The sequence below is a fragment of the Hoplias malabaricus genome, chromosome Y, assembly GCF_029633855.1.
Source record: "Hoplias malabaricus isolate fHopMal1 chromosome Y, fHopMal1.hap1, whole genome shotgun sequence".
NCBI lineage: Eukaryota > Metazoa > Chordata > Actinopteri > Characiformes > Erythrinidae > Hoplias > Hoplias malabaricus.
The window spans coordinates 43093457-43154404 of record NC_089820.1 but is presented as its reverse complement, the minus strand read 5'-3'; the positions used below and the strand labels follow the sequence as shown (position 1 = coordinate 43154404).

The 60948-nt window shown below is 37.6% G+C and overlaps 3 protein-coding genes across 3 annotated transcripts; all 3 read left to right on the top strand.

Moving 5' to 3' along the window:
• Positions 1-224: 224 nt before the first annotated feature.
• LOC136679075 (CCR4-NOT transcription complex subunit 9) lies at positions 225-8218 on the top strand. Its single transcript, XM_066657355.1, has 8 exons — positions 225-527; positions 1938-2117; positions 2997-3112; positions 4760-4869; positions 5133-5242; positions 5659-5757; positions 6704-6795; positions 7619-8218. Exons 1-8 carry the CDS (start codon positions 432-434, stop codon positions 7785-7787), a joined length of 972 nt encoding a protein of 323 aa, XP_066513452.1. The 5' UTR covers positions 225-431; the 3' UTR covers positions 7788-8218.
• A 5498-nt stretch (positions 8219-13716) lies between these two features.
• LOC136678017 (1-phosphatidylinositol 4,5-bisphosphate phosphodiesterase delta-4-like) lies at positions 13717-31665 on the top strand. Its single transcript, XM_066655771.1, has 15 exons — positions 13717-13753; positions 15273-15431; positions 16187-16415; positions 16722-16851; positions 18285-18516; positions 19982-20183; positions 20754-20898; positions 21720-21872; positions 23760-23927; positions 26323-26479; positions 27469-27585; positions 27850-28028; positions 29069-29201; positions 29534-29683; positions 30010-31665. Exons 1-15 carry the CDS (start codon positions 13717-13719, stop codon positions 30099-30101), a joined length of 2283 nt encoding a protein of 760 aa, XP_066511868.1. The 3' UTR covers positions 30102-31665.
• Positions 31666-32597: 932 nt separating this feature from the next.
• On the top strand, positions 32598-50742 carry LOC136678018 (ribosome biogenesis protein SLX9 homolog). The gene is made up of 6 exons (XM_066655772.1): positions 32598-32905; positions 33688-33811; positions 46195-46263; positions 47871-48027; positions 48832-48903; positions 49614-50742. Exons 1-6 carry the CDS (start codon positions 32702-32704, stop codon positions 49732-49734), a joined length of 747 nt encoding a protein of 248 aa, XP_066511869.1. The 5' UTR covers positions 32598-32701; the 3' UTR covers positions 49735-50742.
• The last annotated feature ends 10206 nt before the right edge of the window (positions 50743-60948 follow it).

The following is a 60948-nucleotide window of genomic DNA, read 5'->3' as shown; positions in this document are numbered from 1 at the left end:
ACTGTTCATAAAGGTTATAAAAGTACCTTCATTCAGCAAGAGGTTCTATGATTATGCCTCTATGTCAAATTACCTTTTAGCCACTCATCTGCAGTTTGAAGGTCCTGCCCTGCAAGCTGACAGGATTGGCTCCTTAAATTTATGACATAAGAAAGTTTGACTTTATGACCCTGGCTGCATCGCCCATTTGAGGCTGTCCTTGGAACACTAAGGTTTTGTATTGCTGGACAATGGCTCAATGGTTATTTCACTCATGATATGCATTTTAGCAATTAAAAACCCCCACGTGGACAGGGTGATTTTTTTTTTTTTTACCGGAGTTGTAGTCAATACAGAAAAGAAGTTGATCGTACGCCCTCTGCTGGAACTACTATGACTTGCGTTTGAGTTGTGAAACGTTGTATTCACAACAGACAACATTTTCTATGTGAATGAAGGAAGTTTCAGTAATTTTGGCAGAGAAGGATAATCCACGGCTCCAGAAAGGTGAAATACAGCCCTCTGACAGAATGCTGGCCACGGGAGCGGTGAGTTAGAGAGCATTGTATTCACATTTTAACCTTCATTTACTATCACTAACTCTGACTGAGGCCTGTTAGCCAAATAGCTACGTAGCTTACGTTGGCTGCTTTTCCGTCCACCTTAAAAAGTGTCTTGAATAGGCTTATTTTATGGGGCTGTGTTTGGCTTCTTGTTCAAATATTCTGTTCTACCTTAAATGAGAAAACTATATGTAGCCTTTGGGTTATTTGTTCACCGTTTTTTTTTTTTTTACATTTTTTTAATTCTACCTTAAATGGACGTAAATTGGAGGAGGATTATTTGAAAAAGGCAACCTGACTCGTACAATGCACACATATGGTGCACTATTTAAGGTGGACTGAAAAGAAGGTGGAAGTTACCAAAATCAAGTTGCACTATTTTAAGGGGCACGATAGCCAAGTTAGCTATCGCTAAGGTATCTGACGTGTACTGTTTGCTTTAAATGCACATTTGAAATCGTTGCTTATATAATATTACGTATTTTTGATTTTACAGAGCTTGCATTTATTATTTAATGATAGATTGGTGATTCAAATAAACTGAAAAAAATGAATATGATTGTCTTGTTGTTGGCTAATGCTAACAATGCTAATTATCTGTTAGCCCTGCTATACTGTGAGTGTGGGATATAAGTCTTTATAGGCTTCAAACTTTCCCCAAATAACTAATAACTCCCATAGTTTAACAATGCTTCCTATTAGTTTAATAAACCATTCCTTTAGTTTCACTAAGCAGTTCTGGAATAGTGCTTCATTCAGTTTAACTAAATGGAGGGAACCAATTTATTGCGAGAATGAATTAATAAATTGAGGAAACACTTTCGTAAAACAAAATGTGTAATTAATTAAATTGATAATAGGCATGTACTGAAAACAACAAATAGTGGGCTACTGGGATTTGAGTAGCAGTTAAAACAAGGTTTGTGCATAAACCATGACCTATGTCATTTTTGTCATATTGTAATATCAGTGTTATTCTGAACATAAACATTTACGACTTTCATACAATAAACAAATACTATGATTGTTAATTTAATTATTTGTATATAGTTACATTTAAAACCTAATATATAAAGACATCCCAATTTACTGAAGTTATATTAGCGAAAATAATGTCTTATCAAATTGTTGTGCCTGTGATCATACAAAAGCCATTTGCATTCTATCAAAATGTGATAACAAGGAGGACTAAATTAATTTTTGATCAGGGAGCAATGATGTGAAAATACTTTTAATTTAGGCTGATTAGTCATGGTGGTGTGTGGTATGTATCACTGCTATTTTTAATGTAGAAGAATAAGGTTTGGTTCCATGCCTGTCTAATATCCTGCTACATCAATAGCAAAAACATTTCTGAAATACAATAATTGTAAAATTTGACTGTGTGTGTTTAAGGCTGTAAGTACTGCGCTGGCACAGGTGGACAGAGAGAAGATTTATCAGTGGATCAATGAGCTCTCAAGCCCTGAGACGAGGGAGAATGCACTGCTGGAACTCAGTAAGAAACGAGAATCTGTGACTGATCTGGCTCCAATGCTCTGGCACTCGTGTGGAACTATTGCTGCACTCCTTCAGGTACAAACAAAAACGTTGGAGCATTTAGAAGACTATACTATATAAATGACATTTATTTACATGGGTTGAACAGTAACTCAAGCTTAAAGTCTTTAAGTAGGATCCTCGCTCTTTTTTTTTTTTATTTTTTATTTTATTTTATTTTTTTTCTCCTCCCTTTCTACTTGTTTGTGAAATTGAGTTTTGATACAAGGTATAAGGTTCAGCAAGTCAGATTTTCAGACTTGCACATTTGAAATGTAGATGTCCAACTTGTATGTATGTTGAACGTATGCTGTAATCACTTAACTAAAGAAATTTGAAACTGAGTTCTGAGATAAGGATTGTACAGAAATTTTTTAAACTACAAATTTACAGGCCTTGGTTATTTTAAAGAATATAAATAAATAAACTGTTAACTGTTGGAATAATCAAAGAAATACCTTTAGAAATAACTTGGTATATGCTGTTCAGCTAAGATCAACTGAAAAATATAATCTACATTTTACTAAACAATATTCGGGCAGCACAGTCAGGTCAAGACGTTGTTATACTCGGGGTGGGGTAATGCCAGACTCATACCAGTAGCTTGTACTTTGGGAAATAAATGAAATTTGCACAACACACAGAAATCTGCCAATTTAATAATGTCTGGTTTCATTAGGACAATTATAAGGCATTACCTGAGGAAAAACCAGACATTTTGAAGATGAGAGAGGCTGTGCTTGCTGGCCAAAGGACCAGCACCAGGCCGCTGCTCAGTTTGAATAACATCGTTTTTTTGTTCTACCCATTCCCAGCTGCAGTGCTTCCCTCTCTGCCATCAAAAAAGGGAAAAACTCATATCTACTTATATTAAGTAATTTGATTGTATTTTTTTATTGTTTTTTTTTTATACAGGAAATAGTGAATATTTATCCCTCAATTAACCCCCCCACGCTGACGGCCCACCAGTCAAACAGAGTGTGTAATGCCTTGGCATTGCTGCAGTGTGTGGCCTCACATGTCGAGACACGGTAATTGTTGCAGAACATACTCTACACCCTCCAAACAAAAACATATTGCATCTACGGCCATTAAAACAAAGCTACTGTATATTGTGTCTGTGTATGTTTGTAATTTTGAAATATTTTTCACAATCTATATATATTCAGTTTCAATATGTTTTCTTTGTACTATTTTCCATTTAATATATGATTTAAAGCCCCTAGGAACTCAATTGGAAATTTAGATTTTTTTTGTATAATTCTAAACTTGGGTGTCATGTGAAACGTTCAGCAAAGTTCAAATAAAAATGTAAAGGAGAAATGTAATAAATCTCTCCTCAAAAATGACCAAAATACGCTCCTTAGAGCTGTCTGAGAACAGTATGTGCATGGTCCAATATGCTAGTGACTGACAGCTGTCTATCACTGGAGAACAGGATGCTGTTTACGTTACAACACAGCCTTGAGACAAAACAAAAAAGTTTTTTTTCTGGGTTTTTACTCTGAAGTTCGGTTGTCATTTTACACAAGATAAACAAAACAATAATATGGCACAGGCGGGAAGAAATGACATTATACAGCCGTTCATGTCTTTTTTCTTTTGTGTGTCTTTGGTGTGATTTTGTTAACATAATTGTATGAATGGGATATCTTTCCCAGCTGCTGCTCTGCTGTGCTCCCCACTGAGTGTAGCTGTTATCATCTCAGAGAAGAGACTTGGCTACAGTAGCCTTGTGATTGGTCAGGGTAATACTGACAAAAGTGTCACCCAATTTTAGGACTGCCCTTTCTACATCAAGAGGAGAGCAGTACTGGTGATTTTTGAGGAGTGATTTATCATATTTCTTTTTTGTGTTTTTTATTTAAACGTTGCTGAATGTTTCGCATAACACCCAAGTTTAGCATTATAAAAAAAAATCTAAATAAGTTCCCAGTGGCTTTAATGGTCCGTGTACGTTTTGGTAATTTTATTCTCATTTTAAAAACAGATATTAAAACATTAAAAACGGATGGTTATTAGATTTTTATTTCATACCCAAATCCATATAATGTAATATCAGATCTGATATTATGGCTGTAGCAGATGGTTCCATTCTTGACATGTGTGACAGAGTGTGGATCTAAAACTACCATTCTATCTAACAGCTCTAGTAAACTTACAAGAGAAACATAAAAAAAAAAGTGCTTTGTATTTATGCATCTTGAGTTACCTTGATGTTAAATATTGGTTTGAAAAAAATATTTCAATTTTTCCGTCTCTTATTCTTCACAAATTTGTTGTTTTGGTTTCAAAGATCAAAAAAAGAAATATTGTTCATTTTTACATTATATGGATTTGGAGTATGAAATGAAAATCAAATGACCATCTGTTTTTCATATCTTAAATATCTGATTTTAAGATGAAAATAGAATGACCAAAATATACACTGACATACACTGCTTTGAACATCAACTTATTTTTTATTTTTATTTTATTTATTTTTTTTACGTTTTCCACAGAATTTTGTTTACGTTTTGTGCACTTCCTTGGAAATGGGTTTGCAATTTGCACTGTATGTCTTGAAGGCTCATCTATTGTTGCTGTTCAAGAAGATTGCTATTTTCGCATTATCCAGTATTGATATGATGCATTCCCAGTATATTTTCAGCAGCTTATTGAGCTTTGGTTTGTTCCAGCTCTGCATTTCTGGCAGCCCACATTCCACTATTCCTTTACCCATTTCTGCACACGGTCAGTAAAACGAGACCATTCGAGTACCTCCGTCTCACCAGCCTTGGAGTCATTGGTATGTGCCAGTCTGTTTCTTGATCTGTTTTAGAGATGAGCTTATGAGAAAGGTTTTTGGTATTTTAAAATTACATATTGGACATTTGGCTAAAAACGATGCTGAAAAATGTTACATATAAATATATCCTTGATAATATTAAAGTATCTGAAATATATTCAGCCGGTTTGTTTTAAATTTTTACACATATTCACATGTTTAAAAGAGAAATGTTTAAAACAATGTCCCTGTAAACCAAACATCGTCTTGTTTTGTATTTCCAGGAGCATTGGTCAAAACAGATGAGCAAGAAGTGATTAACTTCTTGTTGACAACAGAGATCATCCCGCTGTGTTTGCGCATCATGGAGTCTGGCAGTGAACTCTCCAAGACGGTGAGGTCACAAATTCATCATGCTGCCCCTGTTAGAACTGTTGAGACTAACAGTGATCTTTTAAAGTGGCAATTTGGTCACATATTTTAATCCAGAGCACAGTAAATGTATATCCAGGCTAAATACTAGGCTGCACGATGTTAATTCAGACAAATTTTTATTTGTAATGCTTATATTTTAGTTTTAATTTCATAAATCATCTCTTGGTAAACAAAGGATTTTAGATGTTAGCAAAAAACATGTTGCCAGATAAAGAATAAATCACTGAAATCAGAAATGACTAGTAATGTAACAGTTCAAATATCGAAATCTGTTGAACTGAAAACTTATGTTCACAGTCTGATCTGTGAAATAAGCCCACGTGCTGTGCTGTGACGAGGCTATTTGTATTTACTACTGTATCTTTTGTGTTGTAGGTTGCTACGTTTATTTTGCAGAAAATCTTACTGGATGACACGGGCCTGGCCTACATCTGTCAAACCTATGAACGATTCTCTCATGTAGCCATGATCCTGGTAAGGGCAACATGCTGATTGAATCACAGTGGGGTTAGTTTGGGCAGATAATGTGGTTAATGTGGTTTTTAAGGGAACATTTAAGAGCTTAAGGGAAGTTTAGGGGAAAACCTAAGGTACATTTTCACTCAAGGTGTTTTATGAAACTGGGCACAGGGTTTTATAGAGAGTGTGTGTGTGTGTATACAGGGGTTGGACAACGAAACTGAAACACCTGGTTTTAGACCAATACAGCATCAATTCGTCTTGGGAATGACATATACAAGTCCTGCACAGTGGTCAGAGGGATTTTAAGCCATTCTTCTTGCAGGATAGTGGCCAGGTCTCTACGTGATGCTGGTGGATGAAAACGTTTCCTGACTCACTCCTCCAAAACACCCTAAAGTGGCTCAATAATATTTAGATCTGGTGACTGTGCAGGCCATGGGAGATGTTCAACTTCACTTTCATGTTCATCAAACCAATCTTTCACCAGTCTTACTGTGTGTATTGGTGCATTGTCGTCCTGATACATGGCACCGCCTTCAGGATACAATGTTTGAACCATTAGATGCACATGGTCTTACTGGTGCAATGTGCAGTTAATTAAGATTGGCCACCAGGCTGCTCCAATTTAGCCATGAAACCTCCCACACTACAATGACAAGTGTTTCAGTTTCATTGTCATTCAATTGAATGATTGTTCACAATGGATGCAGCTTATAGTAGCTGAATTTACTAAATAACCGTGTGTGTGTGTGTGTGTGAAGTTGACACTATAGAAATGATAAAAGGGAAAGTATGAAGAATTTCTCTGTGCATGTTATTGATGATCTATCCATAGACCTCGTTGTATTTGCCTGCCTCATACTTTGATTTGCTCCAGTGCTGACCATGAACTTTATTAAATTCAACAGCATTTATCATGAGTGATTTCTATACATTTTTACATGGTTGTCTGTTGTAGGGGAAGATGGTACTGCAGCTTTCTAAAGAACCTTCTGCACGGCTGTTGAAGCACGTTGTACGCTGTTATTTACGCCTCTCCGACAACTCCAGGTATTTCAAACATTCTTTTAATCCGTCTCGTATGTTGTGTGCTCTTTCCCTTGAATTGCTGGCCTGGCTAATTAGCAAGCTTTTTTCAGTAAGAACATGTATAAATTGTACTTTCAATTTATACAGCTAGTATAAGTGGGGATGAGATTGGTCGTTCAGTTTCCTGGACCACTAAACCTGTGTCATAATGGCTGGGAAAAATTACAACATTAAGTAGTTGTTGGCCCAGGTTCAGAGAGGACAATGTTTGGTTCCAGACTCAGGCTGCAATCCCCCTATTAGTGACCCCTGCTCTAGCCTATGCTTTGTATTGGCAACAACTTATGCTACTTAGCTATATTAGGTACAATTTACATTAATTTGGTATATAGGAGTATATGTAAACCATTGGATATAAAACCTAGTGGTCTGTTTAATTTGAATTAGTTTTGGGAGAAAAGCGAAATGGACGAGAATTGTGCCTGAGTTGCGTCATGGAATTGCCTTTGCTGCTGATGAATGGTTGAATGCAGCCTTAAAATTCAGCAGATTTAAGATATCTCAGTAGGCAGCATAATGATGTATCTTAGAATTGGGACAGCCTATGTATAGGGAGAGCGCACACTATGACGTAAATTGCCCTCTATGTAGACAGCTCACTAGGTTTTGGGACAGACCCATTGCGTACGTGTTAGAGTGGGTGTATAAATTTACATACACCACATTAAATTTTACATCACTCAGGTGATGTTTGCCCAGGTTAAATGTTGTTTGCCCTTTCTGTCTGCCTCATAGTCTCACTCTCTCTTTTTTTTTTTTTTTTTTTTAAACACCCCTTCTGTAGAGCGAGAGAGGCTCTCCGTCAGTGTTTACCTGACCAGTTAAAAGACACAACCTTTGCTCAGGTGTTGAAGGATGACACCACCACCAAGCGCTGGCTCGCTCAACTGGTCAAAAATCTGCAGGAGGGACAGGTAACGGACCCCAGAGGAATCCCCCTGCCTTCGCAATAACACACACAGAGACTTGGGTCAAACAGTGAAACAGAAACAGGGTGTAAAGATCACACGTCTGTAGCTGATGTTAGTTGTTTCATGCTTAAACACTTAAAGGACTGTTCTTGAACACAAGAGCACTTACATGCGATGTTTTCTTGCCAAGAGGTGCTTAATATTTTGCTCTCAAGTTTAAGTTTAAAAAGTTTTTCATGGGTGTTTTTTCCAGAATTACCCTGGATGTTACTGGACTTTACCAGCAGCAAAACATACTCCATTATTATTTTTATTTTTTTTCAAACACCTGCCTCTTTCTTCATTCTTTCTCCCTTAATGTCAAACTACTCGCACAAAGCTGATGGAGATGTTTGAATACTGTAAAATAAAATTGAATCACCCTATCCATTCTGCAACCTCATGGGGGCGTTGAATGGAATTGGGGAATTGGATTTTGTAAAATATTTTTGATGGTGGTGTTTACTGTGTTGACTGTATTTCAGTGCATAAAGGAGCTTTACAAAACATTAAATCATGCATGCCATTTTATTTCTCGAGCCTTCAGCTGTTTTTCGTATAGTTTCACAAAATATTTAATTGTAGGATGAGAATTGTTTTCATGTATATTATTGTGGATCTAATATTTTATTACTGACTTACGATACAGGTATTATTATTATTATTGTTGTTGCATAATATCAGTACCATAATAGAGTTGAGCTATTCCTATTTTAATTCTCAAATATTGTGTTATTTGTGTAAGATGCAGAGCACCTCATTGAAATAGACTTCAACTCACTCACATTCAGTTTTACTAATACTCACGTGCTCACTCAAGGTTAGTCTAAATTTCCTGTTAATGTGGCACCACGCTCACTTTTTAAGAGCTGCTCCACATTGGGTAATATCTTTTCCTCTACATCAGAGAAATGTGTCCTGATTTTACAAGTAGCACACACTACTTTTTAAATAAGTGTACTTTGTTGTTATACTTGGGTATATTTCCTTGGGTATGGGAAAGTTGCTCTATAAATTGTGCATATTTTTAATAATAATAATTATTATTATTGCAAATATGATACCACTTATTTTTAGTTTAGTAGTACACATGTGCAGCACAGGGGTGCAACAGGTAGTGTCACTGTCACACAGCCCTGTGAACCTGGGATTGTGGGTTCGAGCCCCGCTCCAGGTGACTGTGAGGAGTTCTCCCCTTATCAGTGTGGGTTTCCTCCCATGGTTCAAAAACACACGTTGGTAGGTGGATTGGTGACTCAAGAGTGTCCATAGGTGTGTGTGTGTGTGTGGTGCTCTGTGATGGATTGGTGCCTCCTCCAGTGTGTATTCCTGTCTTGGGCCCAGTGATTCTGGGTATGCTCCGGACCCACGTGACCCTGACTGTGATGAATGTGTACAGACAATGAATGAATGAATGGTTATTACCCACCTATGATTGTATCAGAAAGCTGATGGTAGTATTGTTGATTAAAAACAAGCATTAAGTGTGATGATGTAATTAAAATGTGAAACACTGACAGCTGATTGGAGAACCATGTTGTGTAACAAATATGATTGGACACTTAGTGGCCAACTGCGTGAGAGTTTCACCAAGGTGCTGCTCGTAATGGAAAGTGGTTTGTGTGTGTGTGTAAAACGCTAAAGGGACCCCCAGTGTAATGATGGCTGCAGCCCTGTGTGTGTGTGTGTGTGTGTAAATGGAGCTCGGAAGCAGAGCTCTGCTGTGTTTTATTAATGAATAGAAACCTGATCGGATGGAGACAGAGGGGAAGAGACCCTACATCAGCACAGACTGCACCTCCTGCCTCCTCAAATGCTCCAGGAGAGTGGGTGTGAAAAAGGGCCAGGCAAGGACAGCAATCTAAAGAGGAATTCCAAAGATTTGTTAAAATTCCTCCATTCCTCCTTTTTTTTCAGTGGTGGTGATAGTAACCAAATCTAACATTTTATTTGTTCTCCATTAGCACTAGCAAAAATCGGCAGATAAAAACAGTACAGAGTAATTAGAAAATACTTTTATATGTACATACAAGGAATATTTTTTCTGTTACATATGTTTATCGTATTAATGTATACGTTGTTTTAATGTCCCAAACTTGATGGATTCAAAACCAGCAGTGTAAAACGATGTGAAAGTTTAAGAGAGTAAAAATAAACTTTCACATCCTTTTACACATTAGCACAGTCCTTTTTTCTATGATTATGGACCCTTCAACACAGCCCTGTGACTTGTCTGTCAGTGAAACCTGAGATACCTCGAGCTCATGAAAGGTGCGATGGAAAAGTATGACCCTCTTTGTTTGGGATCTAAAGTGGGTGAGCTGCTGAATCGTGACCCAGTGGAGAACGATGTGAAAGTGTAGGAGTCCCTCACACTGTGCCCTATATCTCCCATCGGTGTCCAACATCTTCCTTGAGTTTCAGGAAAGACCCCATTCAGTAAAAAACATCTCTCTGGGGCCCTGAGCTCCTATGTAATATCTTGCTCATTTTTCTGCAGGGATGGAGAGATGGATGATAAATAGTAGGTGAAAAGTGTGAGTAAGATCTGTGAGGAGGAAGAGGAAAGTGTGTTTGTTTTTATCTTTATATCAAACTGACAACAGTCTGATAAGATACACAGTGTTCAAAATGTCAGAGTAATAAAATGGTTAAGATATAAAAATAATGTGCTCCTCCTGTTTGTGTACTTTCCTATTCCTATTTCACCCTGCTCTCCAATGGTCAGGACCACCACAGAGCAAGTATGATTTGGGTGGTGGATCATTCCCAGTGCTGCAGTGACACTGGTGTGGTGGTGGAGTGCTAATTGTGTTGTGATGAAACAGCGTGGATCAGACACAGCAGCACTGAGAATGATCCATCACCCAAATCATACTTGCTTCTCTTGGGGTTCTTTGGGGGTCCTAAACATTGAAGAGCAGGATGAAATGAGGATAAAGTATGCAGAGAAACAGGTGGACTATAGTCTGTAATTGTAGAACTACAAAGTGACCCTGTATACCCCGTCATTTTGTGGTAACATTTGCAGAGTATTAAAAAATGAAACTAATTTTATTTAAAAAAAAAAAATAGTCAAGAAACACAAGGGATGGATTATTTAAACTTAGGCAGTTGGGGTCTAAAATTCCATGTACGTGATTTTTTCCTTTCCCAGTCAAATTATTGACTGAGGATTTATCACACAGTTCGTTTAAGGTAAGAAGGGAAAAAAAAACAATTCAGTTGTTTAATACAGGTATATTGTCGAATTAAAAGCAAGTGTTACTGGCCAATCCCAGCGCAGAAGGGGCGGGGATTAACGCTTCAAAACGCTCAGGTGTGTGGATTGTTGGAGAGTATGAATTGCTGTCCAATTGGGGCGCGTGGCCCGACAGAATATGGGTGGGTAAAGAACACTAGCACCCGGTTTGTTAGAGGCGTGTGTGTGTGTGTGTGTGTGTGTGTGAAGCCGCTCACCGAAAAGTGCGCGGACGTCGAACACTGCTGACCGTTCTTCAGGACCATCTGGACGGTGAGTCTCACATTAGGTCAAGAGCTTGTGTGCCCTTTTACCCATGATTACTTCCCCCCTTTCTGATCGAGGTGGAGTTCATGAAGGCTGATATTACTTTGGTACACCTTATTTCTTTATATTGCATTGTATTGCTTGGAATAAATAGCAAATTGACACATTTCATACATACAGACGTTAAAAGCAAGTTAATTACTTTAGAATGGATATTCTACTTAATTATGTAAGTGAAAGTCAAAGGAAAATACTTTTCAAAAACGGACAAAATGACTAAGAGATAGGAATTCCTAACACGCATGGTTACTGTAACATGTGAGTCGCACCGAAATTTCCCCATCAGATAAACACGTGAAGCTTTCATGTCTAAGAGCGAGGGGAACATCGGGTACCACTCTCGTTCCTTATATGAACAAATCCACAACCGCTTCCATCGTTCCACTGTCAGAAGAACAACAGTGTGGGTCTGAAAGGACGTGGAGCTGCTGAGAAGCACTTACCAAGAAAAGAGAGTGAAGACCAAATACGATGCTGGTGCTTTTCAGTAAAATGAAATGCCTGCACAGTAAATTCACCAGTGTTAAATCAACACTATTAGTGTTAAATTAACACTGTTCGTGTAATAATTTAACACTCTCAGTGTTACGTTAACACTAGTGGTGTATTGTGACCCACCCTCCAGAATCTCTGTATTTGGAAATCCTTGAAGAAAGTGAACTCAACCCTTCAGACTGAACTTTGGACGAGCTGATTTCCTTGAAAAACGGGAATCACTGTCTCCTAAACCCAATGATATGTAAATATAAATAACAACTTATTAACAACAAATCCACAACTGCTTATGTCCATCCTTCCACTGTGAGAAGAACAACAATGTGGGTCTGAAAGTACATGAAGCTGTTACCAAGCACTTACTAAGCACTTACGAAGAAAAGAAAATGGAGACAAAATACGATGCTGCTGCTTTTCAGCACAATGAAATGACTGACCCAGACTGCAGAATCGCTGTATTTAGTCTCTCTTCAGATGTCAGTAAAGTCAATAAACTAATTTATTCACTTTACATTTAAAACCTCACTTCAGTCTGTTTTATTTGTAAATCTTTTTTTTTGAGGGGGGGGGCATACTACATTACTATGTAATGTCATCTATACAAGCAAATATTTTTCTGAGGGTTCAACAGCTGTTTCATATTACATTGATTATTATGACAAATTATTTTTTAGAGATTCAGGACGCCTGTTCACGTATTAGAGGGAAGTATTGTGTCGTTATTTATACATTTACATTTATTTAATGTTTAGATAAAGTGCAGTGTCTCAGCAAAATGTGTTTTGGACCGTTAGTGAATGACAGGAAAACCGTTGCCTTAGTAACGGCGGAGACAGTTAAATCACGAACCATTAAAGAGTTTTGCCGCTGCTACCCTCCCCGTTCGTGCCCCGAGCGATACCTAACCACGTTTTTAAATGTAAACATAAATCCGAATTTAAGATAACGAGAGAAGCGCCCGAGCTGTCTGGAGACTCATCTCCATAGCAACCCCTTTGATCTGAATCTCAAGACGCTCCCTACTCCCTACATGGTGCACTAGTTAGCTTAGGTGTGAACAATTCCACGTAAGGCTACAGTTAATGTAAAATATTTGGGAAAAAATGCTAAAAAATAATATATGTTATTGTGCGAAATGCCCTGGAGTCTTACTTTTAAACGCATCATGCATTTTTAGCTATATAAAATAATGCTGTCACATTTAATGTCATGGCTATATGTTCAAAATCTGGTGAATAATACTTTATTCAGCAGCAACATTTTAAACATTTTCCACTTAGAGATCTGTTTATCTTTTCTTTAATTAAAATATATTAACAAAAATATGAATAATATTATAATTATAAAAATAAAGTCCTGGCCACAGAATGAAAATTTACACCAAACCGGAAAATATTTGTATTTCTAAAGCCGTAGTTGTTCTTGTCCACCGTGGTTGATGCAGCTGGATGTTGAAGGCTTTCTAAGGTCTGTAGCTGATGGTGCATTTTTTTATTTAAAGGCACAAAGAGCAGCTCAACTGGGCACAATACAGACCAGTGTGCCTGACTGAGTCCTGAAACCTAGCATGTCTTTGTATAGACACTGATAATCTCTGCCCATACCCTCTTTATTCTCAAAGCTCTCAGTTTCTATAAACAGTCTAAAAACATAGTCAATGCGAATGCCACAGTTTCATTTTTTCATTTTGGTTTCTTTTTTTTTTAACTCCTTCTATATTTTATTTACTTTAGATTTTTCCCCCTTGATATTTAATCCCACATGGGCAAACTTTATTCTCAGAATTTTCAGTGTATATGAATACACTGGTTTTCTTAAATATCATTCCCTATTTAATTTGTATTTTTCATTGTGGCAGATTCCTGGAATATGACACAGGAGCAAATTATTACCCCAAGTTTCCTCCGTAAGTATAATATTTTCATCAGCTTTCATTCATCCCTCAGTATGTTCATTTATTCCATATTCTACAATTTATTCATTGTACATAGTCATTTTTCATTGTCTAAAGCAGGATACCGTTGCTTTGGAAAAGCAAGGAAATTTTTTGTCTGCTTCATTTGGGAGGCAAATTGCAGATAAACAGGAAAGCTGGAGGAAATTATATGTATGAATATGCAAAATTATCACACCTCTTTCCAGAAGTTATGTATTCTAAAATTTATCTGCTGGCGATACCACTGTCTAGCTCAAAGGGCTTTTGATTAATGTTAGCACTGTAGTAATGTTGGGTAACATTCTGTACAGCTGTATTTAAATATATGTAATCGTAGCCCAGTCTGATAATTTCTCAGTAATATGATGCTTCAAACATGCAGTTTATGGTAAGTCTAACTTTACTGAGAACAGGACTTTATGGTCATTCTCTGCTATTGGTTTATTTCTTCCACAATGTCTGAATAAAAGCTGTTTAGATGCTCATATGCCCTTTGATTTTAAATTACATTTTACCTATTTTAGAAAGTGGTCGATTTTGGCAGTGGTTATTAACAAACGAGTAACGTTTTTTAATTGCACTAGAAGCAATATTTAAAATGATCAACTATATGTCTCTATTGCAGCAGTAACAGCCCTGACAATTCTTAAAAAACGTTCTATTGATAGGAACATTTCTGTGAGGAGTTGTTAGCAGCTGACCTTAGCATTAATAAATTCACGTATTGATTTTGGATAATTGGCTCTGAATCAAAAACACTACTCCCAATTAATCTAAATGTACTGAATAGAACTTTTATACACCTCTTGCCAAAACTTGCCATTGAGCCTTGTGAACTTGCACTCATGTGCAGATGCTCCAGAGCATCCAATTTGATCAGTTAGTTTGCTAAATTTTGGAAAAGAAGATTTCTTTGCTTTTATCTTGTTTGGCTGACTACATTTTGACTCAAACAAAGATTAGATGCTTATTCATATTTCTATCAATATTGCATATTAAGTGTCAAAGTTTCAAAATAAACTGTCGTCTCCACTGTCAGTGCTGTCTGTATATGTATAAAGTAAGCTACTGTTATTCTGAATTATGTGAATTCCAACAAGTTAACAATGTTCAAGCCTGGACTGCTTTTTGATTGAGGCAAAAATTTAAAAAAGGCAACCAATCAGAATAGGACTTGTTTATATGTATCAGTCTTAAAGGCACAGTAATAAAACTACTTAATTATAAGTTATAAATGTAAAATATAAGCTATTTTAAGTGATTAGCATAGTAGAGAAACAGTGGAAGGAGAGAGAAGCTCAAGCAGCAAAACACAGGATTAATTTCCTGAACATGAGAGACAGGGAGGTGGATATTTCACTCTGTCCAGGGTCAGGGTGGGAGTCAGGGTTAGGGTCAGGGATCACTTGAAGATATCAGAATGTGGGTCAGGTGTATTACCTGTTGTCTGACCCTTCCTCAACTGTCCCCCTGTCTGTCCTCCTCACAGGTATTCAGGCAGATGCTAACCTGCAGTCGATGCAGGTGGGCTCTGTGATGCGAAAAGTAAAATCCAGAACCTGGAAAAAGCAGCGCTATTTTCGCCTGCAGGATGACGGCACTACCATCTGGTACCAGAGCAAAAAAACTGGCAACGCTCACTCCACCTGTAAGCTCCGTTGGCCGTGGAAAAATACCCTCAGTATGAGCCATTTACTCCATAAACTCAGGTTTTAAAGCTGAAAATACAGCTGCTTTAAATAGACACCTTTCTGGAAAAGAGGTTCTGAACAGGTACCTCAGGAAGGTTATATAATCAAATCAGATCTAGAATGTTCCACTGGAAAATCAGAGCAGTACAATTATGCTGATATATATATGAATTAGCCATCACTAATAACCAGGTATTTTAAATAGCATATTAGTTTTCACTCTGCCTGTATCAGTTGTTTAAACTCTTGGCTTTTATTTGTGTTCCCAGTTCAGTTTCTATAATATTTCCTGAGTAATTTTTAAACAAATTACTCTATGTTGTTTTTCTTTGTTTTTTAATGGGTTTATAACCCATTATTCTACTCCTTTAATCTACCATTAAATATGTTTTTTAGCCATTTTTAGACAACTTTTATAAAGTATCGCTTTTGAGAAGACTGTATATTCAAACATGTCCTTGCATTTGTATTGTTATAGGGGATAAATATACAATGTGATTTTGTGAACTTTTCATGATTATAGCCAAGATCATTCTTAGCATTATTAAATCTACTATGGTTGGTCTGTTTCAACTTTGAAACCTCAGAATAACTAAATAGCTGATAAATTTGTCATATTGCCCATAGGTTTAGTGTAATATTAGACTATGTGAAGCCATTAGTTTTTTGTTGAATGTGTCTATGTGTGTGTCTATGTGTCTGTTTTTACCAGTCTCTATTAGTGATGTAGAGGCAATAAGAGAGGGTCATCAGTCCGAAGTGTTACTGAGCATCGCAGACGAGTTCCCACCGGACCGCTGCTTTACGGTGGTGTTTCGTGGGCGCCGCTGCAACCTGGATCTAGTTGCTGAGTCAGCAGAAGAGGCACAGTCATGGGTCAGAGGCATGAGGAAACTCATTGAGAACCTAGAGAACATGGATGAAAAGGAGCGACTTGACCAGTATCCTTCAGAGCAAACACACGTACACTATACATCCAAAACATTTTGTAGACAACCCTGAAAATTAGTGTCATCAGCCTATAAAATATTTACTCATTACTGACATAGCTGGTATAATCTTTATAGAAAAGTATGAAATAAAATAAGAACAGCTGAGCCCAAGATCACCTTGCTCAGTGTCAAGTGCAGGGTGAACCACAGTGTTCTGACATCTATTGTAAAATTGTCTCTGAAAAGTAGTACCAGTGGTTGCAGCGAAGGGGAAATTTGTGTAAAGTTTTTTTTCCTTAATGGTGCCCTATCCAGGTGGATCACTGACTGGTTTAAGAAGGCAGATAAGAACGGTGATGGCAGGATGAACTTTAAGGAGGTTAAAGACCTGCTGAAGATGATGAACGTGGACATGAATGAGGATCATGCTCTGCGCCTCTTCACGGTATACAATAAACAACAACAAAACACATGGTCTCAAAATCTCAGGGTGCTGCAAGAGTTTCTTATTTATATGTTTATTGAGAATTTTCTTACATAACGGTATTTAAAGCCAAACTAATGAATGGTTGGAAATGTACCGGTATAGCACCCCACTGGTGACATGAGCATTTCCATAAAATAATTATAAATGTAGTATGTATGTATCTTTACACTTACATAGCGCTTTTCTAGACACCCAAGGACGCTTTACAATCCACACTGCTCAGAACGCTCAGAACACTCAATCCACACACACTGGTGAGAAGCGGCAGCCAAACGCGCACAGCGTACTCTCGACCAGGAACGACCATCCACCTGGAGAACTGAATCGGGCACTAGGATTTCACCCAGGACACCCTCACACACATATACAGACAGATATTCATTCACATACACACTCATACACCAGGACAGTTATTAGAAAAGCCAATTCACCTACCCTCCATGTTTTTGGACTGTGGGAGGAAACCAGAGCCCCCGGAGGAAACCCACGCAGACACGGGGTGAACATGGAAACTCCACCCAGATGGGACTTGAACCCAAGATCCCAGCGCCGGGAGGCGAACGTGCTAACCACTAACATCACTTTGACTCTGTATACTGCTATTGTGCTTAATGTATTACGATGGGTTGCAGGGGATATTACAAAAATCAGTTGTTCTCAGTTTAGCTGAATAATTTAAGCCAAAAATGAGAACTGTCCACTTTTTGGGAACTTATGCATCAGTTTCTCCCTAACATTTTTGTGTCCAAATATTGGACCTGCCACTAAAATACTGTAAGCTTAAAATGCTTGTAAGAGAACATGAACTGGTTCCCATCTTGTACCCAGTGATTCTGGGTAGGCTCCGGACATACTGCGACCCTGAACTGGATAATCAGTTACGGACAATAAAAGAATGATTGAGAACATAAACAGTCAGTCTGCCTGTCACATTTTTCCAAGATAGGGTCCCAACACTTGGAACCACTTGGGAATATCAAGAACACTTTTGTATGGCCCATTTTGTTGTCATTCACATTTTTGGAATGTCAGCTGTAGCGATGTTTGTTCAGTATGTTCTGTACTTGACTTGCTCTTGAATAAGTAATGCTAGTGGCCAGACAACACAAGTCCATTATACTAAGCTCAGCTTACTCAGAGTTTTAGGACTTTAACTTAATGATGTTTAGGTGAGTTAAATTGTTTACATGAATCTTGTCAGTAGCTACTGCATGTAGCTTGTAATTCACTCACTCATGTTTAGCAGTGCTGTTAGCACTCAGCTATATTGGGCTATATATTATAAATGACACTGTATCTTTGCTTCTCAGTAATAGCAGGTTTTATTTATGGTTTTATTTTCTGTAAGCATTACCTGCAGTAATATATAGACCTCTCTTTTGACTCTTCAGATGGCAGATAAGTCTCAGTCTGGGACTCTGGAGGATGATGAGTTTGTACTGTTCTATAAAATGCTGACACAGAGGGAGGAGGTGCTCAGGATCTTTCAAGATTATTCCAGCGATGGACAGACACTTTCGCTATGTGATTTAGAGGAGTTCCTGCGAGAGGGTCAGCTAGAGCAGGAGAGAGTTCAGCTGCATGCCATGGCGCTAATAGAGCATTACGAACCCTCAGATACAGGTACACATCTCACCTGCAGATTGAAAAAAAAACATACCCTGAAATACATACATAAAATACTCTTAAATAAATACATAAATAATCATAAAAATTTTGGCTTTCTGTCTGCTTAAAATAATTCGATTTAACATCCAAAACACCGGGTGGCACTGTGGTGCAGCAAGTAGTGTCGTAGTCACACAGCTCCAGGGACCTGGAGGTTGCGGGTTCAAGTAAGAACTCCGGGTGACTGTCTGTGAGGAGTTTGGTGTGTTCTCAAGTCCGCGAGAGACATAACAGACACAAGTTAATTACTAATATAACAACTATATCTGAGAACAATTGTAATGATTGAACACAGGCAAATTCTTTGTTGATTGTCAGAGGAGAACAGACTATGGCAAATTACTTGCAAATCAATCTGTAGCATGATTTGGATAAATTTGATCCAAAATATTTAGAATCACTTACATCTTAATTAGTAGAAGATTGTTTTCTTATATACTTAACTCTAATCAGTGTATGTTTTTAAACCCGTTTATACGTTTATACCCGTTTATTCATGTAATTGAGCTAGTTTCCTGGATCTAAAATCTAAGCATTGACTAAAATTAATTTTGTTAAATGAGCCACTGTAAGCAGGATTAGGCTTGCCAAGGACAAGGGCTGTTGTTAGGTTGTTGTTTCCTATCTTTCTGTGAAAAGAATTTAGATATGTTCTAATTAAAATATAATGTTAATTTCATTAAAAAATGATTAGGAAGATTATTATAATTGTGTTGTAACATCCTCGTGTACAGGGGCGTACATAACCAGAGTATAAGAGTCTATCTCACCTGAAGTCAGCATAATCTTGGCCTCACACCTACCTGCAGACAAAAACGAAACTTCAGATACAAGCACCATCTCAGTTACCCCTCTCACTTGGACACAAAACACCCTCTGATAGAGATATGACCCCTCAGCTGTCCAGAGAGGTTCCTACATAACACGCAGACATAAAACACCCTTTCGAAAAAGAATACAGCTAGACGACTTAAGGAAGCTGTATAACTATTTAATCCTCATTAGTTTCTTATGTTTAAGCTTGAATTCTTTGGAGCAAGTCTGAATACCAGCCATAATTTGATCTGTTTAAAAAAGTTTGTTCTAGTATCTATTAGTTTATCCTTCATCATAGCACTAAATTACTGTAACTTGCCTAAAAATGTTTATTCTACCTTTAATCTTTTATGGTTTTACAGTTATTATTATTATTATTGATTCAAGGGTGCTGACTAAACTTTGAAAGCTGTGTAAAGTCAGAACCATTCTAATAGATTTTTATCATGTATCAGTATGCTGAGCTCCAATGATATTACCTTTGATGTAGTGTGTTTCTTCCTGAAAGTTGGACACTAAACCTCTGTGCATGGCAACTGTGTTCTCCACTACACCATCACACCACACTGCAATATCTTACACTGTATTACTTCATCTTCTGTAGCTAAGCTACGTCAGGCAATGACAATCGACGGATTTCAGATGTACCTCCAATCATCAGATGGTTCCATCTTCAAACCGTCCATGCAGAAACTCTATCAGGACATGAGCCAACCACTCTGCCACTACTTCATCTCCTCTTCACACAACACCTATCTGATGGGCGACCAACTACGAGGACATAGCAGCGTGGAGGCATACATACGGTACAGTTCATATACATTTTATTTATTTCCATATACACAATAAGATACACAGGGGACAGTTGCTCATTGAAAGTTTATTTTGTTCTGAAAAAGCCGTAACAGCTTTTACTCTACTGTGAAAGCTTTAAACTAAATGTTGGAAAATTGAGGTGAGGAATACATGGCAACCATGGGAATTTCACTGCGGTCAGATACTAATGGTGTTTAATTAGTTTTGGAACACAAATCATTGTAAATGGATTTGGATCAGAAAACAGTTTCACTGCTCCACAGCCCAATACACGAGGGGTTTATTTCTCTCTAACTCATATTTTACATCAGGCATTGTGTCATTAGTCTTATGTGCATATGTTCCAAAACTGTCTATTATTTCATGCCTTTCTTCAGAGAATTTAAACAATTTGTATATATTATTGAATGATTGTTCACAATGGATGCAGCTTATAGTAGCTGAATTTACTAATTAACCTTGTCTCTGTGTGTGTGTGTGCTTGTGTGTGTGTGTGTGTGTGTGTGTGTGTGTGTGTGTGTGTGTGTGTGTGTGTGTGTGTGTGTGTGTGTGTGATACAGGGCTCTAAAGCGAGGTTGCCGTTGTGTGGAGGTGGACTGCTGGGACGGTCCAAATGGAGAACCCATTGTTTATCACGGACACACTTTCACCTCCAAGATCTTCTTTAAAGATGTTGTCTCTGTGGTCGGAAACTATGCTTTCAAAGTACATCACACACTGCAGGCTTTAGTTTCTTAACTATCTCTCTCTCTCTCTCTCTCTCTCTCTCTCATTACTCACTAAATCTTTTGACTCTAGTTGATCTCATTGCTCTTAAACTCTTTCTTTACTGCAGTATAAATTATGTGTGTGTGTGTGTGTGTTTGTGAACACATGCCTGCACATGATCAGCATGCTGTCTCTTTGCCAGGTTCAGATGTTTGTCAGGGCACCAAATTTTGAATGTGTGTGCGTGTGTGATGGTAAAGTGATATGGCTTGGTCGACCCCTCTTTGGCAGTGTGTTGGCTGCTGGATTGTGTCGTGGGGTGTATCCTTTCCCTTCATCACTTATTCACACATGCACACACACATTCACACACAAACACACTAACATACAGTATAATGCTAAACGTTTGTGGAAACCTACTAAGGGTTATTAATCAGGAGTTTATTTCTCTTAGCTGCATTAACTGCTGCTACTCTTCTGGGAGGGTGTTAAGCTCCCTGAAGTTTTAGTTTTAGTGAGGTCAGATACCCACTTGGGATTATTAGTTCTGGTATTAGAACACTTCAGAGAACACAGTTACATTTTATACTCCTCTAGTTGACAGTTGCCATTCAGCATGGTTACATTACCCTCAAGTGTAGCTGCTCCAGTGCATTTTGTTTCATGATTTTCTTGGGAGATTATAAAATATGTGTCAACAACAATGCACCTTAAAAACGTTAAACTCACTCATTATAATGTGTGTCTGCAAACATTGCGCTTACATTGTATAAAACCTCAAACAACATGTATATGTTCACCCTTGAATGTTGTTGCAGACGTCTCTGTACCCAGTGATCCTGTCTATAGAGAACCACTGCAGTGTGGAGCAACAGAAAACCATGGCCCAACACCTCACTCGCATCCTGGGAGACAAACTGTTGAGGAATGCTCTGGAGGGTAAAGTCAGCAACGGTCTGCCCTCACCTGAGGTCAGTCACAGTAAATCTTGTATTTTGATATTGGCAGAAATATCATGACCCTGTAATTAGGGTCTTGTATTGAGAATCGAATTCCCTCTGAATCCAATATGAATCTTTTTGAATCCTTGTGGCGCAGCAGGTAGTGTCATAGTCACATAGCTCCAGGGAGGTTGTGGGTTCGAGTCCCGTTCCGCGTGACTGTCTGTGAGGAGTTTTGAGTGTTCTCCCTGTGTCGGCATGGGTTTCCTCTGGGTGCTCCAGGTTCCTCCCAGAGTCCTAAAACACACGTTGGCAGGTGGATTGGTGACTCAAAAATGTCCATAAGTGTGTGAGTGTGTGTCGCCCTGTGAAGGACTGGCGTGATCTCGCCTTGCACCCAGTTATTCAGCGTAGGCCCCGGACCCACTGCGACCCTGAACTGGATAAACAGCTACAGAAAATTAATGAATATTAGAGTGAAAATAAATTTGTAAAAAAATTTGAGTTTTTTTCCTAATCACACTGTACACTGTAAACCTAAACAGAGTAGCAGTAATTGATGATGTAATGGAATCCCTTTTGACCCCAAGACTGGTAACACACACACACAGCCCCCTGTAGTGTTGAGGCCCTTCACAATCCTGATCACTTTCTCTCTGCATTGGCTGAGCTTCAGCCATATGATCTGCATTCATGATACATTAACACACACACATGAATTATTAACTCACACAATATTATACACACACAAGCACTTTATGCTGAGATCATTCTAGAACATCATCTTATATAACGTGGCTAAACCTACAGCATTTTCTATATACATTATATAATAAAATTAATATCAAGAATGAAATTATTGTTTTATTTGTCATTCCTCATGACTTATAGTAAAAAGTTGTGATCAGCTCCCAAAGAGATAACCTTTTTAATTATGACCTGGTGTCTATACTATATTTATTAGTATTTAGCATATTATTATGTTTTTTCCTACATACATATTATTTATTAACAATATTGGACAATACATAACTTTCGTTTGTCTTAATATTCATATTTAAATTACTATTACATTATTACTCAATATATCATAAAAATAATAATTATTGTGACTTTGAATTTTTGATTGAAAGATGATGTCCCTTATATTTATTCTCTTCTTATTAACATATTTTACAGGAAGAGCTACTGTATATATTCTTGGTTAGCTGGAGGCTAATTTACATGCTCGATAGACAGGCAAATTACATTTATGTAAATCTGTTAAATAGAGATTTAAACTAGGAAATATTCACACACGCGAATTAACAGAGGTTCTTTCTTTCATGCAAATAGAAGATTTGGTCCAGAGACACTAAAATGTTAGTGTTATGTTGTTGTTTCCACTATAAATCTCAACATATATGAATAAAAAAATTACCAAAATGTAAAGATATTATTTACTAAGTCTATTTTAAGCATGGACACTATTATGTGGAAGATTTGCTGTATGTAGCATAAACTAATTTGTACAAGGATAAGTAGGCAAAATTAATAAATGTATACAGTCACATTTAGACCCATTATTTACTTGTAATAATTTGTTTATGTTTTGGTGATAAAATGCTTTGGTCAAAATACCACAAGGATCAAACAAAACAGCACTGTTCAGCACCTGCTCCTTTAAATTTCAATTAATAATTGTGCTCTTTATTTTCTGTTCTCATCGTCCAGGGCCGTGCTTAGAGATACAGTCCCAAAATTTCTGCACTATACATACAAAGCAGCACAATATCAAAATGTCTAATTTTATCCCAAGTTCTCTGATGTCTGCACACCACAAAACATTAACTAGGTTGTCATGTTTCACTGGTTATGTGTTGGTAGGCAGTCCAGATACATTTGTGTGTGTGTGTGTGTGTGTGTTTATTTGCATAGGATCTGAAGGGTAAGATCCTGCTGAAAGGGAAAAAAATTGGGGGTCTGGAGGGGGCCCTGAATGGAGTTGTGGAGGACTCTCTGGCAGCGGAGATTAGTGACGAAGAAGATTCTACTGAAATAGATGAAGAAAACCTTCACAACGACATGATCCGCCGCAGACCAAAGGTAGAATGCTATCTCTTGCACTCTCTTCATACTCTATCTCCCACACTCCTTCTCTCTTTCTCTAACTCCCATGCACTTTACATTATTTATTTACATTTCAACCACTGAATTATGCTGAATTTTTGAAAATACAATTGTGGCCCTCTGCAAGTCTAACAGATTTTATAAGCTATTGTCACAATCTGTGCATGAGCGTGTGTTCAATGTGCAGTTAAATCACCCTCCCTGTGTCTCACATTATCCTTACATAACCTGACACACACACTCTTCCTGTGTGTTAAATTCCATAGGTTTGGGTTTCAAACACCACATACATGTACATGTACGGAAACATTCACTAAAACTAGTCATTTCAGCTACTTAAGTTGTGGTGCAGTATTTGTGGACACAGATTTTACATTGTGCACAACCAAATTGTATAATCTACAGAAAAAACACATGAATTGAAATGTGACATTATAGAGCACAAAGTTTAAAATCACTAGATTTAATGCCATAGTGCAGTGTAACTCTTTCCTCTGGAGTAATGGAGCCCCATCTAATATATTTTGGATGAGTTGGTCTGTAGTTTGTGATCCAGAAGTTGGAAAACAGTAAAGTAAAATTAAAAATTAATACACACAAATGTATATAAAAACATATTTAAATATATCAAATAAATAAAAAAAGCAGTATATCAACCCTTTTAACTCTGCCTTGAAATGTCTGAAGTGGCAAGTGGAAGGGGACGGATTAACAACTAATAAAACATGGATGTGTTGAGAGCGAGGCAAAAAATAGACACATGCGAGAAGACAAAAGGAGAGAGGGATACGTTGATGGTGTTGTGTGTGCAGACAGAGACACAGAGAGAGAGAGATACAGCACTAGATTGAGATGGAGATATTAGAGGCAGTGAGAGGGCAAGGGAGGTAGAGAGAGCAAGAGAGACTGACAGGGTGAGAGAGAGAGAGTAACAGAGAGAAAGAGAGATTAGATCGAGAACATCACACTTCCCTCTCTTCTTCCTCTCTGTGAGAAGTGAATGTATTTGATTGACTGGGAAACGTGCTCATTTGAACTCTGCCTAATTGCAGAAGGGATATTGTAACTTCTTAATGCCCTGCCGTTTCTGAATCACGAATGTCCAGAAGCTTTCTGTTTTCTGTCTTTATTTTCTGCAATAGCCATAAGGAGGAAGGACACTGGGGGCAGGAGCAATTTGGCCTTCTAGTTGTTTATTCACAGTAACAAACATAAATGAATATGGAACTAAACAGCCTTTCAGCTCTGCAAAAAATGTAAAACTTTATATCCTTATCAGCATGTCCTTCACCAAGTGTTTCACAAGCTTAATTTTCATCCAGGGCCACAAACTGTAGATAATTACTTGGCAAACACTTCTTCCGAGTGGAGGGGTATAAATAGGTATTTTTACATTTTTATTTATTTAATTGTTTTACTTTATTGCTGTAATAACTTCTGTACTTCTGGGAAGGCATAACACTAGATGTGACTTAACATAGCCTCAAAAGCATAAGTGAGGTCAAGTTGTAGCTTCATCACTCCAGAGAACAAAGTTTCACTGCTCCACTGCACATTGCTGGATGCCTTTATAACTCTCTAGCTGATAAATTGCATTGGACATGGTAACCTTATGCTCATGTGCAGCCTCTCCAGAGGATCCAGTTTCAATTCATGTTTTTCTATGAAGATTATACAAGATATGGGTCCACATTCAAGTGGCTGATAACACTAAATATTAGAGGTGTCTACAAACCTTTGAGCACAGAGTGTAATGAGACAAGTTCCCACTTAAGACGCACAAGTAGAGTATCACATTCCATGGAAGGTCTGTGAGGTAAACCCAGCAGGTGGAGACCCAGTGAGTTCGATGGATATGTGTCAGTGTGTGTGTGTGTGTGTGTGTGTGTGTGTGTGTGTGTGTGTGTTTGATAGCTGTTTATCTGGCTTCAATTTAAGTCAAGAGTGAGATCAGTTTTCATTTAGAGCAGCAGCTGTGTAGTGCCTCTGGCTTTGAGCCTTGGATAGTAAAGCTTCACTGGACACACACCTGAGTGTGTGTGTGGATGAGCGACCTGCTGGAACACACCTTCTGACACAGTTGGACTGATAACAGCTATAGATATCATGCAAGCAAACATAAATGCCTCTATTAGACAAGGTCCATCTGTTGGATGTTGGATTAAAAACACCACCATTATTTCACTATAAAACCTAATTAGAAAAAAATCACTTACTTCCAGTTCTTTACACATAATTAGAAACCCAGCCTTCTTCGTCCACTCACTGGCCACTTTTATAGAAACAGCTTTCTTTAACCTCCACTCACTAACCCATTCAAATACTTGTTGTTTACCTCCCTAATGTACAGCATATGTCTGTGTGTGTTCAGAAATCAAAGCAGCGTTTGTCTAAAGAGCTGTCGGACTGTGTGGTGTACTGCAAGAGTGTCCATTTCAACAGCTTTAAGCATTCACGCGTCCACTCCAAGTTCTATGAGATTTCCTCCTTTACTGAGTCCAAAGCCAAAAAGCACATGAAGGAAGCAGGTAAAGCCCCACAAAATCCATGTGATTTCTTATTCTACAACCTAACATACTATAGACTACTAAGTATATTTCTATAAATCCAAAATGGTAGGACCCACTGGTAGTTCCAAATTTCATAAAACACTGTTACCTAAATGTGCAGACATTGGTGTGATTATTTTTTTTACATTTTATTTTCAGTCAAGTACAACTCACATGAAGAATGAAATAAATTTTTATTTGGTATAGTGCTTAGTGCAACCAGATGGTGGCACAAAGCAGCTTTCTCAATATGAACTTATTGCCTATATTGCTTTCTTGAATGTCCCTTAATGAACCAGTTTATGATTCACTGAGTGTGTTACCTATATGGGGAAAGCATGTATAAAATCAGTATAAAACCATGCTCACTATTACAAATCATAATAGTTGTGTTCTTACTTGGCTAGGCAGTGACATTGCAAAACACCATCTCTAACGGGAGCCGCAAGCTTTGGAATCCACAAACAGCAGTTTATTCATCGTGTATTCATTGGTTATTTATGTTTTTTAGGGACTCAGCACAGCTTTGCAGTTCAGACAGATCAGAAGAGTTTTTCCATTACATGTTGCACCATTTCCCCTCTTTATAGTCAGATTAAAACAAATGTGATCTCCTGTAGCTTGGATATTTTTCAAACGGCTAGTTTAAGCTGAATGTCTGCATTTTGTCATGATTGACAAGTCTCTATGGCCAATCAGCATTGGCTGTTTGGGAGTCCCCTCTCAGCTCACTTAGAACCACAATCGGACCATTAAAAAGTATCAGGTACCAAGTACCAAATTTGCCAAACGCCAAAAGTAGAGCCGAGTCAAGTAGATTAGGTACCATGCAGTGAAAAAAGCACCAGTAGTTATAGGCTGAACATATGCACTATCTAATTATTGTAGTTTAATGTCAGTTTAATCTGTAGTGCATAATGATTTGGTGTTAGTAAATACCACCCATCACCCTTTTTGTTGCTGGATAGGAGCAGATTTTGTTCATCATAATGCCCGGCAGCTCACCCGTATTTACCCCAATGGCATTAGAACAGACTCCTCCAACTTTAACCCACAAGAAATGTGGAATGCAGGGTGCCAAATCGGTGAGTGTCTCTCAGTTTCTGATTCTGTTTCAAAATGTGAGCCTCTGGCTTTAAATTTTTTAAATGTGCTCTCTCTCTCTCTCTCTCTCTCTCTCTCTCTCTCTCTCTTCTCTCTCTTTCTCTCTCTCTCTCTCTCTCTCTCTCTCTCTCTCTTTCTCTCTCTCTCTCTCTCTCTCTTTCTCTCTCTCTCTCTCTCTCTCTCTCTCTCTCTCTCTCTCTCTCTCTCTCTCTCTCCCTTGTCATTCTACCTTTTCTCTCTCTCAGTGGCTCTGAACTTCCAGACGGCTGGTACAGAGATGGACCTGAACGATGGGCTGTTTGCTCAGAATGGTCGCTGTGGTTATGTGCTGAAGCCGGTGTTTATGCGAAGCTTGGAAGAACGTTTTGATCCAGATCATCCTGAGATTCGAGATGGATACCGGCCTGTAAATCTCACTGTAAAGGTAACAACAACAAATATAATCTCCAAAGAAAAAGCATTGCCAATAGTATGAGACTCACTAATGCAGCTGGACATGGGCCTGAGATCAATGCCAAGTGTTGGCTAGAAGTGTATAATGGACCACAAGCACTGGACTGTGGAGCAGTGTATCTGCATTCCCTGGATTGAGGTCTACCCAATAAAGTGATACTTGACTTCACTAATAATTCCGTGACTAAATGCAAATCATTAACGTGTGTTTTTTCGTGTGTGTTTGTATGAATGTGATAGTATAAGGTGTTTATTTGTGCTTGTGTATGTAGTAATCCTGTGTAATGTTTTGTGTGTTTTGTATATGAGACTTACTGATGCATGTTGATGTATATTATAAACTCAGTATATGTACATAAATGTTTTTATATTATTAATAATATAATAAATATATCATATCAAATAAATAAATCATTTTAAATCTGCACCAATATGATAGGCAGCTTTTACATGATTTTATCTGCTGATGAAAACAATACCTTTACAATCATCCATCCATTATCTGTAACCGCTTATCCAATTTAGGGTCGCGGAGGGTCCAGAGCCTACCTGGAATCATCGGGCGCAAGGCGGGAATACACCCTGGAGGGGACGCCAGTCCTTCACAGGGCAACACAGACACATTCACCTTCGAGTCGCCAATCCACCTGTTTTTTGGACTGTGGGAGGAAACCGGAGCACCCGGAGGAAACCCACGCAGACACGGGGAGAACACACTAACTCCTCACAGACAGTCACCCGGAGTGGGAATTGAACCCACAACCTCCAGGCCCCTGGAGCTGTGTGACTGCGACACTACCTGCTGCGACACTACCTGCTGCGCCACCGTGCCGCCCTACCTTTACAATCATTAAACTTTTAATGATTCGGACTGTATGGATTAGCATTTTGGAGAAAAATAATATGTATTTCTGTAACATTACATATACAGTAAACATTCTGCTCTTTTGTTGTACCATAAATAAGTCATCAACTATCCATTTTAAACACTTCACCTTTGTCAATTATCAGGTAATCAGTGGTCAGCAGCTGCCGAAGCTGAACCAGAAGGAAGCCTCAATTGTGGACCCTCTAGTCCGAGTGGAGATCCATGGTGTCCCAAAGGATCAAGTCAAACAGGAAACTCGTCACATTGACAACAACGGTCAGTTAAAAATTTGACAAAAATCATATGACAGATTTTCCCTAACCTACAAAACAATGTGTTTTACAATGACAGAGGCCATGTTATCAAGTCTATTAAAAACTTAAGAAATCAAAGAATGTTTAGCCAGAACTCCTTTTAAAATGAGGCAAAAAAAAAAAACAGCAGACAATCCAAACAATCCTAAGAGATATGGAGCAAAGCATATGCAATATTTTACCATTGTTATGAAAATGTATAAAAATCACAAAAATTTCACTAGAGGATGAAAAAGTATATGGGTCCTTTAATTAATTTCAAGCTTAAAAAAAAACATTGTTTCCCCTGTACAGGATTTAACCCCATGTGGCACGAAACTTTGACATTTACCGTCCATGTTCCTGAACTTGCTCTGGTGCGCTTCGTAGTGGAGGACCATGACAAAACTTCGAAAAATGACTTTATAGGACAGTACACCTTGCCTTTCTCCTGCATACAGCAAGGTACTGAGACTAAAATCAGCACATACTCAATGTTCAATTCAGATTTGACTGGAACCAATACATTGATTTAATTACCCTTTTGGGATCTCACTGTCAGAACTGGAAGTAATTTGCATCCTTAAAATACACCCCTAGAAGTATTGTTGACAGAAGTATTATATCCAAAATGTTCAGATCATTTTGGCCCATTTTTACTGATTCATTATGAAATGTTTATGCAATATAAAGGTAGCTGCTGTGGTCAAATGATGAAGAAAAACAAGAAGTATTTTTTTTTTATTAGAAAAAATGAAGAATAACATGTTTTGGTCTGTTTTCTGTTTCAGGATATCGCCATATACACCTCCTTTCAAAAGATGGCACCAGCATCCCTCCATCCTCTCTCTTTGTTCATATCCGTATCAAAGAGGGCACTTAACACCATCTTTTTACAGAAACTGTAACAAACATCCTCTAACATATACAGGGCTTGCACAATCACAAATCTTCCCTGTAAAAATGTACCATAAATGACAAAAGGGAAACTATCAGCATGAAAAAGAACTGGCTTTTTATAGATATACATTATATGGCCAAATGTTTTGAAGACACCTAATCATCTACTCTTCTTAAATGGAGGGTATTCGTGGATAGGTTTTTTCCTATTTGTTCCTGCATTACCAGCAAATTCTGATGATGTTTTTGCAGACACAAGAAAACTGGTTTGTTCCAAATCCTCCCAAAGGTATTGGATGGATATCTGTCACACTTGAGAACCAATGTGGGAGGCTTATACCCCATTAGCCCACACATAGCATTAGGCTAATGTTTGAATTGCACTGCTCCAGAGCTTCCTATTCTATTGGTGCTGTTCTAAGGCTATCCTACAGTGTATTCTCAATTGAGGTGTGATCAATAGGTGATGTAGAATGCAAGGGTTGTCCACAAACATTTGGATATTTAGTGTAGTGCATATAATAAGAAATGGTGCGCCAAATGTTTTTTTTTTAACTATATTAGACTATTGCTTGTGTGACAAAAAGTCTTTCATCATCTTCAACACGTCTGTGTCCAATGTTGTATCTTGGCAGTGCTTTTAGTGTATGTGATGAATTTAGACTTAAAGGTGAAACAAGTGATTTCTTTCATTTTCTGATTTTAACTTGCTTGCTTCTGGCTTGGTCACACAACATTTTGCCTTCCACTGAAGTGCAACACTCCAAAAAAACAGGTGTCACTGTGTCCCTGCCAAACAGGCACAGAAGTCTAAAGGAATGGCATATGGTTGATTGTGATATAAATAACATGGAACCAGATTTTAGGAATAGGAGTTTTATATTGTATGTAAAGTTTCAGAACATACTTTTCGCTCCTGAGTTGATATATGCAAGCAAAAAAAAAACAGCCTATTTATTATTTTTGTGATATCACCAACTCAAGTATATATAGTCGACTACAACCTACACTGTTAATGTAAAGCTGGTGATTATGTCCAGGTGAAAGCAATAATTTTGGTTAGAAGACTGACTAATAGAGTCCATTACATCATCAACATCACAAAAATTAGCTGTTACACAGACACAGAGACAACAAATAAAAAAAAATTGGGGTCTACGCTACACAATATTACAGCACTTGCAATAATAATACCATTAATAACAGACGTACTACAGTATAATATTATAATTGAATAACCCATGTAAACTTCGCATATAATTTTGGTAAAGAATCCCTGACACATCTAGGTGTCAGTAGTATGGTTGTTTCGTAGCAAGTGTAAGAATCCCTGGAGAAAATTATTTATTTATTTATTTATTTCATATATTTTAACTGATATGCTGACATTAGTTTCAAAATATTTATCACACACACAGCACACGTATGTATACACACACACAGAATTAAACTGACTTGTCTGCTGTAATTTTTTAATAATTCATGCTGCTCATTACTAGTATTATATTTGTACTCTTGTATATATATATTGAATGACATTTATTCATTTGCCATGCTCAGCTGGAGAATAAATATGATTTTGTGTAGATTTTTAAAAATGTATTTTTCTTATGTTTTGTTCTAATTGAGAGTACTTTGCGTCTACTTAGTATCTCATAGATTTTACGTCATGAGATTATTTCTTTTCATCCATCCATCCATCCATTATCTGTAACCGCTTATCCAATTTAGGGTCGCGGGGGGTCCAGAGCCTACCTGGAATCATCGGACGCAAGGCGGGAATACACCCTGGAGGGGATGCCAGTCCTTCACAGGGCAACACACACACACACATTCACTCACACACTCACACCTACAGACACTTTCGAGTCGCCAATCCACCTGCAACTTGTGTTTTTGGACTGTGGGAGGAAACCGGAGCTATTTCTTTTCATTGTTATTTAAAATATTTTAAATTATAATTTTAACAAACTCTGGGTAAGTCATTATGAAACTTTTAATTGGTATTGTGAGATGTTAAGCCACTAGTATTTTAAGTATATTTTAATATACTACTAGAAGACATCATGCAATAAATAAGAAGGCCATAGCTATGGCTTTGCCTTTTTGCTTTGAACTGTGTTCCAATTCAAACGGATGGATTTAGACAGGCCAGGTTTTTTATGTCATAAACCTAGGAAATATGTCCTGAGTAAGCTACAGACGAATGGTGGGGGGGTGGGTGGAGACGTAAGAGCTAATTGCATATTTATAGACCTGCACATACTGGAGAAATGAAGGAAGTCAATTTCAAGGCTTTAGATCATTTTTTCTGCGAAATACCTTTCATTATATATGTAAACAACATATAAATTATTGTTTATGCATTCTTTAAAATTATGTTGGTACAAAAGAAGCCCTTATTCATATAATGTATGATACGGGCCCTTTAACGGTACCAAAGTGGAACTGATGTCGCTCAGTCCTCTCCGGACGATTTTAGATGTTGCTCTCAGTGAAACGTGAAAAACCAAAACAAAGCACGCGGTTTAAAAAAGCAGATACAGATTTTTTTTCGTTTGATATTTGAAAGTCATAGCAGAAATGGTGGGGAAAATAAAGAGAGCTCGACAGAAGCTCCACCACGGGGCAGTGAGGATAGAGACAGAGAATTGCTCTCCAGCAAAACTCGAGAAGACGCATTTAAATGTCCAGTCTAAAGAGTTAAAACCTATTATAAAACCTCCAGTTCTGCCAGGACTACAGAATTATGTACCAAAACCAACTGGAAACCCTCAGGACTTGAAGGTAAACAGATATGCAGTGTTTCCTGTATTTAATTTTCCATTCCGCCTAAAATTATAAGGCTCCAATGTGTCATTTAATGTCGAACGGAACATTTTCAGGTGCACAAAATATTGGGTGATAAATTATGCACAAATAGACAACTTAAAGTATTTGGACAGCTATTTATTGGTGTGTGGAAGTAGAAGGGGGTGTTTTTAGTAGATTGTCCATTTTGTGGATGTAGACTGATGTTGTTTATTATAAAGTGGGCAGTGTGTGAAAGTAGGCTGTTGCCAGTGTGGACATAGAAGAGTTTTCCCAATAATTTATACAGATGTGTATGGTGTTTCTTAAGTTGCCAGTGAGTGCACGTAGCAGAGTATTTTTTAGTTTGTCCCTAATAAACTGCCATAGTGCTGCTGTAGAAAGGCAGGGGTTCTAAGCGGTGAGTATAAGTAGAAGGGGTGTTTATAATAAAAAGGGTGGTGTATCGTGACATGTTTCCAATAAAGTGGGTAGTGAGTGGAAGCTGAAAGGGGTCTTTCCAATGAAGTAGCGAGCGTGTGAAAGGGTGAGTGTTTGTAATACATTGTCCAGCAAAAGGTCTTTGTTTTGCCAAATACATATCAGTTTAATACAGCATTACCAACATTTTTCCAAAGTTAAGGCATGTCCATGATGTGCAGACGTCCACATACATTTGATCATGTACTGTATTAATAATGACACAAAATGGAGCAAATTCTGTTTTTAAATGTGGCCAAGTGACCGTTTGAATTTTTCTTCAATTTCTTATCCAAAAGGCCTTTAACTTCCCAAAGGGAATATTCGCTGACACCACAATCACTCCAGATGTTTTGGTCCAGACTCTGAAGGTGAATGAACCTTCTCCAGTTGCAGCCAAGCTAACAGCAGAAGAACCTAAAGGTGAGAGATTTTTTTTTTCTTCGTAACAAATGGAAAGTCAGTTGCAGCAATTGGTATAACATCCTGGATAACATGGCTGCTCTTTTTGTGTGAGACGTAGCGTATCGGCACAACACATGCTCCACAAATGATCCACGACCAAATCACACACTGTTGAGGGTGTTTGCGTTCACACATACTGCTCTGTAACATTTCTGGGTTTCCATGCATGTGTGACAGTGACGATATATTTGATAACATGTATCCTCTGTATCACACCACTGTATATCCTGGATGCGGAGCAAAAAATTAACAGTAAATAATAATGATGATAGTAACAATAAAAATATTAACTGTTGATTAAATATACAAATATTGCTAATAATTCTCAAAGCTCAATCGAATATTTTTCCCTGACAGCACTATATAATTACTGCCCTTCCACAAAATAATGTTATAATCTCTGTGCCTGACTCAGGAGATGATGAATATAAAAATGCTGAAAGAACATTGTTGCAATTAATAAATGACTTGGCTCAGTTAGGTTAGGAAGGCAGTCCTGTAATAGCTCAGTAATAGAACTTTTTTAAAAACAAACAAACAAACCAGGATCCCTCCATGTGTGTGAGGATTGCGAATTTTCTTTAGAAAAACTCCTGTCTGTTCTTTTTAAATTATGTCTTTATATAAAGTCATACATTTTCTGGAAACGTTATTTGCTATCTGATAAATAAGAAGCTACAGTTTGAAAATAAATAACACCATCTGACTTTTTACAACATTTTTGCTTGTGCTTAGACAACATTCTATTTTGTTGTTGTTGTTGTGTTTAAAGGGACAGTACATGTTTGTTTGTGCTCTTAGAATACATTCATTTTTATTTATTTATTTTTAAAGGGACAGTACAACATATTCATTCATTCATTCATTCTTTGTGTCTTACTAATTTATGAAAAATATGGTCCCTCTACTCTGATTCATAGAACATTTGTTTTCTTTTTGTCATATATTCAAAGAGAACTGTGGTTGATTAAAAAGCATAATTGACTGTTCCTGCTTTAAAACAATATAAGATACATTATATAAGCCAAATATAAGCTACATTTCTAGGCTGTATTCATACACCACTCCAACAGCCTACAATGACATAATAGACAAGAAAGGCTGTTTGGGCTATGTTACTGCAATGCTGTGGTCCCCAAACATATTCTGCAGTGCCCTTCTTTGGTGGATGACGATAATTGTGAGGCCCTCCACTCTGACACGTTATCATCATCATCATCATCTTTTCTGTTTATCCATTTCAGGGTCATGGACTGCGAAACGTCTTTTGCTTTAAAACTCTGCTGGAATTGATTTTAAACACTATAAATCGTACAAAACTAAAATTTCTTATATCACAAAACAAAACAATGTGACAAATAACGTCAGCACTGAAATGATTACATTACTATATTATTGAAGCCCTGTGAAGGACTGGCGCCCCCTCCAGGGTGTATTCCCGCCTTGTGCCCAATGATTCCAGGTAGGCTCTGGACCCACCGCGACCCTGAACTGGATAAGCGCTTACAGATAATGAATGAATATATATGTTATTTAATATCACCTGATTGTTAACTAAAAATAAACTAAAAACAGAACAGCAGACTTCAACCAACCCCACCCTCTCAAAACACACGCATTGAAACACACAATGAGTGCTGTCATTATAAGTTATTCCCACTAGAGGGCAGCAGCTATTTAGACATTATTGAGACCAACGTTTCTCTTTGAAGAAACTATCATTAATTTTTTTCACTGTATCAATTTATAAAACAGTCATTCCATTGAAACAATGTGACTTGGATGTATCAGAGATTTGGTTCATATTCTGTGCACAAAACAACATCCTGTGTGTGTGTGTGTGGGGGGGGGGGGTGTTTGAGGTTGGTTGAAGTCTGCTGTTCTATTTTTAGTTTATCTGTGGTATAAATAACTGATGCGTGAAATAGTTCAGCTGCATCACAGCACCACTGCCCTTCAGAGTGTGTGTGTGTGTGTTCTAGCTTGTAAGGGATGACTGTTCTTAGCATGATAGCCTTAAAGAGAGAGGAGCAAGCAAGAAGGGATAATGAGGACTAGAACATGAAGGAGACAAGGCAAAGAGACAAAAAAATAAAATATAAAAAGGATCAGAAGGAGAGAGTGAGAAAGCAGGGGGAGAAATAAGGAGTGAAAGACCTAAAGAGGGGACAGAAGGAGGGATAGAGTTGGAGGGGAAACAAAAAAAAGAGAAAGACATAGAAAGAGAATGAAAGACACCAACAAACAAATGGAAAAATGGAGAGATGAGATAAAAGAACAGTAAAAGAAAGAACATGTTGGAGTTTGTTTTATTTGACTTTTAAATTATTGAAACTGCAACAATTTTTTAAAAGTTTAATTAAGCAAAATTGTAAATGAGATTCTAAGATAAACCAGTGACATCACTGAGTGACATACTGTGTTGACAGCAATTAGAATCTTCTTGAAATCCAAATCAATGTGCAGTGATCAAGGATGACCCCTATTCACTCTGACCTTAACAAGGGTCACCACCTATGAGAGGTTTTATGTCCCAGTTTTGACCTTTTATTGATTAGTTTCAGCTACCAGTCACTACTTGGTAAATACAGGGATACAGTATTGGCTCTTATTTTTTAAACACAAATTAAAACTCCTTTATTCTAATCATAATCTCACCTCTGTGACCGCGAGTTTCCAACAGCTGGGTTAATATCCAAAACATTTGGATGTTAACACTAATGTTACTCACGATAAAGTAATGTCAACTGAACAAAAATGAGAAATGAGTCTTGTTTCCAACAACTACACTTTTTATTTATTTATTTATTTATTTATTTATTTTTTTTCTTTTTGCAAAAAACTTCAGATGATGTAGGCTCTCGTGATCAGGGGTGGCACATAAACAAGGGCCTTCTGTGTCATTCCTGTGGTATAGAACTTCTTAATGTTTTGACAGGAAAGTAAATTAGTGCTGTGTGGTCTCTGACATTTGCACCTAGCTGTATATATGTACAATAATCTACACATGCACTGAAATGAGAATTTTGTGTGGTGTTGATATGAAAACAGAGTAGTTGTGAAGCGTGGATAGGAGAGAAGATGAAGGAGAGCTGAGGGAGGCTGGTAAAAGCTTGTGGGTGTGTATTATGAGACTCTGCTGTGCATGAGCCACCTGAAACATTATTGTTTATTTGAAAAATTCTTTTCCATTACTGTTTTGCATGTTTGCACTTTATGGATATTTTCCACATTTTTCACCTCATCTGAATGTGGGTGGTTCAGGTTTTATATGTGCATTTGTATAATTTGCAAAAGCCCAGTGGATGGAAAACCCACCAGTGATTTTATTTCCCTCTGAATTGGCTGGGTTTTTTTTTTGTGAAAATTAAAAGCTTGATGACCTGTTGGTTTATACTTTATTTAGTGATGATTTTAGTGTTTGATACCAAGCTCAGCAGTACTCTGGTGATTTTATGTCTACACATCTATACATATAGGTCACCAACTCTTAAAAAGGATGGTTATATTATAGAATGGTTATATAGAACCCTGAACACTTGAAGAACACTTTGAATCATAAAAAGCTTCTTCAGTTTGATGGAGAATGCGCTATAGATGGTTCTATATAGCACCTTTTAGAAAATATGACACCAAAAGATTCCTCTGTTGTTGCAAGTTTGATATCATAAAACTATATATTGGCAAAATATATAGTTTAAAAAGTGGCAAAAGAAGTCTTTGCTTCTTGCTGTATTTAGGCTCTTCAGACATATCAGACACCATTTTCTTGGTTTGGGAGCAACGCTTCAACTCTATACACTCCCGGGGAGGATATTTTCAGGAGCAATAAAGAAAATCAATTGACTTTTCTACAATGTGGGGCCAAATGGTTACTAAATCTGTGCCATACATTTCTGTTGATGTGGACCCATTAGACCAGTTACGTTTTTTTTTTCAGTTTGCTGTGTTGCTAAAACAGGACCAGGAATGCACCTTATAATAATTTACTGTTGCCAGATGTGTCCAGTCTCACATTCCCATGTTCATCTAGTTGTAAATATCCTTTTAGACTTTTTGATTTTTCTTATTGTTATTTTAATTTATATACTGATATTTATGTTTACAGTAACTACTAGGTTTTTTTTTTCCTTTGTTACACCTTTTAATTACTGAGTACTTTACTGTCCCTTTATTGCTGTAAGACTTTGAATTTTCCCACCGTGGGAATAATAAAGAATTATCTTAATTTCATAGAATAAGAAAATTAGCATACTAAGTTGCACAATGGGACATAGAAATAAAATGCAAAATTAAAAAAAAATATATATATATAAAGGAACTGGAACTTGAGGCACAATTTGATGAAGATATGAAACCAATCAGTGGATCCCTACATCATTAAGCCCTTCCACCGAGCAGTCCTGTGGCCACAAGAACAGTTATTTAACCATCTTGAGAAACCCAGGCTCAGCCCATTTTATAAATATAGCATGCTGAACCGTGTCCATATGGGAAAGCCCCTAGAACAGTTAACCTCCATGCTCAGAACTGTTCAGCCCTGGCAATGATAGTGCTTTTCCACCAAAAAGGAACTGGAAGTGTTCCCGTTCACAAGCCTAATTTGGAAACGTTTGGCATGTTTGCACCAATATTATTGGGTCGTGAACCTGAAAAGTTTATTCCCAACTGGAGCCAAAGAAAAGTCGGTTCATCAGTGCAAACTGCGACTCCGTCCATGGGTATGTAGAGATAAAGAAGCTCCAGAAAGAGCTCAGAGGCTCAATTAAAGCTTTATATATATATATATATATATATAAAGAATCCAGAATTGAAGCAGTTGAAGATTCAATCTTACAGGCTCAGTAGAGAGCTGACAGTAATGCCAGCTACAGGTAGAAAGCTTTATTTTTGTGATGGATAGTTAGAGATAGGACATCACGTATTAGGAGAGAAAAAAAATTAATTTGCAAGGATCAAAAATCTATATTACCATAAAGTTATTATAATGGCACAGTGTAGCAATACATGTGACCTATTATATCCCTTTTACACAACTTAACTCCTAGGATCTTAATGAAAAGTTTTTGACAAGTTTTGGTCAAAATTACACAAGGGTCAAGGACCTCACTCTGTCTAAATTACCCTGTTCAGAGGCCTATTTTAGTGTGTGTTCTTTTAAATAATAAGGTGCCAGTGCTCATCCTACACCTGAGCGAAGAGCAATGAAAAGCTAGTGAGCAGAAGTTTTTGTTTTTCTCCATTTTGTTTTTCTACATTTCTCTTTGGTTCTCTATTTTCTCTGCTACTGTTATTTCTGTTTTATGCAGTATACCCCAGTCACTACACTCTTACTAAAAACCCAGTATGCTGCCGTGATTGGAGATGCTTGAATGTGGAAGCACCGTTTTCCATATAACATCAGCTTCTGAGCCATACAAATCAGAACAGCTTCTTGAGTCCCATGTTTTCTGTCCTAGAGAGTCCACAAAAACAGACTTGGTTGTTTTATTTCAAAGGTTGTTGGTGGATAGGCCATACTCCTAAATGTATGCTAAAAGTGCTAAATGTATTTTTAAACATCTCTTTAATGTTTAGTTCTATGTAATAGTGGTGCCCCCCCCCCCCCCCCCCTTTCAGACCATTGACTTTAAACGTCTCTAATATCCAATCGATCTGACTGAGTCTCTGCTTTGACAGGAATGGGCTCTTTAATCGGAGATATCATTGTCTTGCCTTGACCCCGAAAAACCGCCTCCTTAACCCCTGCCACTTCTCAACTTCTCCTCTTTTCCTCTGAGAGGCAGAGGGATGAGGATAACAGGAGAAAAAAGATACAATGTTCTGTTCATCCTTAATTGAGCCGTGTCCATTTCTGCCAGCTTTTGGAAGACGATACCCTCTCTGGGCCGGATGTGTTAAAGGAGGGAGGGATTTTTTTCCCCTCATCCCTCACTCACTGCAAACAGACAGAGAGTGAGGGATGGGGCAGAGGTACGGTTTCTCTGATAGAGATGCTATCACGCTGCTACAGCACATTGAACACGTCTGTTTTTGCAGCTGCGGGTGATGGTGATGGAGAGATTCATCACTTTCTCCATTTATACTGCTGCTATGCATTTTATCGTTAAAGTGATAGTTCAGTGAAAAGCCTTACCCCAGATGTGGTCAGTCAGCCTGTTAGGCTAATTAGGCTAACAAGCAGTGAAAGCTAAATCATTATTTTAAAGACTCAATCTATCAGGTGGATTTTTATAAATTTTTTATATTCTGACGGTACATTTCAATTTCATATGTAAATACAAGCACTTCTCAGCCCCTTCAGGAAATTGCTCAGGAAATTACTTGTCTGTAACCACTTATCCAGTTGCGGTGGGTCCGGAGACCCACCTGGAGTCATTGGGCGCAAAGCAGGAACACAACCTTGGAGGGGGCTCTGGTCATTCACAGGGAAACACACAGACATACACACACACACACACGTACAGGAACCAATGCACACACACACGTACAGGAACCAATGCACACACACACGTACAGGAACCAATGCACACACACACGTACAGAAACCAATGCACACACACACCTACAGAAACCAATGCACACATACACCTAGTTGCCAAACCACCTACAAACCTGTGTTGGACTGTGGGGGGAAACCCACATGGACAAGGATAGAACACACCAAACTCTTCACAGACAGTCACCTGGAGTGGGACTCGAACTAGAGAATATGTTTTATACTTTAGATTCTTCAAAGTAGCCACCTTTTGCTTTGACAGCCTTTGGTGGTCTCTCAATCAGCTTTATGAGGTCCTCACCTGGAATGGTTTACAGTGAACAGCTGTGGCCTCGTCAAGAGTTAATTTGTAGAACTGCCTTCTTAATGTGTTTGAGACCATAACTTGGGTGGTGCAGAGGCAGGACTGGTACAGTGAATAGCCCTAGAAATTCAGGCTGTTCAGGACATTGTATTATCATGGAAAACTCATTTTTGCCTGTTCATAACAAACAGCATAGTACACTGTACTTGAATGACATTCACAGCAGCTTGTTTACTCAAGCAAATTGTGACCCTGACAATCTGACAAGATTACAATTTACTGTGACTTTTTTAATGTTACTGAATGCAAGCACTTAAGTAAAATAAGAGAAGTAACAAATACTTGAAGGAACAGGGTATTTATGTAGAAACACTTATATGGCTAAAATGTATGATTGATGAAACGGTGGTGTATTTAATGGAGGTCCAGTTACATCATCTTGTTTAAAATATTAAGCCAAACATATTGCTCTGGTGTTGTGGCTTTAATAAACTGGAGAGCTCATCCATTGTTGTGTAAAGTTAAACAACTATAATTTTCATGTTTTATGCAGAATTTGTGAGTGAACGTGTTGCCCTGTGAAGAAGTTTTACCCCCTCCAGGGTGTGATCCCGCCTTGTACCCAGTGATTCTGGGTAGGCTCCAGACCCACCGTGACCCTGAACTGGATAAGCGGCAATGAGTGAATGAATGTTTTTTGCATTATAACTGATGCAATGCAATATATATATTTTTTTTTACTTTTTGACAGGAAATATTTGAAAGTTGTAGAATAATTAAAGACATTTAAAAGTCTTATGTTACATCATGCTTTGCTTGCATGTCTGATGTCAGTACTAAAGAAACATAGATCTTTTAACTTTAATTTAATGTGCTCAAACATATTTTTATCCTACACTGATTTACAATGCATTTAATGGTCTCAGGCATTATCAGTGTTACCTGGTATTTAATTATAGTCATATACAAGATAAGATAAAATATCCTATGCTGATCCATTAGAGCTTCACATAGGGCCCACAATACACTCTTCCTTCCTGCAGCCACCAAAATTCCTCAACACTAAGGTTGCTGTGGCCGTTTATGATCTGATCAGCAACCGGCTATCCTTAACAGCTATGGTTACTCATTGAGCCCATCACACGAGTACCCAACCAGCCACTGTATCACTAGCTCTTCACAGGGGTCATCAGGCAGGCACCTCCTCTCATTAGTGCTTCACTGAATTAAGCCCACCACACCTCCAGAAGACTCAACAGTGGTGTCCCAGACACACCCCCCTCCAAGCCAGCTTTACAGTCCTACCTTACGCTTTACCATCAACCAACATAAATACACACTGGCTTCCCTGGTGACTAAGGCTGTACCTAGCCCCACTGGCACTGTTAATGCACGCTCAGTGCCACCATTTCCATGTCAACTTTACATGCTACGTCACCAACAATCCCAATAGATAGACAGATACTTTATTGATCCCAAAGGAAATTTAGCAATGTTGTTGTTAATTTACACTATGTTGATATCAAACAGGAGTTAGATTTAGATGCACCAACTGAGCAGTATTAATGGTGTTGAAAATTTAGGCCAAGGGGTTTTTTTGTTGAATAAGTTGACAGGGTCATTAACAGGACTACTCATGGTTTTATTTAAATACTGTAGGACTAGAAATACATAAAATATAGAAATTCCAGAAGTTTGGCATGATTGTAATTGTAATTTGGCTATGATAATTTCAGAGGGAATTTTACATCCCAATCCCAGAACACCCCCACTTTTGAAAAGCTTGATACACCCCTGCCCGGTGCAACTTTCCGTATGTGCCCAAGCAATCCAGTCTGGCTACCACTCTGCTCTGGTCCCACCACTATATAATGTTACACAGTTCTGCCACAAAATATTGTAGTCTTTGAAAAAGTCATCAAGGGCTTTAAATATCTCTGCACCTGTAGTTTGCCCTGGAAGTGGTTTGCACATAGCACTACTATCCTTGTTTGACACAAATGTCAACAATTGCACATCATTGGTAATATCTGTTGTCTATTTGAATCAAAAAACTTGCACTGATTAAAGTTTCTCTATCAGCTGCTCTTTCACGTCAGTGGCCATTTCGTCAATTCTTTGCCCAGTTGTGCTATCTGACAATATAATAGTTTTTAATTTGTTACAGACCAAATTAATTTGTTTTGCATGTTCATGGAGTTGCACAATGCAAATTGTTTTTTGCTAGCAGCTGAGTTCCACCTGCTTTGATAATTTCAGTGCATTTTCACTAACATTTGCCCTCTTTCTCATGAGAGACAGCTGTCCTTTGATAGCACACAATGTCCATCACAAATACTCAATAGGTTTTTCATTCAAATAACCGATGCATCTCCATATGTAGCAGTAGTTTTGAAGGCTACGTGGCAATTTTTACAGCAAAAAAACACAGTGGTACCTCTTCTCCAGCTCTGTCTGTTACTGTAAATTCATATTTGATGTAAAATATTCATTGTTCTTTCTTTTTCGTCTTTCCCTGAGTTTTACCATTTCATCTGAAGATGTAACTTTTCCTGAACAGTACGCAGCATCAGAGGTTAGTTCCTCTGTAGTGGCATTTCTCCCTTTCCTCACCAAGTACCAATCCATGCTGACTAGCAAACTTCACTAGTAACAAATAGCTACCTCAGCTTTACAGTACACCACTCCAAATTCAACTTCATTCATTCATTCATTCATTCATTCATTCATTCATTATCTGTAAGCACTTATCCAGTTCAGGAATGCTGTGGGTCCAGAGCCTACCTGGAATCATTGGGAGCCAGGTGGGAATATACCCTGGAGGGGGTGCCAGTTTTTCACAGGGCAAATTCAGCTTCACAAAAATATATTACCTAAAAATGATTACCTAAACTGAATTGTGTATATAGCTATCTGCTTTTGCTTGCTAGTTAATTCGCTAGTTAATTCGCCGTGAACAGGCGATATGATATGACCTACACAACTTTACTTGAATCTGCAGGGCTTCTTTGCTTTTCCACTGGCCAAATCTGGTACCTGGAACCAGGTAAGTTTTCAGTCCCAGCTTGCTCAGGGTTCCAACCGTGCCGAGTACTAGATGGTGAGGTGTAAACCCTACAGACCACTAATTGGCCAGAGAGACGTGTCTATCACCACCAAATGAAGAGCTCATTCAAATTCAGCACAAACTCTTGGCTTGTAAAATCTCTTAAGTTACAGCTGATGGCTGATGAAAATTTCCAGTGAAACCCGAACGTGCAACAAGTAAAACTGATCTGGGGCATGGAGTGGTGTTCAGTCCAAAAACTAAAACAACACGTGAATACACAATGATTAAACATCGCCTAACTTTACCACTGCTGCTGTTGTGGTTTTCAAAGCCAGCAATTACTTTTAGAGATGGGGTTTTGCAACATTACTGGTTCCATGTTGCGGGGGAGCCCTGCCAGTGGAAAAGCGACAAGCTTTAAGAGAGCCAAGTCTAGTTAAGTCATGTAGAGCCAGACCCATGTGGTGGAAAAGCACCATAACACTGCATTGACAAAGTTCAGTTGATCTATCTTTTTGGTGCAGGGATAAGGTTGAATCTCCGCTCGTTTTTTCAGTATTTGCATTAAATTCTTTATTCATTCAGATCCCCAAATCATCTGAAAATGTTTAGAAAAATAAATAAAATTAAATAATTTTCAAATAGTATTTTCACTGATTAAACTGGATAGCATGTCACAGACCACCAACATTGCAGCAACCACTGGTGGAAAACCCCTGATTCAGATCAATATTGCTATAGCACAGACTGCTGAATAAGTTCTGGCTGGCTGTTATAGATGGTGTCAAAACACTGTGAACTGCAGCTTACTGTCTAAAGGGGCTGTGCCCACTGCTGATATCACCTACACTGAGCATAAGGGCATCAACCTGGATTATGGCGCAATGAAAGAAGGTGGCCTGGTCTACTTTTCTTTCATATCATGCAGTGGCCTGGGTCTGTATGTGTTTTTTCCAGAAGAGGCACACCTGAATGCACTGTGGGAAGATTTATAGCAGACAGATACAGTGGGATGCTCTGGTCAATGTTTTCCTGGGAAACCTAGGGTCCTGGCATTCATGAGGATGCTAGTTTGACATGTAACACCTACAGAGTGGGCCATTTATATGGATACACTTTAATAAAATGGGAATGGTTGGTGATATTAACTTCCGGTTTATGGCACATTAGTATATGGGAGGGGGGAAACATTTCAAGATGGGTGGGGACCATGGCAGCCATTTTGAAGACGGCAATTTTGGATCCAATTTTTGTTTTTTTTCAATGGGAAGAGGGTCATGTGACACATCAAACTCATTGGGAATTTCTCAAGAAAAACAATTGGTTTTAAGGTAACGTTATTCATTCATGAATCAACTTTTTAATATATAATATAACTTTTTGTAAACTTTTTTAGGGACTATGCACCCAAGTTTTTCACTTACCTTACACCTGTGTGATGTGATGTGACAATAAACCTGATTAGACTTGATTCCAGCCTATTTTACTGAAAAGTGCTTTAATTGAAAATTTAAAAATTCATTCATTTTCTGTAACAACTTGTCCAGTTCAGTGTTGCGGTGATTCACAAACTTTAAAATGAAAGCTTTTTTTAAAACCAGATTTTTCAAAATGCTGCTAAACCTGTAGCCTTTTTTTAAATTAGGAATATTTTGGTCTAAAGAAATCTTGTGCATAATTTGTGTTTTTTTTCTTTCCTGAACAACTGAACGTCACCTTTATCCTAGTACCAAGCCTCTGGTTGATTGAACATGAAGGCGTCCACTGTCTGGGCAGCATGGGAACTGTTATCTTAAAACGCACACACACAATTGGACTATTAGAGAATCACATTGTAAATTGTAGTTCAATGCATATGCTCTTGTATCATTAACAACCTTGAAACAACACACGTACATTCCATTTGACCCACTCTTTAGGCCTGGTTTATTTTAAAATAGCAAGCAAGCACTCACACACGTATCCTGAGAACTGTATTGTGGTGGTAAGGAGGCTGTTGTAGCTGATAGTGGAACTCCATCCGGGAGCAGGAAGTTACACACAGCTACAATAACACAAGCTACACTAATCACTACACACAACTATGTACTTGCATGCTATAGTCTGCTTCTCATACCCACCAAACCGTCCCACACACACAGACACACTTCCCTCTATCAGTCAGAGCTGATCCTCTTTTTCCACTTGAACTATCCCATTTACAAAAATCCAGACAAAATATTCCAATTAATGTATAATTTAGTCATGACTTGAACAGAAAATAATAGGTTAAACTAAAATATGTAGATGAAATTAACATGATTTTGCGTCAAACTGCAGTGTTTTACATACTGATGATAATGCTTTAAATATAAATGAGAAACTCATACTATTGAAATGTAGTCAATTGTTTTAGTGCTCTTTTCTACTGCTCTGTTTCTGAACCCCAGACAGATTGTGTTAGTGTTGCAGACTTTATGATTTATATTTAACATTTCTTGTTTTCTCAGGTCAAGAGGAGAAGAAACAGCAGTCAAAGAAAGAGAAGATGAAGGAGAGAAGAGAGCGGTGGCTTAACAGTGAGTTTTCTCTTTCTTTCTCATATTGGAAGTATACTGAAACATTTCTTTGTTACACAGGGATGAGGGATGTACGGGTGCTGAAGGCATAAATTAAGACTTGTATAGTTACCTAAAATGTATAATTCTAAAATGGCAGTAACATTTTGAGCCATAAATATTTGGAAAATTAAACTATTTGATTGTAGTGGTTGCATTTGTCAGTTTATTAAAAAATAAATTATTTGATTCAAAAGTTCTCACACAATGTTCTCCCCATTCATTAGAAGTTACCAATCCCAATTACACACAATACTTTTAAGCTCTGAGGGTAAGGCGCACATTCCCTATGAGATGTGCAGAGCATACTACTGTTTCTTTTCAAACTGCTGCTAACAAAATACCACTGACCTATACATATACTGATCTATATATGCTTGAAGGAAAAGCAGATCCACTCAGTGGATCAACAGTCTCTCAATGAAAGCACTTAGACCACTAAACCTGGTGCAATTTTATATTTCTAAAACCATTAAAGCTGAAAATATAAAAAAGCAATTAAATACATAAATGCATTTTGAAATATCTTAATATTTTTTTTTACTTTATAGCAGTGAATTAAATTGCAATATCTTACCAAAAGAAACAGTACTCAATACAGAATGCAGTCAGCATTAGACAGAAAGACCAGCTGGTCTAGATCTATTTAATAAAAAAAAAAAACTCAAACAAAAACATTGTACAAAAAAAAATTTAAAAATCAGATATCTATAAAATATAATTCAGTTGTTTGGGGAAAATATCAGAAATATTAATGTGAGTACTTTTATTTGGTCATCTTTGTTATTTATAATGGCAGTTCCTTGTAGAATTTTACCTGCATTATTATTAGGTATTATATTAACTAATTAATTATTGATATGATGAGGTGCATTCCAGTTATTCTGTCGTCTCTGATGACTCTTTGTTTTCAAATTGCGTCTTGGTGTCTGCAGGGTTATTTAGCTCCATGTCTCCTCTGTTGCCGTGGGAAACTGAATCTGCTTGGCCAATCAATGCCCAGAGTAACACTAGCCTGGATGGTGATTATAATTAGGTTTTAATGGAGATTCAGACTCTGCAAGGCCATACAGCTGTTAAAAACTTAGCCAAAAGTATTGATCAGTCTCTGCTATGGTCTGAGGACACAATGCTGGGGCAAGAACTTAATGACCTCTGCGTGTCTATTGTTAGCTTCAAATCAAATTTTGAGAAAATGGAACACACATGTCCAGATTTGTTCCAGTTTGGAACACCTAAGCGAGAATAATCATCATAAATGTGAATGACAATAATTTTTTAATAAATAATTATATAAATAAATCAGCAATATTATAAACTTATGGCCTGTGCAAAAAGTTATGGTACATTTTTAAGTGTCAAGCTCAAAATATCAGTATAAATTGTGTAAATCGCTTCCTCGCGCGCGCACACACACCACACACAAGCAAACACACCTAAAGAGAATGACAGGACAAAGAGAGGACAAATATATTCTCTTGGTCTTCAAGTTTTCTGGTTTCTAGGATTCTGCTGGCATCGCTGGAGATCAGCGTGTGTAGTAAATGTGCAGTGTGTGTGTTATTTAGAGATCAGTGCATTTAAAGTGTCTCGTGAGCAGCAGTCGGCGCTTAAACGGAGGCAGTCGACTCCAGTGGTAGGCGATATGAGGGTCCTCGTCGATGCTCTTCCAGAGCTCTCGTCCATCACAGAAAACACTACTCTCACACAAAGGAGAAAGCAAGGGTAAACTACACAACTCTCTCTTTCTTTCTCTCTCTCTCTCTCTCTCTCTCCTCTTAAATAATATTCTCACTGACTTCTCTGAGTTGTTTTCTTCTCTTATCTTTTAGCACATTTTCTCTTTCTCTAATCTAATATTCAAATCAAGTGATTACCTTGAATACAACAAACAGGAAAAAATTTTAAATTGTAAAAAAGTCTCATAACTTCATAAGCAGTTCATGCTTAAGTTCTTATTTTTGCACTGATGAACTCTTTTCCAAGTTTAAAATATTTTGTCCATTTTAGTTAATCTTCTCTGCAATTCTGAGCTTGATCATAGGGTTTAAATATTTCATTTGTTTTAACAGAACTGTGTTCTAATATCATAATTCATCCTCTCAGTCTAAACACTTCACACAGCAGGAAACATCTGATTTTTATAATGTTACACAAGCTGAATATATATCTGTGTATATTGTCATAAGAGAAATTAATCCAGAAATATAACCAGTGCAAATCAAACGTGGAGTATTTCAGTGCTCTAGGAGGTGATGGATTCTGAGTAGGAAGCATGTATGTGGCTAGTTAGAGGCACACACATATGCCTTTGAATTCCTTTATTTTCTATTTCCCTTTGTCTTCTCTTCTTTATTTCTTCTCTGCTAAGTTCTTTATTTTTGTCTTTTCACTTTTGTCAAACAAATTATAAAACAAATAGGTCTCATACTGTGTGATAAATTTGTTTTATAATGACACCATTTGTGAGTGACGCCATAGCTCCATGCTTTCTACATTAAAACTGGTCTCTCTCTTGGTCTCTTTCAGTCCAGTCAAGAAAAGGAAAGCTGAGCCCACAGACTATTTCCGCATGAAGCAAGGACAGAAAAGAAAATTACTGTAAGGAAGAATTACATTAAAACTTCTTGATGCTTTTACGTCATTGATAAATATGATAACTTCTGCCTAAATCTGCTTTTTTCCCCTCAAACTGTGTTGAACAATTATGTAATTTTTAAAAACGTCATTACGTGGTTTCTGGCACTGTATCACACACCTATCTATAAACACGGACTCTTCTCTGTGCTGCATACTTTTTGCTACTTTTGGAATCACTCTTGACAAATTATTTATCGCCTTTTTACACCCTGTATTATAAATGAATTCAGTCACTCATTATGTTTACATACACTGTCTGTAATTTCTATAGACAAACATGAAAGGAAAGAGACACACTGGAGGAGCTGCACATGAGCCTAAGGTCAACAAGCCCATAGTCAAACATATGTCAAAGGAGTATGAAGTCCCTGATCAATTGTCTGTGTACTCTGGGGTGGTGGAGCACTGTCCAGTAACTTTTGGCTCCTGAACTAGTAATCTATGGAGTCTTTGCAAAAATTTAAGAGAGATCAAATAACTAAATATTTGAATTATTGCCATCTGAGAAGTCATATTACGTGTGCAAAATGCCCTCAGTTATAGACATATTCAAAATAATTTACTCATCCATATAAATAGCACAAATAAATGGCATTCAGATGGTAAAGGCCATAGCTTATCCCTCAGCTCATTTGAATGGACGATTGTTTTGTTTTTTGTTTTTTTTTCAGGGAGACAGAAATGTCCCGTTTCAAGCGGATGATGAAAGACCCCGCTTTCAAGGCCAACCCACTCGCTGTGATTGGAGAACACTTGAGGAAAAGCCTCCGACAGGAAGATGAACAGAGTTAATCCCAAAAACAACTTACCAGACTGTTCTATACACAACAGCCTAGTGGGACAAATGTCCAATGTACTCAACGACTCTGAAACCTAATCTGTAACTTTTAAAGGAGCAATTGGTCATTTTTAACAGCCAGCGATAACAATCAGTACGAATCAATGTGGTTGTGTATTTTGCATCTTTTTTCTAAAAAGAGTCTATTTATTTAATAGTGTCTGATTGAATTAGATGGATATCTATGGATATGAGTTTATGCTCTATAGAGTGGGTTCCCCACATGTGGTTAGCCATGATTAAAATGGTTTTAGAATACAATCGCTGATACACCAGGCCTCTATGTTTTAGTATAAAGACGGTCTCAAGTGAAGAAGTATCATTGGAGAAAATAACTGATTGCTCTTTTAAGACATATATAAATACCCGCAATATTCAACACAACAACTTTATTTAGAGGAGAAATCTTTTCATAGATTGATTCTGTAAAGAAATATTTTCCCAGCATTTATTTAATGTCTTATTCTGGTTTTCTTTTGGGGGTGTTCTTTCATCATTTCTATGTTAATGAGGGGTTGAGGTTTTCCATGGTCTCCATGTTCAATTCAGATTAAAGAAACTACATAATACTCATTCTGTTGCACTGTGTGAAGACCATGCTTGTGCCTTTTGCCTTTTTAAATAATGTACACATGATTCGAAACATGACTCACTCGCAGAGCTTCACCCAGGACCCCTCCGGAGGGATTATTTATCCTGGCTGGTTTAAGGATGCCAAAGGATCCCCCAGGAAGCACTGGAGGAAACGTCTGGGAGCAGAGATGCCTGCGGTCCTTTGTTTGCCCCATTTCCAACACAGTCCTAAATTTAGGCCTAAAAGGAAAAGAAAATGGGCGGCATGATGGTGCAGTGTCACTGGCACACAGTTCCAGGATTCTGGGCTTGTGGGTTCAAACCCTCCCTCAGGTATCTGTCTGTGAGCAAGTTTGATGTGTTCTTTCAATATCAGTGCTGGTTTTCTTCAGGTGCTCTTCCAAAGTCTAAAAACACATTTTGGTAGGTAGATTGTCTATTGTAGTGTTTCCATATGTGTGAATGGGTAAATATGTGATGCTCTATGATGGTCTCGCAACCTGTCCAGGGCTTGTTCCTGCTTTGGCCCAGTAATTTCAGGTAGATGCCAGACATACCGTGACCCTAAGCAGTAGAAAGCAGTTACAGATTATGAATAAATTAATGAAATGGGAAAAAGTTGATTATTTATTTGAATTAAAGGGACATCACCAATATGGCAGACCTGTTCTGAGAAGAATTAACTGGTTATTAAGGGTTTACGAAGCCGTTCTCAAACAAATGATTTGATTGTACACGTTTATTTGCTACTTGTTCGTAAGGGTTATTTCTTAGTATGAAAAACATTCACTAAAATCTTGATTTACATCAATGTCCAGCCTTTATTGGTACGAGGTGCAGATTTCCAAGAGGTTTTCAGTCACTGAGTAGCTGCTCTGATGCCCTGTTGAGCTTCTGGCAGATTATATATGAGCAAAGCAAATGCAATCAATACAGTACAGAGTGGGCGAGAGGCCATTAGCTTTCATTAATAAACCATCAGCGAGAGAGAGATGTGTTCACAGAGCAATAAGAGCCCTGTCGCAAACTCAGTTTAAAAAGAAAAAAAATTTTTCAATAAGTGACCCTGAGTGTAATGGACTGAGATGGATTTCTGAATATTTATTTAATGTTTCCATATCATGAGAGACTCATATTTCTAATTTCTTTTCAATTTCCTAACCCTATATAATGTTGCATAATCTATCAATACATACAAGTTAAGCTCAAAAATAACATCCATTGTTTTTATGTCGCAATATCATCGCATGTGGTGGTGTTTGACAGCACAAAGACATACAGATATCATTTATATATATTAGTTTTAATGCTCTGTGAGGAGGTGTGTTTGGCGTGTCTGTGTGGGTTTCCACGATCCAAAAACACGTTGGTAGGTGGATTGGCTACTCAAATTTGTCCATAGGTGTGAATGTGTGAGTGTATGTGCTTCCCCGTGAAAGACTGGCGCCCCCTCCACGGTGTGTTCCTGCCTTGCGTCTAGTGATTCCGGGTAGTGGCTCCGGACCCACCGCGCCCCTGACCCTGAGGCGGTTACAGAATGAATGAATGCCTTTGTTTTAATGCTGTAAATAAAAATAATATATTTTGGCAATTTAGTGCACAGTTTCTATTTATTTGTGTTTTTTGTTTGACATATGGCACAATAACAACCATAATATACTCACAAGTTTATTTTTTATTAATGATTAACAGTAAGGATTAGGGTATGTATCCTGCTTATTAAATGTTTGTTTTAGTATTACACAGATTGTAAAACATTCACCATAGACCAGATGTATTGCTCACTGACTGAATAAAAAGCAACATTCAATCCCCAAAGGGGCAATCCTTATAGGTCACGTTCTCTGAAGTGATGGAGCATCCATTAAACCAACCTCATCAGTAACTGACAAATGTTCTTGTGGCTGAATCTCTACAAATGCTCACAGTTTCGACATCTGTTGTAAAGTTTTCTCAGAATAGGGGAGATTAGTGCAGCAAAGAGGATCAAACCCCTGAAAAACACTCGAAACATTGTACGAGTGGGTTTCCCGAGACTTTTGGTTATGTGGTATAGGTATAATAAAGTGATTACTGAAAAATAGATGTTAATCCACATAAGCATCACGCGAACTATCGCTTTAATCAGCAGTGTCGTTCATCTTCCCTGTCAAAAAGCGACTCTCCAATATGAGTCCGAGGAGCGGAAGCTCCGCCCAATTTTTGGCCAATCACATGAAGCGTGTGTGTGTGGTGGAGTGTGTGTGTATGAATGTGTGTTAGTGAGTGTGAGTGAATGGCTCGTGGCAACATAAAGCTGAGAGAACGAACAAAGCTCCCTTGTTTTCTCTTATTTTTATGCTAATACTTTATTTACATTCTTTTGTTTATATTTCTGATTCACTGTTATTAATTCACCTGGCGCGCGAGGACGGAGGAGGAGCGCGCGTGTGTTTTATTCCCTCAGGAATCCGCTCGAGCTCTGAGAAGCGTGGGTAACCGAACGCCGTGGTTTGTGTCTTTTGTAATTTACTCTTATATTTCCAGGCTGGAGATAACAGACCGTATATAACAGCTTTCGGCTTCAGTGTTACAGCACTAATCCTGCCATTTAAGCTCGTGCCTTTTTATTTAAGGTGGTACTGTGGTATTGTAATGAAGGGATGGTGGTGTTTGAACATTTATATCAGTTTTCTCAAAATTGCTGCTATTTATCTATATTTGTCACATTTTAAGTCTTTCCCTCCCATAAAATCCCCATATTGTCAGAGTTATCAATAAGGTATATTGCTTCAGAGCAAAATAAAAGCACTACATTATGCAGGCAAATAGCCAGACTGGCCTACAAATATATTTAAGATTCGTGTTATTTCTTATTAGTTTACTATGTATTGGATTTTTATATTGCTTGATGCAAATGTTCATTGGTGTTATTAATAGGTGTAATAATATTGGTGGCTGTCATTATTTGCTCCTACTGCTTCTACGCATGGTGTTAGTTATAATCATTTTATGATTATTAGGCTTTTAATTTGCAAAAATTAATACACGTATTTTGACCACTACTACTAATGATCCTTAAGTCTTTTACAAAAAAAAAAAAAAAAAAAAGAAAGTTAAATGATTGTAAAAGGCACCGGTCACATATTTAAAAATATAATAATTTTTCATAGTGTTATAACTAGTTATACAATGAGAGAGACAAGATTAATAATTATTAATATTATCATTAATACATGAAATTACTGTAGTAGTATAATATTATTCTCAACAATGTCATCATTTTTGTTATAAGTCCTAGCATCATGATATTTAAACACAGTGATATAGAGTTGATGGTGTTGTCAAATTATTTGTTACTTTGTTAACAACAAATAAACAAAAAGATATTAATGGAGATGAAATGCATTTTTTGGGATTTTTAGTGATATTCAGGAAAGAACTGCTAAAATTGCAAATATGTAAAATTGTACTTTTTGTAGCTGCATTTATGAGAGTGAGCTACATTCTGTTTGAAATGTGTTTAACAGGGATAAAGTCAGGATGAATTTATTATTATTGTACCCAAAACCCGTTAAACCTTTATAGAAAATAATTAAATGGAAGGTGCTTAAGGTCACTCAACCGTTGGCTAGAATGTGCTATATGTTTATATATTGGCCTAAAAATGTTTAATCATACAGCAGAAAGTAGTGTTCCACAGTCTTTGGGCATGTACTACATATGTATATACTGAGGGACTGTCTACTATTAGATAAGACCCATCTGTGTCTGTAGATTTGAATGTGCTTTATAGGTAGTGTTTACTTACTATTTTTGGAATCCATTGAGGACTGGTTCACTGTTAAGAAGGGCATGAGAATGAATGAATGAATAAATTTAAGGTTAAACAGTGGCTCACAGAACTGAACACAATAGACATCCTGTTCACTGTTCTATATATATATATATATATATATATATATATATATATATATATATATATATATATATATATAACAATGGTACTGAATACTTCATAGGAACTATTGAGTAATTCATAACAGTTACCTAAAAATTTACAGCATGTTTTGAATATTTCTAAGTGGATCCTGAAACATGTAGTAAGTACTGAATAATTGATTGTATTCACTAAATATTTAAAGATACTTACTAAATAAAATGTGTATATATATATATATATATATATATATATATATATATAGGTTATAAGTGAGTTTTTTTGTGCTTTTTGCCATTACAGGAGTCCAGCCTGAGGAAGTTTGCACGCTTTGTTATCAAGATCAGCGGTCATCAGTGTCGTCTGTTCTTCTGATTCTGCAGAAGAGAAGTATGTATTTAAATCTTCTCTCAATCATTCATTCTTTCATTCATCCATTCACTCATTAGTTTATTCATAAATTGGTGTGTTAATATAGATGGAGGTGAGTCTTTCTCTTGTCAGGTCATGTAAGGTCAAGTGTGATGAACATATGAGGGTTTATTCTGCAGTCAGGGTGCGTGACTATTTGTCTGTAGACATTTGAGTACCATGAACAGGATTTTGGGGGGGCTGTCCCATCTAATCAGCATTATGGTATTATCATTAACATTAATAACAATGATTAAAAGAACCATGTGAATATAGTCAAAATGGCTCATTATTCTAACCACTGGATGTTAATGAATGTCTCTTTGTTGTGGTAATAACTTATTGACATTTTAAAAATAAAATATTTAAGTTATTAAATAATTTAAATTACAAATAGACACTGCAGCATTCTCAATCCAACTCGACTACCTAAACAAATAAGTTAACATTAACATTCAGATGTTCATCTTCTCTTTTGTGATGTATTCAAGTCTAGGGGATTTAGGCTGTTGTACACTGAAAGAAATTTATGAAAGTTTTACAATGGCTCCTTTTTAAGGCTGTGTACAATTTTGGTGTTGGGTTGAGGTTTTGTGTGTGTGCGTGTGGGAGAGAGGTTTAGTTGGGTGTGTGCGTATGTTTAGGCCGGACACTAACTCAGCCAGTGAAGATGAACATAAAGCCTAGAGAACTCCACCCTTTTAGGTCCATCACAATACATTGCTCATCTCTGATTTCAGACTCAATCATCAAACAAAACATGAATCATATGACTGTAGAGCCATGACTCAATTCAGAGTTGGGTTAGGGACAGAGTTAAGGGTGAGAGGGAGGGAGAGAGAGATAGAAGGGTGTAGAGAGAGAGACGGGACAGATAAAGAAAAGAAGAGAGAGATTTTGAGACAAAGTCTGCATTATGACTCCAGTGGACCAAATGGAATTCTGTGGTGCAATTGAAGTAGTTATGTACAGGGATTGATTTTGAGTGCATTTTTCCACTCTTGAAAATGCTTCATTCTTCCCTGATAGAAGCAGTGCATCACTAAAAGATGTTTCTTTTAAGGTTATGTAAGTGGTTTGTATCCAGGGGATACCCACCTGAGACCATTCGTTCGTCCTCTACGGGACACTGCTTACATCACAGTAACAAATAGAAAATATCCTACAAGCCATTAGAGTGGAAGCATGAGAAAAATATATAAATGTGCTCAACAAAAAGAATAACTCCAGCCTACTAGTGGACATGTTTATAATGGAGAGTATAATTAAAAGAAAAGTTTATAGAGGATATGGGTTAATAAAGTGTGATCTCTTACTGCCTCTTTAAATTAGGATTTTTACTTGTTTCTCTTAATGAATAGTAATGAGATTATATCATAAAAAAACAACAAAGAAAACAAACTATATTTTATTGCTATTGCTCTTATTACATGTAGAACTAGTTTTTTATAATAGGGTATATTGTAATATAAATAGCACATCATCTATCAGTGATAGGATCTTGTGTTCAAGTCCCATCTGGTCCAAGCTTCCATGTATTTCCTGTGTCTGCGTGGGTTTACTCCAGGGTCTCAGGTTTCCTCACACTGCCCAAAACCATGGAGGTTTGGTGAATTTTCCAGTATAAACTCACAGATGTGACTGAATGAGTGTTTATGTGAATTAATGTGTTGAATAAATGAATGAATGAATAGAGGGTGAACCCCCAAGTGCCTGATGCAGTCCTACAGATGGACTGTCATTCCTGGCTGAGTGTATGCTGTGTTTGGGTGCCACTTCGCCAGTGTGTATGTTAATTGATTGTTAAATGGCATTCAATGTAGTGCTGATTGTAAAGTGTTCCTGGGTGTCTAGAAAGGTGCAATTTAAGTGTAACTATATATTTTTTAAATTACAAACTGAGGGGAAAAACCTGTCCAAAAGTTATGGCCGTTTTTATTATTTTGTTTTCTGATAAAATATACTCAATATAGCGTAAAGTCATTGACCTTTATAGAGATAAAAAAGCAACACTTGATAGTCCAGTAAGCAACTGAAACAAACAAACAAACTGTCAAAAAACAAACAAACAAAACAACAAATAAAATGGGAGTGGGAGATTGTGTTCTCTCCCTGAAAAAATGTTTGAAACTGGTACGTGTAACAATAGTACTTGAAGCAGAAAGAGGTGGTACGCCAAATGACCTTGAAAAATGTACTACTGAATTAAGGAATTTAATTATGCCTGAAAATCTAACGTTTTCTTGTGTAAATTACATAATTGTACATACATTTCATTATTTTGTCCCATTTAAATTCATTTATTCATTCATTCATTCATTGTCTGTAACCACATATCTAGGTTGCGGTGGGTCCGGAACCTACCCGGAATCACTGGGCGCAAAGTAAACACACTGGAGGGGGCGCCAGTCCTTCGCAGAGTGACACACACTCACACATACACTCACACCTATGGACACTTTAAGTCACCAATCCATCTGGCAACGTGTGTTTTTGGACCGTGGGAGGAAACCCACATGGACACAGGGAGAACACACCAAACTCCTCACAGACAGTCACACGGAGTGAGACTTGAACTCCCAGGTCCCAGGAGCTTTGACTGCAACACTAACCCGCTGTGCCTTTGTGAATGAAATTCATTTGTGTTAAAAAATACAACATGCTATGCATACACTATAGTTGATTAAGTCTCAAATGGGGGGACAGCGTTCTCTCACTTTTTTCCAGGGAGGGAACATGATCCCCCGTTTTTCTTTTGAGAAATCCAAAAACAAATTCTGTTCATTTTAAGGAAAATGTTGTGAGTGTATACCCACACAGAGAAGTGGTAAGCTTGATAAAGATGGAAGACTGCTGGATATTTTTGTCTTAAAATTTTGTTCCCTAAAGTTATGAACGAGTATTTGACAATTAACGTGTTCCTTTAAGGTTTAAGTTTTTATTTATTGATTTTGTAAAGCAAAAAACTTTTGATTAAACATTATTTCCTTGGTTGTCATCTCCATTCTTTATTTGCTAGAATAAACACAGTTTGTGCAATACATGCATTATTACTGCAGTAATACAGTGGTTGAATATATTATTTAGGAAAATAATCACACAAGGCAATACTTTATTTAATAAATGTGACATTATTTGTTGTGGCGGCACAGTGGCAAAACATGTAGTGTCGCTGTAACACAGCTCCAGGATCCTGGGGTTGTGGATTCAGGCCCCATCCCGGTGACAGTCTGTGAGGGGGTGTGTGCTCCCCGTGTCCGCATGAGTTTCCTCTGGGTTCTTTGGTTTTCTCCCATGGTCCAAAAACACACACTGGATGTGGATTGGCGACTCAAAAGTGTCCAGAGGTGTGAACATGTGAGTGTGTCTCCATGGTGTGTTCCCACCTTGCACCCAGTGAAGCGGTTACAGACAGTGAATTAATTAATGTTATTTGTTTATTTCAAGCGGCACAGTGGCGCAGCAGGTAGTGTCGCAGTCACACAGCTCCAGGGACCTGGAGGTTGTGGGTTCGATTCCCGCTATGGGTGACTGTCTGTGAGGAGTTGGTGTGTTCTCCCCGTGTCTGCGTGGGTTTCCTCCGGGTGCTCCGGTTTCCTCCCACACTCCAAAAACACACGTTGGTAGGTGGATTGGCGACTCATAAATGTCAAAAATTGTCCTTGCGCCCAATGATTCCAGGTAGGCTCTGGACCCACCGCGACCCTGAACTGGATAAACGGTTACAGATAATGAATGAATGAATGAATGTTTATTTCAAATGTTCCAATTTTATTCATTTATTCAATGCTATAAAATTTTGTCAACAGGGTGGCAGCGTGCTCTGATTTCAACTTTAAACTCCACTTATAGTGAAGCCGTTAGCTCAGAAGTCCATCTTTTCATTGACTCACCGCAGAAACATGTATGAGTTAGGGTGTGCTTCATGTAAATGATATTTAAAAGAGGCACTGGAGGCAGGCACTTGATTTCATGTGCTGAAGCTGATTAATCAACTGCGTACATATCTCCTGATGAAGGTCTGTGCAAAAAGCACACAAGAGATTTTCACATAAAAATCGTGCCAAGAGAAGTACAGTCTCTTCACACCAGTAAAGGTGGAATAACCTCATAAAATGTTCACTACCAAAAAACATCTAAGGAAACACTTAAGCTTAAAAATATTTTTACATTAATGCTGAGATGTATTTTATGACTATACACTGTAACTGGATATCCATTATGAATCATGAACTGATTTGAATTATTTTGTAACTCTTCATCTTACTCTTAAAGATCCAAATTGGACCTGGAAATCCTAATAAGTGCATGATGCTTTCTATGACTCTTTTAGACTGTCACTTTAGTGTTGCAATGTGTCGAAATACAGGAATATTAATGAAGCAAACCAAAAATCAAGAGAAAAAAAACTGTAAAATATAAAAACAAGCATTGAGAACAAATAAATTAGGAAACGTACGAGAGAACACACAAACCAAATAAAACTTTTGCCCCCTGGGCCATTGTAAACGACAGACCTTCACAATCACACAAAATTATAAACTTCCATAACTGGAAAATTATAAATAGAGGTCATTACAGCAGCATTTAGAGTTAGACTCTAAGCAGCAGGACTGTGTGTGTGTGTGTGTGTGTGTGTGTTTGTAAGTGACACTAAACATATCCTGGAGGTGAAAATGATGCAGCGTTGAATCAGATATTACTCACTCTCCCTGTCATTTATCTATCTACAGACATTCTCTCTCTCTGTCTCTCTCTCTCTGTCTCTCTCTCTCTCTCTCTCTCTCTCTCTCTCTCTCTCATTGTCTCTCGCACTCTGTCTCTACTCAACTCCATTTATAGTAATAAGTTAATTCAAAGTACCATAGCCCAATCACACTCTGGAGCATCTGTACATGAGTCAAAGATCACCATGTTCAGTACCAAGTGTGGGCTAGAGAGAAATAAATATGAGGCACTGGAACTGTGTTCTCTGATTTCCTCCCACAGTCGAAATACACATGTTGGTAGGTTGCTTGGCTGTGCAAAAATTGTCCCTATATGTGTAAATGTGTGATGCCCTGCGCTGGACTGGTACCCTGTTCAGGGTGTGATCCAGCCTTGACTTCAGTGATTCCGGGTAGGCTCTGGACCCACCACCATCCTGATTAGAGTGAAGAGGTTACAAAAAACGAATGAATATTTAATTACTACTTATTGCTTTGGGCAATGGCTTGAAATGAGGTGTATTTTTGGTTTTGGAAAGTTTTTTTAACAGATGTCTTCTTTCAGTGAATTGATGCTGCATTGTGTTTGCACCACCCTCTTATTTCCCTGGGGAGGTCATTTCATTAGGCAAGGCTTTTGATCAGTGATTAGATTCTTTATTTATTACCCTTCAGTGGAAACTCACAATTGTAGCCAGTGAACTGGAGTGGATACTGATGTTTGTGGGTGGGTGGTCAGACAATCTTTGTATGTATCTCTTTATAGGTCCAATACAATAAAACACTTAGAAGCATGTACTATTGAGTTATTAATAACATTTTTGCTATAAATTAAATTTGGCATTATTCGTCTGATTGTTATTTAAAAGTACACACACTCATTCAGTATGTCTTCTGAATTGAAGTGTTTCAGTGTTTGTTCCTCTTTCCTGAAGTGACAGACTACTCTTCAGGGAAGGTTTTACTCCAGATGCTGGAACAATTCTGTAAGAATTTGACAGCATTATTTAGGCCTACTACTGATGCTGGATGGTTAGTTATGATTCCAAATCATCCCAAGGTGGAACTCCAGAGAACATAGTTCCACTGCTCCACAGCCCAGTCCTGGAGGACCTTTATTCTTCTCCGACTGATGCATGGCACTTGACGTAGTTACATAGTGACTCATGCGTATGTGCAGCTGCTCCAGAGCATCTCGGTCTGTTGACAGTGGTCTACTATGAATATTAAGTGACTCATTAATTGGGGTGTCAATCTGCTCATATGGAGAGGATTATTTTTATTATCTTAAAACTGTAAAATTACATAAAATAAGTTTTTGACTTAAATAGAATTTGGATCTAAAAAAAACAAACAAACAAAAAAAAAACAGTATTCAGGTTGCCCCCATTGAAACATTACTGGTAGATTGTGTGTGTGTGTGTGTGTGTGTGTGTGTGAGAGAGAGAGAGAGAGAGAGAGAGAATATGTGTGTTGTGCTTTGTTCATTTTTCTGTTTATTCTTGTTAGGAATGTGAATGTGGTCAGATGTTATCAACTTGTGATCATATTGCTCTCTC

What these genes read in the sequence shown, in the direction of transcription:
- LOC136679075 (XM_066657355.1), top strand. Translation starts at nt 432, where the DNA reads ATGAAGGAAGTTTCAGTAATTTTGGCAGAGAAGGATAATCCACGGCTC. An exon ending in GAATGCTGGCCACGGGAGCG is followed by an intron (nt 528 to 1,937) that starts GTGAGTTAGAGA and finishes TGTGTGTTTAAG; the next exon opens with GCTGTAAGTACTGCGCTGGC. An exon ending in GCCTCACATGTCGAGACACG is followed by an intron (nt 3,113 to 4,759) that starts GTAATTGTTGCA and finishes GGTTTGTTCCAG; the next exon opens with CTCTGCATTTCTGGCAGCCC.
- LOC136678017 (XM_066655771.1), top strand. Translation starts at nt 13,717, where the DNA reads ATGACACAGGAGCAAATTATTACCCCAAGTTTCCTCC. An exon ending in TCGGAAACTATGCTTTCAAA is followed by an intron (nt 20,899 to 21,719) that starts GTACATCACACA and finishes ATGTTGTTGCAG; the next exon opens with ACGTCTCTGTACCCAGTGAT. An exon ending in CTGTAAATCTCACTGTAAAG is followed by an intron (nt 28,029 to 29,068) that starts GTAACAACAACA and finishes GTCAATTATCAG; the next exon opens with GTAATCAGTGGTCAGCAGCT.
- LOC136678018 (XM_066655772.1), top strand. Translation starts at nt 32,702, where the DNA reads ATGGTGGGGAAAATAAAGAGAGCTCGACAGAAGCTCCACCACGGGGCA. An exon ending in AACAGCAGAAGAACCTAAAG is followed by an intron (nt 33,812 to 46,194) that starts GTGAGAGATTTT and finishes TTGTTTTCTCAG; the next exon opens with GTCAAGAGGAGAAGAAACAG. An exon ending in AAGAGAGCGGTGGCTTAACA is followed by an intron (nt 46,264 to 47,870) that starts GTGAGTTTTCTC and finishes TGTGTTATTTAG; the next exon opens with AGATCAGTGCATTTAAAGTG.